Genomic DNA, 71,224 nt, shown 5'->3' on the forward strand with positions numbered 1-71,224 from the left:
CAAAAGGTACATCTTTTTGAAGAAGATTAGTAAGAGGCTTTGAAATCTTGGAGAAATCTTTAATAAATCTCCTATAAAACCCAGCATGACCAAGAACACTACGAATACCTTTAACATCCCTCGGATAGGGCATCTTCTCAATTGCTTCAACTTTAGCTCTATCAACTTCAATACCTCTCTCAGAAATTTTATGTCCCAATACAATTCCTTCATTAACCATAAAGTGGCATTTCTCCCAATTAAGAACAAGGTTAGTTTCTTCACATCTCTGCAAAACTTTATCAAGGTTTCGCAAGCAACTATCAAAAGAATTCCCATAGACGGAAAAATCATCCATGAATACCTCTACAATACTCTCGCAAAAACCATGAAAAATAGCAGACATGCATCTTTGAAAAGTAGCGGGTGCATTACATAAACCAAAAGGCATACGTCTATAAGCATAAGTTCCATAGGGATAAGTAAAAGTGGTTTTCTCTTGATCTTTAGTTTTAACGACAATTTGTGAAAACCAGAATAACCATCAAGAAAGCAAAAATGAGTATTTTTAGACAATCTTTCTAGCATTTGATCAATAAATGGTAAAGGGTAATGATCTTTCTTAGTAACTTTATTAACTTTTCGAAAATCAATGCACATTCTATACCCTACGACTACTCTTTGAGGGATGAGCTCATCATTATCATTAGGCACAACAGTCATTCCTCCTTTCTTGGGAACATAATGCACAGGACTAACCCATCTACTATCAGCAATAGGATATATAATACCAGCTTCAAGAAGTCTTAATACCTCATTCCTTACCACTTCCTTCATCTTCGGAATTAGACGACGCTGAGGTTCAACAACAGGCTTCGCATCATCTTCCATATTAATGGCGTGTTGGCAAATAGAGGGAGAAATCCCCTTCAAATCATCAAGAGTGTAGCCAATAGCTCCTCGGTGTTTCTTCAATATTTCCAATAACCTTTCTTCTTCAAACTCTGTAAGCTTAGAACTAATAATAACAGGATATATTTTCTTATCATCAATATGAGCATATTTAAGATTATCAGGCAAAGGCTTTAAATCAAAGACAGGATCTTCCTTTGGTGGCGGTGTTGTACCCGGATCTTCCACCGGTAAATCATGCTTAAGAATAGGTTGGCGAAGAAAAATTTCCTCAAGCTCATCTCTTTCTTTCCTAAAAACTTCACTCTCGCTATCCTCCAAATGTTGCTGCAAAGGATTGTTAGGAACAAGAACAATAGATGCACACTGCTCCATTTTAAAATCATCACTAGGCAAATCAGCTTTATAAGGAGTTTTGGTAAATTTAGAGAAGTTAAACTCATAAGATTCACCAGCAAATTTAGTCAAAATTTTCTCTTTCTTGCAATCTATAATAGCTCCACAAGTATTTAGAAAAGGTCTACCAAAAATAATAGGACAATAATCACTAGCAGACAGAACCAAGTACCAAAAGTCAGCGGGATATTTAATCTTACCGCATAAAACTTCCACATCTCGAACAATACCAATTGGAGAAATAGTTTCTCTATTAGCCAGCTGAATAACCACATCAATATCTTCAAGTTCACAAGAATCAATTTCGTGCATAATCTCCGTGTAAAGCTCATAAGGAATAGCACTAACACTTGCACCAATATCACATAATCCATAATAGCAATGATCACCAATTCTAACGAGATAGCATAGGAACACTAACTTGTTTGGGTTTATTAGGATGTGAAACAATATTAGAAGCATCTTCACAGAAAATAATATGACCATCCTCCACATTTTCGAGTCACAAGATCTTTAACTATTGCAACAGCAGAGTTCAACTTTTATTTGTTCTTCGGGTTCTACGGGTTTCTTTTCACTTTTATGAACCGCACTATTTATAACGAGTACTCCTTCATTTTAGCAGGGAAAGGAGTTTTTTCAATATAAGCTTCAGGAATAACATGATCAGCGGTTTCAACTACAACGCATTTATTAATAGATGAATCAATTTTATCTTTATACGGTTCATGATACTTATCAAAATTCTTCTTTGGCAATTCATAATGAGAGGCAAAAGGTTTATAAAGATTTGCGGCAACTTGAGAATCAAGACCATATGTAGCACTCATATTACGAAATTTATCGAGTATCCATAAAAGCTTCAATGCATTTATAATCATAAATTATACCCGATTCTCTATCCTTGTCGTTCTCCCATCCTTCGAGTATTTTCTTGGATCCGATCAAGAAGGTCCCTTTTAAACTCTTCTTTGTTGCGTGTAAATGATCCAGAACAAGAAGTATCCAGCAAGGTCTTGTCTTGAAAAGAAAGTCTTGCATAGAAATTATCAATAATAACATTACCAGGAAGCTCATGAATGGGGCATTTGAGCATTAAAGACTTCAATCTCCCCCAAGCTTGGGCAATACTCTCTCCATCATGAGGCCAAAAATTATATATGCGATTCCGATCCTTGTGAATTTCACTTGGAGGATAGAACTTAGAATAAAACCGGGGCACAATATCATTCCATTCAAGAGAATCCCCATTATCCAGTAATTTATACCAATGCGCCGCCTTACCAGACAGCGATATAGAGAATAGTTTCTTCCTCACTTCATCCATAGCAATACCTGCACACTTGAATAAACCGCATAATTCATGTAAGAACAATAAATGATCTCCAGGGTGGACAGTTCCATCCCCTTCATAGCGGTTATCCATAACACGTTCAATAATTTTCATAGGTATTTTATATGGTATCACTTCCTCACTAGCGCCTCATCCACTACCGTTGCGGTAGTAGTAGATTTCCCAAATAGAAATTGAAGAGAAGATCTCTCCATAATGACTTATAGCGAGCGAGCAGAAATAAAATCAGCACAAACAGTAAAGATTTTCCTTACCAATTCCACTTACCAATAGCGCTTCACTCCCGGCAACGGCGCCAGAAAATAGTCTTGATGACCCACAAGTATAGGGGTGTATCGTAGTATTTTCGATAAGTAAGAATGTCGATCCCAACGAGGAGCGAGAAGGTGTTGACAAGCGGTTTCGATGAAGGATTCCCTGTAAATGCTCACGAGACAAGTATTCGGGGGGTTTTGATGTAACGGTTGAATAAAGTACGAGTATGTAAAGTGCGAGAGTAATAATTGCAGCGAGTGGCCCAATCCTTTTTAGCACAAAGGACAAGCCGGTTTGTTTACTTATAATGACCAAACGTTCTCGAGGACACACGGGATTTTAGTCTAGTGCTTTCGCTACATACGGCTAAATAATCTTCATTGTTGTGATAAGTGTTGTGTGGGTGAACCTATGCTAATGTACCGCCCTTCCTAGGACTAATACATACTTGTGATTATACCCCTTGCAAGCATCCGCAACTACAAGAAAGTAATTAAGATAAATCTAACCACAGCCTTAAACTCTGAGATCCTGCTATCCCTCCTGCATCGTTATACCAACGGGGGTTTAGGTTTCTCTCACTCCGGCAACCCCGCAATTGGCAAACGAGTACAAGATGCATTCCCCTAGGCCCATAAAGGTGAAGTGTCATTTAGTCGACGTTCACATGACACCACTAGAAGAATAACACCACAACTTAAATATCATACCATTGAATATTACTCAACCATAGTTCACTACTAACATTTAGACTTCACCCATGTCCTCAAGAACTAAACGAACTACTCACAAGACATCATATGGAACATGATCAGAGGTGATATGATGATGAATAACAATCTGAACATAAACTTGGTTCAATGGTTTCACTCAATAGCATCAACAACAAGTAGAAATCGATACCGGGACAGTTTCCCCTATCAAACAATCAAGATCGAACCCAAATTGCTACGGCGGTGACGGTGTCCAGCGGTGGAGACGGCGGTGATGATGGTGGAGATGATGATGATGGTGATGGTGATGGAGATGATGTCCAGCTCGATGACGGTGACGATGGCGTCGATTTCCCCCTCCGGGAGGGAATTTCCCCGGCGGATTCCTGCCCGCCGGAGAGCTCTTTTCTCTCTGGTGTTCTCCACCCCGCAGAGGCGGCTGTAACTCTTCGTGAGGTACCCCCCGTGGCTTAGGTCTTCGGGACGAAGGGTTTCGCGAAGAAAAGGAGGCGAAAGGGGCTGTGGGGCCCCCACACCACATGGTGGCGCGGCCAGGCCATGGGCCGCGCCGGCCTGTGGTCTGGCCCCACCTTGGTCCTTCTCAGCTCCTCCTTCTGGCTTCCTTCGTCATCTTGAAAAATAGGATTTTTGGTATAATTTCCTTCCACGAGTTGATCTTCCGAAATATTGCGTTCGACGGTGCTTTTCCAGCGAGAATCTCGGCTCCGGTGCTTGATCCTCCAATAATGATGAAACATGCAAAATAGATGAAATAACATAAGTATTGTATCCAAATATGAAATATATCAATGAATAACAGAAAATTGTGATATAAAATAGTGATGCAAATTGGACGTATCAACCGGCGATGCTCCGGTGCTCCCCTCGCCAAACCAACAACACCACCGTATTCAGTAGCTCGAGGGGAGTCGGAAAAACTTAGTAGCCCGTCCTGGGGATCACTAAATCGGCGGCGCCACCGTGTACAGCACACCGGCGTTTAACCGCCGGCAACGCCAGCGTGGCGGTGGGGCCTCGAGCACTGGTTGACTGGTCGTTGCCATCGTGGCAACTAACCCAGTCAAAGACCCCACTCGTCAGTGTCTGTAGTTAGGTGTGAACCGGTACATTTATTGTTCTTGCTTTAATTCAAATTCCAGAATATTACTGAAACTTTGCAAAATCTTATAAAATTCATTTCAACTCAGAAAAATATGAATAATATATCAAAATGTTCACAAAAATAAAATCTATTCAAATAAAATATAAAACAAAAATGTGTGTCAAAATAAAATTTCACTTATTTTAACCTTATTAATTATGTCATTTCAATTATTTAAAATACAATTTGAATTCAATAATTAGTGAAGTTTCAAACTTAAATTTTAACTATTCAGTAACTAATTAAAATCTTAAGATTAATTTTCTTTATCATATTCTCATCAATTAATATTAGTGGTAACTCCTAAACCCTAATTTGCAAATTACCATTTACCATTTTCTTTAAATAAAATAAAGCAAGAAAATACTAAAAGTTAATGTTATTTTGGTAATTCAAAACTTGTATGTTTATACATATTTAATTCTCAAGTTATTTAGTTAAATCTTAATAACACTTATAAAACCCTAGCTTCTAATTAAACCCAAACTAGTAATTGTTTTAATTCTTAAACCCTCTAAAAATTAATAGCATGTTAAATTTATTAATAACTTTATTTCAAGTACTTAATCACATTAATTATAGTATCAAGTAATACTTTCAGAATTGGACCATAATTTAGAAACCCTAGTTTTATCATAATTTAGAATCTGGATCCCATTATTTTATGTGATCATTTGAAAATGCTTTAACCCTAAAACCCTAGTTGCTTATCACATGTGATCATTTTAATTTCACCTTACATAGAGAACCATATTATTATGTGACCAATGAATGCATGCTTATGATCCACTAGCATAAACCAAGTCACATGAGATTATCATTTCATGTTTCTATTCTTAATTAAAAACCTATATGATTCACTAGTATCACTTAGGAGCAAACCCTAACTTGTTAATTGGATTAGTACCATTGATCACCACTCCTATATACCATACCATTGGGACCAACCTCAATCATCAAACCCTAGTAGAACCATAGTGATGAACCCTAATACCAATCTTGTAGTAATGCATATTATATGCTCCTATTCAACCAAACCCTACTTAGAAAGTAATAACCCACTTAGCATAGAAACTATTAGGGATTACTTAGTGAAGCAATTGTGAAACCATAGTAAACCCTAATAGCTAATTTATAGAACCATCTTGACCATCATCCTTTGATATGATACCATAATCAACCATAGTAATAAACCTGCCAATACTTGTTGTATATAGAACCAATTCAACTTAAGAACCCAACTAGTCCCTAATAGAAAACTAAATGAATCCATTAGTAAACCCTAGAAAGCCATAGCTCCTATGTATAGTAGTTCATATTTTTATTTAACTTGTTCTTCAAAAGTTATTCTTTTGAAGTACAAATGTCAATCAAACCTTAGAAGCCCTATCCTTCTTTGAAATACTCATTATTTCTTAAACAACATGTTCTTCAAAAGTTATTCTTTTGAGGTATAGTATAAGTAATCATCAACCATGGTCTGTAGAACTTAAAATTGACAATTGTTCTTTACATATTATTCCATCACTATTCCTTATGTGTATGATTGTTATGATGTTTTATATCACTTGGTTATAATGCTAATATAACCAAACCCTAATAAGAACCTTGTTTGAGAACCATTCTAAAAGTGCAACCAACCCTAAAGAGATCTTTACAACTCATACATCCTAAATCATCGAGGTTAGGTTATGCTCGGGACGATTGCATCTCATACTATGCATTATAGCATCTTTGCCAGTTCTTTAAACATTGTCCTTACCGGACGATGATGGTATTTCAGAATTTGGAGTTATCACGTATCGAAGTTTTTGCCTGCATAATCTTGCAGTCAAGAAAGGCAAGTTCATCGCTTGCTCATGTCATTTGATTATTTTTATCAAACTATATGCAAAGTACTATACTTATCACTCATGCATTGAAAAGCAAAGTATTATTTTACAATTATGAATATGACTATGTGGTGGGCAATGGAACCATGGTATGTGTTGATATGGTGGAGGTTCCATTGCATGGGTACTACTCATCTAGGACTAAGTACCAATGCCGTCCAGTGATTCTAGCGCCGTACATATCGCGTTGACCATAAGATCTATAATGGCTCTGGGGAAGTCAGCTGTATCTTTCCCTTCTGCACGCCAACGGACTGGTAGAGCTGCGGGGTGTTGGAGGCACTGCTGTAGGTTGGGATAGCCTTTTAAATCCCCATCCGTATGTGATGTTGAGCTCTACGGTCTATGATGGATTGTCCAAAGTACACCGTGAGTAAAGTCGTATTATCGGGAGAAGTCTACTGGGGGTGTACGGGTGGACAAAAGGGTGGGTTTGCAGTCGCGGAGAAGGCAGTGATCGGCTTGGACCTTACACCTGGCCCCACACCAAGGAAGTGTGGACGGGAAAGTACACCCGGTTGGTATCAAGGATAAGTTCTCTTATGGGAAAAGTAACGCACCTCTGCAGAGTGTATCAAATTGTGACTGTCACTCCCTGTTCCGGGAAGGGAACTGCGAACGCGGCAGGAAAGGAACTCCACGAAGTTCTGGTCAACCTGTGAAGACTGACAGGCATAGTTTTAGAATAAAATAAACCTTTTGAAGAAATGTTTATGAAAACTTGCATTGGCCTATGACTTTCTGGTCTATGGCTGTAGCTAGTGCATGATACACCTATTTCCTATTATGAACTTGCTGAGTACGCTCGTACTCATTCCCTCCCATTTGAACCCCCTTCTTAGATCAAGGCACCGAAAGAGAAACTACCGTGGAACTCGAAGACAGAGGAGTCAACTGCAACAAGATGAAGAATACAATCAAAGAAGTCAATGGAGTCAACTTCTGCATCAGCTATTATGGAAACCTAGACTAGTAATAGATGGGAACCTTTCCCTAATCCTAGCACCTAAGTAGCTAGAATTCTATAGCATGCCAAGTAGCTCTTAAACTTGAGTTAGCAATAAGATAGACTACGAGTCGTTCTTCTGGAGCTTTATTTGAAGTTTTACCTCACTGTAAAGTAGGAGGTTGTGTTGATCTTATGTAAACAGCTCGTGTGTACTTCTATAGACATACCTTGGACTCGCATATCTTTCTGTTGTACCACTCTGAGAGATGTAATATGAGTGGAACGGTGTTTCACTTGTGTTATGTCAACGACTTGTGTACTACACCATGCAGTGGTACGATGGGTCACCGCAGCTGGTATCAGAGAAAATGCTTTGACCCTAGGATTAAAACCCTTTAAAGGAGACCTATAGGTTTGGTAGTGTCTATAGGAAGTTATCTTAGCCAAACCAATTATTCTTTTGACTTGAGATGGGTATTCACTTGAGAATAATCCTGACACACTTGAGTCAATCTTTCTAATCTATATTTCTTAAGTAAAGTTAGTTAGCTATCTTGCTTCATTCCAAATAATTAGAACACCATTGAAGCTTAAGATAATGGGTGGTAGTAGACCACAGTTGGTATACAACACATGGTAGTCCAAAGAGAGGATACAACCACAAGGAAGATATCCTATTGGAAGAAGTATACCAATACAAGTATGGTTAAGTAAGAGTCATTTAAAATGTCAAATGACTGATGTTAAGTAAGGGAGATAAGTTATATAAGGTAGTATATGTCTATGATAAGTCAATCATAGGAGGTAAGGCAGAGTGATAGGAGTTATATAAGTCTACTTTTCAAGGTAAAGTTGGAAATCATATATGATTCACTTGTGAATCATGATGTGAGGGAGTAGAACATCACAAGTGAATTACAAGAGTGTGATAAGGAGTAGGATTTAGGGAATAGTTCGAAAGCTTAGGCCTTAAAATCCTAATAACTGTACCAAATATGTTAGAATCAAAGTCCTTAATCAAAGAAGGCTTATTTAGAGCATATCACATAGAGAAATCCTAGAGTTATAGGTGGTATATTCTAAACAATCATGTGTCTAGAGTAGACATGTTAGAACTAATTGTATTATAGGAAGTAGTCCTCAATAGCACATATATATGGTATACTATTTTGTTAGTACTTCCAAAGAAAACTAGGTTAATTTCAATTATCCCAGACCATTTTGTTTCATGTTTGTCTCATTGCAAATGTGCAATTAAGATAAATGTGAGACAAATAGTAGAAATTCACGTATTCGTGCTAAGTATCACAACCTAAACCTATCTTATGTGGTGTTATATAGTGCACATCTACACCTGATGTTTAGGGATGTCTTACCCAACTTTTATATTCAGGCATATAAGGATGTGTATTATAAGCACAAAGCTGATTTTCTTGGATTTTATTGGATTTTCATTGATTGACTAGATCCATACATGAAGTTTGACTTTGATATGCAAATGCATGTTGCAATATCAAGCTCTTACTTGATGTTATAGGTCTAGGGGTAAAGGTATTCGTGTGAGGAAGTGACGAATTATGAAGATTTTGGAAGACAAGATGAAGGTTCACTAGAAGAAAGAAGTCAAATTGTGGGAAGCAACCACAACAATCTAAAGGAAGGACCAATCAAAACTCACTTCTATCCTTAATCAAGGAGTACTTCAACATGGAAGTATCATGAAAGTAAGAAAAATAGTGAATATGGAGCAGAATAAGTAGAGCCATATTCATTATGGAAGAAGGGAATGCAAGTGAAGTCACTTACAATACTATTTTCATAGTGTCAACAAGTGGTTATCTTGCAAAACAAACCCTGGAAGAAGGAAAATAGACAAGTGAAGTCGTAGCTGGTATAATAAGACCGCATCTGATGTAGGATAATCATGAAGAGAAAGTGTGTGAAGTGAGGTATATCTTAACTAAAACTATAAAAGTAGCCACAGCTGGTAGGTAGATATTGACTAAAACCATAACATAGCCATAGCTGGTATCCAATAAGCCACATCTGGTGCTAGATAGTCTGCAGCTGGTACCAGATAGCCGCAGCTTGAACATTTCTTTACCCTAAAAAGAAAGAGGGATTTTGTAGCTGGGATTCCGCAGCTGGTATTTCGTAGCTGGTAAATATTTAGTTGGAGGATTCACAATGGATATCCACAATTGTGTGGATACACCACAAAGAATTCTTCGGGAGACTCTAGAAAAGTACAAACTCTAAACCAGACATAGACCAATTACTTAACATTGGAGTTTAATGATTATAAGAAGAGATCATTAGTGAACTCCAAGGGGGAGAGGAAGGCTGAATGAGAAGTATTAAGATATAATGTTTGGAGTATGATGGACCAAGAAGAAGGTCTGAACTGAGAGGAAGTCCGATCCTATTTTCATAAGTTTGGTGGAAAGTATCCATATAATAGTACTCTCAAGAAGTTGTTAGATCAGAAGCCGAGGTTCAACTCTCAAGGAAGTAAGGGTTAGACCTTAACTTGAGTGGGTAATTGTAATTACTCGAAACCAAGAGAACTCAAGTAAGTCTAAGATAATGAAGTTGGATGAAGAAGATATCGGAGAACAATCAAAGCCTAGGAAAAACAAAAGACTGAAGGGTTTGACCATACCAAAACATTAGCCTATTAGAAAGATTCCTTTCATGGAACCTAAAGAAAACAAAAAGGAGATTAGTTACTTTAAACTAGAAGACATGCTTGGATGGACTAAATGAGTCTAATCCATTAGTAGGACTAAACAACTAGGACCATGCCTATCGTAAATACCTTACGAAGTACCATTACTTTCGTTTTGGTAGTAAGGGACAACAATACCTTACTTTAAACAAATCCTTTAGACTTAAGGGTTTGGGCACCGCAGCTGGATTGCCGCAGCTGGTGGAACCAAGCTTTGAGTACCCAAATAGGAAGATGTCACCACAACCATTAGTAAAGTCCATTAGCATAAGAAGCTGTCCTAATCCAAGATCTTTGAAGAATAAGACTAGAAGTTTCCAATGTTAGAAGAAATCCTAGCATTAAAGGAAGTATCAGTGCCAGACATCAGAAGACTACATGAAGGATCGGGATAAGGGATATATTCAATTATATCTAATGAGATCACTAGTGAGTTTGAAAGGATTGTGATCTGTTCAAGTTTGTTCCACATTCCGGAACATGAGAGCGTTCGAACTTCGGGACGAAGTTCAGTTTAAGGGGAGAGGTCGTAATATCCCAGGTTTAGAGGCAATAAAATGAGAGAACACCAAAGTGTGCATTGCATTCATGCATAGAAAATCCGGGGAATTTTCGCGCTTTCAAATAAAACTTACCGTAGTAACTGAAGTTTCACTTGACTTGCTGGAACTGAAGTAGATCATCAAGTCAAACGCTATAAACTTCACTGTGATCTTTGCTAAAACCTTAATTTGGGTAGAGATGATTTGATCAATGGGCTAGATCAAATAGAATTAGTTTTACATCAAACAACACCTTAAGTAAGGATCAACTACCAGATCTTATAAAAGGATCTCAACATGACATTCCTTACAACCACACATGAATAATTATTCAATCCTAAATCAAAGAACACAATTAATTAAGAAACTATTCTTTACTTATCTTATCCATGTCTTCTACTAAATAAATGTTCCTACCATGAGGCACATGGTATATCTTTTCAACTACAATGCATGAACCCAAGCCAAGGACAATCATATTCATTCTTCATTAATCTTGACCATTCCAACCTTGTTTCCAAACTCAGTTCCATTAAACCTTAAAGAAAGGAGTGCACTATTCATATGCTTATATTATGCATTCAATAGAACCTAGATAAATATTTAAACCTTATCCAAGTGAGTTAATTGTTGATACTAACCAATGTGATAATAAATATAAGTCAAGTACTAAACTCTAATTGACTTAGTAAGAAACTATTTCTTTAGTAATTACAGAGAGGCAAGTGTGGTGATCATTACAACTTGGTAATAATCATAAACCCTAGAGGAACCCTACCTATCTCAGAGAGCTTAAGCTACATATGTATATTCAAGTATATGGAGCAATACTTGATCTTGGAGAGAGAACCATGATTCACTACTGAATTATTATGAGGCCAATACTTTGATCATTACAAATTGGGTGATGATCATAAACCCTAAGACTCTAAGTGAATGTGTTAAGAGAAGTATTAAAGAAGAGAGACTAGTGAGGAATAAGTGGATCATGTCTAATGCATGATCTTACCTTATAAATTGAGATGATAAGTTAAACCTATATGTGTGATCCATAGATCTCATCTATCACATGAAATGATAAATATATCAATAGTAGTTAATTCAGACCAATACTCATGCCTTGTATAGAGTAGTAATGATATTGTATTTAAACCTTGCCTATTCAAACACTTGAGACAAACCTAGCATTGCCTTGATACAATAATTCTACCTAAGTGAGGAGGATAACCCTAGCCAATTAAACATAACCAAGCTTATGCTCATAATTTAATCCTAGTTGTGTATCACATTGGTGATCACTACTTAAACCCTAAACTATATTTGAATTCCAAACCATGGATTACTTTGGATCATAAGTAAAGCCCTGCCATACCTCATGCCTATTTATTACTTCAAATAGTGAAGTATTCCCAAAACCATAAACCTTTCATAGAGGATCCACCCCACATAAAATATTATGTCCTAACTTGTGTATCATGGATCACAAGTATAAACCAAGCCATATATGCTTATGGACTAAATGCCATTTGGTGAGAAGAGTAAAACCCATATCCAATTCTATTTGGTATTCCAAGTACTTGTTTAGTTAACCAAATAGGAAAATGTATCATAGTTTGAACCATCACCTTAACAAGTGAATTGACCAATGATGAGCTTGGGAATTATCCTAAGTAATCCAAGTTACAAGTGCTAAGCAAGATTAGTAATTATAGAGTTTATTTAATCATCTTCTTAAACCCTTAGAAGTAATTCTCCACATGAAATCATAAAGCAATTCCATTCTCCTTCCCATTTGTTAAACCCTAGTCATACCTAAATTATATGTGAATAATCAATATGGTTAAGCACTTGCAAAATAGAATGTTTTCACCATGCACATGTTCTAAATTTCAAATCAATTAAAACATGTTTAATTCCTTAATTAACAAAGCAATTGAGATAAACCCTAAAATCATATCTATTTGAAAATTTGAATTGTGTCTCATAAGAACACAAAATTAATAAATTATAAAATGGGTGTTTTAAAAAAAACAATACAGTGAGTAACATTATCAAATTGTTTTGATATTCAAATAATTTAGAACCTGCAAATTCACACAGAATTCAAATCAGATTCAAATAGCAAATTTCAATTCAGAAAATAAAACAGAATATAGAAAAGGAGAGAGCTTACCTTGACAGGCCAATCCAGCAGCTGCCGCAGCCCATCACCACCACGTCGACCAAGCCCAGAACCAGCCCAGCCCACCAAAGAAAACGACCCAAACCCTCGTATCGTTTCATTGAGAAAGAAAAAGGTCTTCGTCTTCCTCCTGGCGTACGACAGCGCGATGGAGCTCGCCGGCCACGTCCTCGCCGACGATAAGATCGACCCTGGACGTCGCAGGCCATCTCAGAACCGCGCCCAACTCCTCTCGCGTCCGAGTCTATCCCTTGGCGCCAAGATTCACGCCCAATACACCTCAGTCGTCATCGAGGCATCCCGGCCACTGCCGCCGGCGAGGTGACGAACTAGACCTCGTCATGACCTATAAATACGCCCAGAGCTCCCAACTGAAACCCTAATGCCTCGCTGCCTCCCCATTCCCTCTCTAACCTACCTAGACGACCACAATCATCCGCAGCACCTCGCCGGAGTCGAGCACGAGGTCGACGATGTAGGCCATCCCAGGACCTGGGAGGTAGCTGAGCGGCACCGCCGTGTCACGGTTAGCCTCCTGGCAGAAGGAATCGAAGGGGGAACAACGGAATCGAGCCAATTTTGGAGTTCTTCTTCACATGAGTTCGTCGGTATCGGCGATTTCGAGCCTTTCTCCGACCACCAGAGCCTCCGTCGACCACACCACGAGCTTCAGCGTAAGCATCCGCGTCGATAGACCTTATTACTGCCCTCTAGCATCGCCTGTAGGCTATTTTGGCTAGCTTGCCGGAGATGACCGCCGGAGCACATGGTCACCGGCGATGCTCCGGTGCTCCCCTCGCCAAACCAACAACACCACCGTATTCAGTAGCTCGAGGGGAGTCGAAAAAACCTAGTAGCCCGTCCTGGGGATCACTAAATCGGCGGCGCCACCGTGTACAGCACGCCGGCGTTTAACCGTCGGCAACGCCAGCGTGGCAGTGGGGCCTCGAGCACTGGTTGACTGGTCGTTGCCATCGTGGCAACTGACCCAGTCAAAGACCCCACTCGTCAGTGTCTGTAGCTAGGTGTGAACCGGTACATTTAGTGTTTTTGCTTTAATTCAAATTCCAGACTATTACTGAAACTTTGCAAAATCTTATAAAATTCATTTCTACTCAGAAAAATATGAATAATATATCAAAATGTTCAGAAAAATAAACTCTATTCAAATAAAATATAAAACAAAAATGTGTGTCAAAATAAAATTTCACTTATTTTAACCTTATTAATTATGCCATTTCAATTATTTAAAATACAATTTGAATTCAATAATTAGTGAAGTTTCAAACTTAAATTTTAACTATTCAGTAAAAAAATTAAAATCTTAAGATTAATTTTCTTTATCATATTCTCATCAATTAATATTAGTGGTAACTCCTAAACCCTAATTTGCAAATTACCATTTACCATTTTCTTTAAATAAAATAAAGCAAGAAAATACTAAAAGTTAATATTATTTTGGTAATTCAAAACTTGTATGTTTATACATATTTAATTCTCAAGTTAATTAGTTAAATCTTAATAACACTTATAAAACCCTAGCTTCTAATTAAACCCAAACTAGTAATTGTTTTAATTCTTAAACCCTCTAAAAATTAATAGCATGTTAAATTATTAATAACTTTATTTCAAGTACTTAATCACATTAATTCTAGTATCAAGTAATACTTTCAGAATTGGACCATAATTTAGAAACCCTAGTTTTATCATAATTTAGAATCTGGATCCCATTATTTTATGTGATCATTTGAAAATGCTTTAACCCTAAAACCCTAGTTGCTTATCACATGTGATCATTTTAATTTCACCTTACATAGAGAACCATATTATTATGTGACCAATGAATGCATGCTTATGATCCACTAGCATAAACCAAGTCACATGAGATTATCATTTCATGTTTCTATTCTTAATTAAAAACCTATATGATTCACTAGTATCACTTAGGAGCAAACCCTAACTTGTTAATTGGATTAGTACCATTGATCACCACTCCTATATACCATACCATTTGGATCAACCTCAATCATCAAACCCTAGTAGAACCATAGTGATGAACCCTAATACCAATCTTGTAGTAATGCATATTATATGCTCCTATTCAACCAAACCCTACTTAGAAAGTAATAAACCACTTAGCATAGAAACTATTAGTGATTACTTAGTGAAGCAAATGTGAAACCATAGTAAACCCTAATAGCTAATTTATAGAACCATCTTGACCATCATCCTTTGATATGATACCATAATCACCCATAGTAATAAACCTCGCCAATACTTGTTGTATATAGAACCAATTCAACTTAAGAACCCAACTAGTCCCTAATAGAAAACTAAATGAATCCATTAGTAAACCCTAGAAAGCCATAGCTCCTATGTATAGTAGTTCATATTTTTATTTAACATGTTCTTCAAAAGTTATTCTTTTGAAGTACAAATGTCAATCAAACCTTACAAGCCCTATCCTTCTTTGAAATACTCATTATTTCTTAAACAACATGTTCTTCAAAAGTTATTCTTTTGAGGTATAGTATAAGTAATCATCAACCATGGTCTGTAGAACTTAAAATTGACAATTGTTCTTTACATATTATTCCATCACTATTCCTTATGTGTATGATTGTTATGATGTTTTATATCACTTGGTTATGATGCTAATATAACCAAACCCTAATAAGAACCTTGTTTGAGAACCATTCTAAAAGTGCAACCAACCCTAAAGAAATCTTTACAACTCATACATCCTAAATCATCGAGGTTAGGTTACGCTCGGGACGATTGCATCTCATACTATGCATTATAGCATCTTTACCAGTTCTTTAAACATTGTCCTTACCGAACGATGATGGTATTTCAGAATTTGGAGTTATCACGTATCGAAGCTTTTGCCTGCATAATCTTGTAGTCAAGAAAGGCAAGTTCATCGCTTGCTCATGTCATTTGATTATTTGTATCAAACTATATGCAAAGTACTATACTTATCACTCATGCATTGAAAAGCAAAGTATTATTTTACAATTATGAATATGACTATGTGGTGGGCAATGGAACCATGGTATGTGTTGATATGGTGGAGGTTCCATTGCATGGGTACTACTCATCTAGGACTAAGTACCAATGCCGTCCGAGTGATTCTAGCGCCGTACATATCGCGTTGACCATAAGATCTATAATGGCTCGGGGAAGTCGGTCGTATCTTTTCCTTACGCACGCCAACGGACTGGTAGAGCTGCGGGGTGTTGGAGGCACTGCCGTAGGTTGGGATAGCCTTTTAAATCCCCATCTGTATGTGATGTTGAGCTCTACAGTCTATGATGGATTGTCCAAAGTACACCGTGAGTAAAGCCGTATTATCGGGAGAAGTCTACTGGGGGTGTACGGGTGGACAAAAGGGTGGGTTTGCAGTCGCGGAGAAGGCAGTGATTGGCTTGGACCTTACACCTGGCCCCACACCAAGGAAGTGTGGACGGGAAAGTACACCCGGTTGGTATCAAGGATAAGTTCTCTTATGGGAAAAGTAACGCACCTCTACAGAGGGTATCACAATTGTGGTTGTCACTCCTTGTTCCGGGAAGGTAACTACGAACGCGGCATGAAAGGAACTCCATGAAGCTCTGTTCAACCTGTGAAGACTGATGGGCATAGTTTTCAGAATAAAATAAACCTTTTGAAGAAATGTTTATGAAAACTTGCATTGGCCTATGACTTTCAGGTCTATGGCTGTAGCTAGTGCATGATACACCTATTTCCTATTATGAACTTGCTTAGTACGCTCGTACTCATTCCCTCCCATTTGAACCCCCTTCTTAGATCAAGGCACCGAAGGAGAAACTACCGTGGAACTCGAAGACAGAGGAGTCAACTGCAACAAGATGAAGAATACAATCAAAGAAGGCAATGGAGTCAACTTCTGCATCAGCTATTATGGAAACCTAGACTAGTAATAGATGGGAACCTTTCCCTAATCCTAGCACCTAAGTAGCTAGAATTCTATAGCAAGCCAAGTAGCTCTTAAACTTGAGTTAGCAATAAGATAGACTACGAGTCGTTCTTCTGGAGCTTTATTTGAAGTTTTACCTCACCGTAAAGTAGGAGGTTGTGTTGATCTTATGTAAACAGCTCGTGTGTACTTCTATAGACATACCTTGGACTCGCATATGTTTCTGTTGTACCACTCTGAGAGATGTAATATGAGTGGAACGGTGTTTTACTTGTGTTATGTCAACGACTTGTGTACTACACCATGCAGTGGTACGCTGGGTCACCGCAGCAAGGGAGGAGAAGCGGGCACGGACGCAGCCGGCAATGGCGAAGAACGATGATGAGGCAGGGCCGTGGAGCGCCCCAACCGACGACCAGTAGATTAGGATTAAGTTTAACTTTTAGTTATGTTTAAATTCGAGCTACTTTTGTACAAATTTCGTATGAATTTGGGTTTTTAAATTTCAAAATCTATAGGGCTGGCGTATGGGGGCGCCGGTGTGGGAGCAGCATCCCCAAATAGAGGATGTTGTGCCGGCGACTATTTAGAGGCTGCCGGTGGAGATACTTCATGTAAAAACTTCTCAACACTGTGTTGCAGAACGCTAGCATTAAGCAGCGTTTTTTTTCTCCTTTTATGTTAGTGCTAAGCACATGCCTAACACACAAGATGCTTTTCAGGTTCTGGCTTATTTCCAAAAGGTAATGAAATTCGATCTCACAATGGGTCGCTTGAAAAAGAAAGTGCAGAAACCCTAATTAAGTAGCAAGTTGAAGATAATGCAAGGAATGACAATCGTTCGCCCGATCCTACGTCCCTGCTCAAAGACATCCCTCGATCACTCCAGATAGATCTTGAAATCTACTGTAGTTTACATCCGACATTTTCCCGGACCCTAAGCTAGCCCGTAAGCCGTGCAACCAATCAATCTTTAGAACAAATCCCCGTACATGCCTCTGAAGTTTCAACAGCTCAGCGTCGTCTTTTGTACTTTTCAAACAGTCTCTCTCACTAAATCCCAGTATCATCGACTCGATTTTGTCCTCACCGCAGTCATACATATTCATGGTACATATACACGTACGTGCATACGCGCGAGAACCAGCAAGAAGAGACACAGTTTAACGGTCATGGACGCGGCAGCCGACCTTGGAGCCCTCCTAAGATGATGAAGGGACGGGGTGGTTATTCTATGGACACTATATTCTCGCTGGCGGCGGTGCCCCGTGCGCACGTCCTGGAGCGCGCGGCGGCGCGCGTCCCCGGCTGCCTCTACCTCTGCCTATGGGCGCCGGTGACCGCCCAGCCCTCATCCAGGTTCGCACGTCCTTCCCTGTCGCGCTTGTTTCGGTTTCCGTTCGCTCTTACCGAGCAGCGCATTGTCTCCACCGGCAGCCATTTGTTCTGCTTGGACGCGTGGATCGGCGGCGGCGGCGGTGATCGCGCACGGGCGACGTTCGAGGCATACCGCGGAGCGCTCTGCGCCGTCGTAAGCGGGTAGGCAATGTGATTTCAGCTCAATCCTCAGCTTCTTCTAGCTCGATTCTGACGCTGTGGTCGAGATTGCAGATGTGTGCCCGGGTGGGCGTACAAGGAGGGCCGCGCGTACGTCGAGCTGCCGGAGCCGGCCCTGACGGCGTCGGCGTCGCTGCAGGTGCAGCAGCAATTCTACCATGTCAGTGACAAAAGAACTTCTCTTTATTTTTCAAACGTTTGACTCGCTACATGTTTGAAGGTTGAAGCCATTCCTGAAGTTTGCACACATTGGTCTCTTTTTCTCCCTGCAGGAAGCCGGCACGAAGGTAAGTACGTGCGTTTTTCTTGAACAGGCCACCTAACTGCTTTGTGATGCATTGCGTCGAATGAGCGAGCTGACCGTCGTGGCAGATGGCGGTGTTCATGGGATGCGAGAGCGGGGAGATCGAGGTCGGGCTGTCGACTACATCGGTGCCAGCGGGCACAATGGCGGACCACGTGCAGCAGGCGCTCCTGGAGGAGATCCTCGAGCTGCCGCCGGCACGTCCCTCGTCCTCGTCCTCCTCCATGCCGTCACTCTCGATCGGGAGCCCGGAGTACTCCTCTCTAATCCGCTCAATGGCGACATCGGTCGCTGCAGCGGGCGAGCCGTCGGCCCAGTCACTGATGCTAGCGTCTCCGCTGCCCGGCTTGCTCGCGCCAGTCTACGACCGGCACGGGTTCCCGACCGCAGAACCATACGACGCCGCCGCAATGGCGGAGGCAATGCTCGCGCTCATCTCCTCCTCCGACGCGTCTACCACCTCCACGCCTCCGCCACCTCCGAGCTACTCCACGCCCTCGTGGCTGGCGCGCCACCGCTCGTCGCCGCGGCGGACGACGGCGTTCAAGGCGTACAGCGCGGCGAGAGCACCGAGGGCGCGGCCGCGGCCAGGCGCGCCCGGGCAGAGGATGATCAAGACGTGCGTCTCACTCCTCGCGAGCGTGCACATGGCAATGCGCAGCCGGGAGCTCGGCGTGGCGACCCACGAGGACGGCAGAGCGCAGCCACCGCCGGCATCCGCCAGCAGCCAGCTGCACCACATGATCTCGGAGCGGCGCCGGCGCGAGCGGCTCAACGACAGCTTCCAGAGCCTCAGGGCGCTGCTCCCTCCCGGGTGCAAGGTACGTCGATGAATCAAAATCAACCATCACGCATCGACCATCCCCCCGTTGCAAAGATTTCATTCAACATTTCAAAGTTATGATCGTCGTGCGTTCTGTAGAAAGACAAGGCCAACGTTCTCGCCAGCACGACGGAGTACATGGCCAAGCTGATATCCCAGGTGACCCAGCTCCAAGAGCAGAACCGGCAGCTCGAAGCGCAGCTTGGCCTGAACCCAGCCGTGATCGACGACGGCTCCTCGGAGAAAATAGAGGTGGAGGTGACCACCGGTGCATCGACGTCGACATCGTCGGCGTCCAATCAGCCCCGAGAGGTGAGCGTGCGGGTGACAGTGCGGGCGGAGTGCGACATTTCAGAGGTGCTGATCTCGCTGCTCGCCCGGCTCAAGGAGACAGGGAGTTTCGCCGTTGTCTCGGTGGACGCCAGACAACAGAGCGGTGCGCTTGCACGGGCCAGCCTCACATTGCGAGTCATGGTAAGAGCTCGACCTAATACTGATACACTATGTTGCCAATGTACGCATGCCTACAATAGTGCGGTCAGAGTAATGTTTAATGTGTGATAGGCTAGCTTCCATGCATTCCACCGTCAAACTTAAGAGGAACCAGACGGGAAAGTTGGTGTGCTTGACCTGGGTTAGACCATTCTTGCCGAATCTCTGAAATGTATTCGGTCCTTCAGAAAAAGGACTAAGCCAAGATCTGCAGAGAATCTAGCGAGCCACTTATTTCTCAGATCAAAACTGCAGGTCAATTGGTTTTCATTTGAAAATTAGGCATAGGTCAAATTGGTATTATGTTGTTTGAATTGGTTTCTGAAGACATGAGTACTCAATTGACTAATTAAGCCCTGATATATAGTTGAATACTTGAATTACTACACACACGTTCCAAGCTTAAAAACTGACCAAGACAACCAATAAAGCCATGATTGCGTTGTCAGCTTGGGAACACTTTCGCACCTAGTATTACCTCGTTAACTGTCCTATCATTCCAGTAATATACTACAGCACTCTTTGACAGGTCACGTACACTTTCAACCATCCCTAATTTCTTGATGTTCTTTTCCACACTGTCAACGACAAGTACAGTGTTGGAGCAAAAGTTCCAACGACCTGGCATGCATGGCTGGAATTGGAAAGCACCCCGGTCAAAGTACTTGCACATGAAGCTTAACTAACGTGTTTGCGTACCGTTCAAATGCTTGCTGCAGGAGGCTGGCTACGTGGTGGACGAGACATGGCTGAAGGAAGCTCTCACGAAGGTGGTCGAGGACGCCACAACGGCGACGGCGGCGGCGCCAGGGTCGCCGTAGGCTGGGCTCCATGCAGGTCGAGGAACTACAGCTTTTAAGTAGCATATCAGTTGGCGAGAAGGAGGCAGGAAGGGGACTGTGTTTTTCTTTCTCTAGTCTATTGTGTATCACGACTGAAGAGATGTCTTCTCGTTAGAAGTGTAGCCTAGTCTTCTCGATGGTAGTTTACCTGCTTGTCTACGTAGGGCCTTTGTTGCAATTTTGACATCAAATGAATCTCTTCTGCCTAGGAATAGTCATTGAGAAATTTCTTTGGGCACCAAATGCACGCACTGGCCGATGAAGCTCAGTTCAGAACCAGGCTGTACCCGTTCTTGCGGAAGCCCCGCGCGAAGAGGTCGCGCGTCCGCGACCGAAGCCCGTGCCCCGCCGGCATCTTCCCCTGCCTTCTTCTCTTCCTGCGGCTGTGCTGGTGCTGGCGGCGGCGGGAGTGTGTGCGGCGCTAGGGTTACGGAGGAAGGAGGTGCCGTCTATTTATAAATGGGGCTCGGGCCGTGGAGACGGGTGTGATTTTGGGCTAGGGTTTTGTGTTTCTTCGTTGGGCCTAAATGGGCTAGCACGAGGATTAATTGCTGAACCTTGGGTTGGGTTGTAAGCCCACGACTTGACTTGGTTTATTTGTTTGGCAAGCCTACTTGATATGAAAAAGGCTTACGATCGGGTAGAGTGAACTTATTTGGAGGCTATCATGAAGAAGCTAGGCGTCTCTCCAAGATTTGTGGATACGGTAATGAGATGTGTCAGCTCAGTCACTTTCTCAGTTCTTTTGAATGGTGGGAGGACAGAAGAGTTTCGCCCAAGCCGAGGAATTCGACAGGGAGACCCCATATCTCCGTATATGTTCCGTTTGGCAGCGGAAGGCCTTTCATGCTTACTCAAACATGCGATGAGTATTGGTTCTTTGGGAGGAATTCAAGTGGCCCAAACGACTCCAAAGATCAATCATTTGCTTTTCGCTGATGATTGCTTGCTATTTTGTAAAGCTACGACTCAGGAGGCGGCAAGTCTGAAGATTGTTGTGCAAAAATATTGCAGTGCTTCTGGTCAGAGAATAAATAATGCTAAATCTTCCATTTATTTTGGCAAGAAAGTTTCAGCGGCGATCAAATTGGAAATGATGCATACCTTAGATGTTCAACAGGAAACTTTGAATGAGAAGTATCTAGGATTCCCATCTATGTAGGGAGATCAAAGAATGGAGCCTTTTCTTACCTGCGGGACAGAGTTTGGAAGCGACTTCAGGGGTGGATGGAGAAACTTCTCTCGGGAGGGGGGAAGGAAATTTTGATAAAATCGGTTATTCAAGCAATACCAACTTATTCCATGGCCTTGTTTAAGCTTCCACGTGGACTCTCTCAGCATATCACATCTTTGATCAGAATTTGGTGGTTTTTGGTGGGGCAGTAGAAAGGGAGAGAGGAAGACTGCTTGGGTTTCGTGCGAATCAATGGCTATGCCCAAATATAAAGGGGGTATGGGGTTCAGGGATATTGAAATATTTAACCTTGCCTTACTAGCAAGACAAGTATGGAGAATCCTGGTTGACCCTAACTCCCTTAGTGCACGTATTCTGAAAGCTGTTTATTTCTCCTCATCAAATATTTTGAAAGCTCCACTGGGAGCTCCCCATCACAGATATGGAGGTCTCTGTGTGAAGACCGGGAAATGCTTCATCTAGGGCTGATTCGAAGGATAGGAGATGGTAGAACTACCATGATTTGGGAGGAGAATTGGTTACCTCGTGAATTTGGAATGGGGCCGTTATGTGCTACTAAGCCGAATCCACCACTGAGAGTTTCAGAGCTCATTTGTTCGGTTACACGCACATGGAAAACTGAGGTTCTGAATAATTTTTTTCTTCCTATGGACGTTGAGATCATCCAGCTGATTCCGATCAGCCAGACTAATCAACCTGATTTCTGGGCATGGCAGTATGACAAAATGGGGATTTTCTCTGTTCGGTCGGCGTATAAGATGATGGAAGAAGCAAAGAGGAGAAGGGTCGATTGGCTGGAAGGCAGAGAGGCCTCGTCTAATGTCGAAGGGGAGGATGCGAGCTGGAAGAAGCTTTGGAAACTAAAGGTTCCCTCAAAACTGCGCATTTTTGCCTGGAGGTTAGCAAGGTCGTCTCCCCCTACGGGTGAAGAAAGGAAGCGCCGCCATATGTCAACGACAGCGTCTTGTCCCATATGCAACGCTGCATGCGATAGTTGGCGTCATTCCCTCCTTGAGTGCAATATGGCACGCTCGGTGTGGTCTCTGTGGGATGAGGAGGATGTGGAACCACTGATGGTCGATGAAGCAATGGATCTGAAGATGTGACTCATGTCGCTATCTAATACTCTGCCGCAGAGGAAGTTTGTACAAGTCCTAGTGACATTATGGGCCATATGGTGGGCAAGGAGGAAGGCGATTCATGAGGAAGAATTCCAGAGTCCTTTATCCACGTTTTTGTTCATTCAGAAATACATCAGTGAGATTGAGTGAGAGAAGAAAGAACCTGCCAAACCAGGAGCGAGCAGATGCTAAGTGGCTGCCACCTGATGTAGGTTTCTGCAAGATCAACGTGGATGGTGCCGTAGCAAAGTCCTGCTTTAGAGGGGCTGCTGGTGCAGTTTGTCGCGACGAGCGTGGGAGGTTCTTGGGAGCATCGGTGGTTGTCTATGCAGGTGTGATTGATCCCACCATGCTGGAGGCGTACACTTGCAAGGAGGCCCTGGAGCTCGCGGAGGACCTGAGTCAACACAAGTTGATGATAACATCTGATTGTCTGAATGTCATCAATGACATTAGAGCTAAGTCTTACAAAGGCTACTACTGCATGATTCTGCGAGACATAGAGCAGCATCGAGTATCGTTTCAAGCGACCAAATATGGTCACGAACAGAGGGAAGCAAATGGGGAAGCTCACAGGCTAGGATGGCTACCACTTTAGAGGTTGGACGCCATGTTTGGCTTTTGGATCCACCGGATCATCTTTGTATACCCATAAACATTGTGTAATAAAGCTTCTCTTGTTCCTCAAAAAAAAGCCTACTTATTAGCACCCCACACCGTTCTGCTAAAAAAAATCTAAAAGCTTAAAAACGCAGCTGCGCTAGATCGCTGTCGTGAGCGAACACCTACTATGGAAAGGAAAAGGCTAATGATCAGGTCCGGGACGGCAACGCTCGCATCGTCCGCCTCCACTGAATGACGTGTGTCCCTACGGGCCCACCCACGTGTGTTGTATCTCGGTGTTTCTTTCCTCCTCCTTCATTTTTATCCACAACCGCACGCCATTCCAACATGTCTCCGCGATAGCTAACTAGTGCGCTACGCCCCCGAGCCCAAGCTCATCACCTTCCGCCACGCCTCCATAAGCCCTCCCTCTCCCGCATCCTCCTCCCCCATCCTGCCGCGAGCGCACCATAGCTCTACCATCGAGCTCCCACCTTCTCTTACAGCGGTGCGGATGACGCCTACAGGGGCAGCGAGTTTGAGGCCGCCAAGGATGTCGAAGGAGTTGGGCCACTACCGAGGTGGTTGCTCGGAAATGACCACCATGAGGGGCTTAGGGTTGACGGAAGGCGACGATGGAGATTCCGAGAGCGAGAGAAGGCACGAGGTACCCAAGTTTACGTTCTCGCGGTGGAGGATCGTGCTTGTGACGGTAAAGCACACGTCCGTTGGGAACCCCAAGAGGAGGGTATGATGCGTACAGCAGCAAGTTTTCCCTCAGTAAGAAACCAAGGTTATCGAACCAGTAGGAGATGAAGGCCACGTGAAGGTTGTTGGTGGAGGAGTGTAGTGCGGCGCAATACTAGGGATTCCGGCGCCAATGTGAAACCTGCACAACACAATCAAAATACTTTGCCCCAACTTAACAGTGAGGTTGTCAATCTCACCGGCTTGCTGTAAACAAAGGATTAAACGTATGGTGTGGAGAATGATGTTTGTTTGCAAAGAACAACAGAGAACAGAAATTCACATGTTCAGAGAGGACACAATCATTCTTAACACTTCTGGACATTACCCAAAGCTACTGAAAGTTAATGGAATAAAGAAATCCACTCAACACAGTAAAAGAGGCAATGCGAAATAAAAGGCAGAATCTGTCAAAACAGAACAGTCCGTAAAGACGAATTTTTTCGGGGCACTTAACAGGCTCAGATGAAAAAGCTCAAATTGAATGAAAGTTGCGTACATATCTGAGGATCACGCATGAATTTTTTCAGCATTTTACGAGTTTCCTACAGAGAGATCTACTCAAATTCGTGACAGGTAGAAATCTGTTTCTGCGCAGGAATCCAAATCTAGTATCAACTTTACTATCAAAGACTTTACTTGGCACAACAACATGATAAGGAGAGGTTGCTACAGTAGTAACAACTTCCAAGACACAACCAAACAGTAGCAAAATAAAAAAAACAACATGGGTTATCTCCCAAGAAGTGCTTTTCTTTAACGCCTTTCAGCTAGGCGCAGAAAGTGCAAATCAAGTAACATCAAGAGAAGAAGCATCAACATCATAATTTGTTATAATAATAGAATCAAAAGGCAACTTCATTCTCTTTCTAGGGAAGTGTTCCATACCTTTCTTGAGAGGGAATTGATACTTAATATTTTCTTCCTTCATATCAATAATAGCACCAACAGTTCGAAGAAAGGGTCTTCCCAAAATAATAGGGCAAGATGCATTGCATTCAATATCCAAGACAACAAAATCCACGGGGACAAGGTTATTGTTAACCGTAATGTGAACATTATCAATCCTCCCTAAAGGTTTCTTTATAGAATTATCAGCAAGATTAACATCCAAATAACAATTTTTCAATGGTGGCAAGTCAAGCATATCATAGAGTTTCTTAGGCATAACAGAAATACTTGCACCAAGATCACATAAAGCATTACAATCAAAATCATTGACTTTCATCTTAATGATGGGCTCCCAACCATCTTCCAACTTCCTAGGAATAGAAGTTTCAAGTTTTAATTTCTCTTCTCTAGCTTTAATGATAGCATTTGTAATATGTTTTGTAAAGGCTAAATTTATAGCACTAGCATTAGGACTTCTAGCAAGTTTTTGTAAGAACTTAATAACTTCAGAGATATGACAACTATCAAAATCTAAACCGTTATGATCTACAGCATTCTGAAAAATTTCAGCACTTTTATCACAAACAGTTTCAGCAGTTTCAGGCAATTTTGCATGCTTTGCACTAGGAGTAGAAACATTGCCAACACCAATTATTTTATCATTGATAGTAGGAGGTTTAGCAACATGTGAAGCATTAACATTACTAGTGGTGGTAATAGTCCAAACTTTAGCTACATTACTCTCTTTAGCAAGTTTTTCTTTTTCTTCTCTTTCCCACCTAGCATGCAATTCAGCCATCAATCTAATATTGTCATTAATTCGAACTTGTATGGCGTTTGCTGTAGCAAATGACTTAATATCTTTATCTTCATTAGGCATAACTTTCAATTTCAAAAGATCAACATCAGCAGCAAGACTATCAACCTTAGAAGCAAGAACATCAATTTTACCAAGCTTTTCTTCAACAGATTTGTTAAAAGCAGTTTGTGTACTAATAAATTCTTTAAGCATGACTTCAAGACCAGAGGGTGTACTCCTACTATTGTTGTAAGAATTACCATAAGAATTACCATAACCATTACCATTATTAGAAGTATATGGCCTATAGTTGTTACCAAAATTATTACTATAAGCATTGTTGTTGAAATTATTACTTTTAATGAAGTTCACATCAACATGCTCTTCTTGAGCAACCAATGAAGCTAAAAGAACATTATTAGGATCAACATTAGATCTACCATTAACAAGCATAGACATAATAACATCAATCTTATCACTCAAAGAAGAGGTTTCTTCAACAGAATTTACCTTCTTACCTTGCAGAGTCCTTTCGGTGTGCAATTCAGAGTAATTGATCATCATATCATCAAGAAGTTTTGTTGCAGCACCCAAAGTGATGGACATAAAAGTACATCCAGCAGCTGAATCCAATAGGTTCCTCGAAGAAAAATTTAATCCTGCATAGAAGGTTTGGATGATCATCCAAGTAGTTAGTCCATGGGTAGGGCAATTCTTTACCAAAGATTTCATTCTTTCCCATGCTTGGGCAACATGTTCATTATCCAATTGCTTAAAATTCATAATGCTACTTCTCAAAGATATAATTTTAGCAGGAGGATAATATCTACCAATGAAAGCATCTTTACATTTAGTCCATGAATCAATACTATTCTTAGGCAAAGATAGCAACCAATCTTTAGCTCTTCCTCTTAAGGAGAAAGGAAACAATTTCAGTTTTATAATATCCCCATCTACATCCTTATACTTTTGCATTTCACAAAGTTCAACAAAATTATTAAGATGGGCACCAGCATCATCAGAACTAACACCACAAAATTGCTCTCTCATAACAAGATTTAGTAAAGCAGGTTTAATTTCATAAAATTCTGATGTAGTAGCAGGTGGAGCAATAGGAGTGCATATAAAATCATTATTATTGGTGCTAGTGAAATCACACAACTTAGTGTTCTCAGGAGTATTCATTTTAACAGTAATAAAAATAAGTAAAGCAAACCAAATTAAGTAAAGTAAAACAAGTAACTATTTTTTTGTATTTTTGATATAAAGAAAGCAAACAAGACAAAAAATAAAATAAAGTAAAGCAAGACAATAAACAAAGTAAAGAGATTAGATGTGAGAGACTCCCCTTGCAGCGTGTCTTGATCTCCCCGGCAATGGCGCCAGAAAAAGAGCTGCTTGTGACGGTAAAGCCCACGTCGGTTGGGAACCCCAAGAGGAAGGTATGATGCGTACAACAGCAAGTTTTCCCTCAGTAAGAAACCAAGGTTATCGAACCAGTAGGAGATGAAGGCCACGTGAAGGTTGTTGGTGGAGGAGTGTAGTGCGGCGCAACACTAGGGATTCAGGCGCCAACGTGGAACCTGCACAACAGAATCAAAATACTTTGCCCCAACTTAACAGTGAGGTTGTCAATCTCACCGGCTTGCTGTAAACAAAGGATTAAACTTATGGTGTGGAGAATGATGTTTGTTTGCAAAGAAAAACAGAGAACATAGATTGCAGTAGATTGTATTTCAGATGTAAAAGAATGGACCGGAGTCCACAGTTCACTAGTGGTGTCTCTCCAATAAGATAAATAGCATGTTGGGTGAATAAATTACAGTTGGGCAATTGACAAATATAGATGCACATACATATATCATGATGACTACTATGAGATTTACTTAGGGCATTACGACAAAGAACATAGACCGCTATCCAGCATGCATCTATGCCTAAAAAGTCCACCTTCGGGTTAGAATCCGCACCCTTCCAGTATTAAGTTGCAAACAACAGACAATTGCATTAAGTATTGTGCATAATGTAATCAACACAAATATCCTTAGACAAAGCATCAATGTTTTATCCCTAGTGGCAACAGCACATCCACAACCTTAGAACTTTATGTCACTGTCCCAGATTCAATGGAGGCATGAACCCACTATCGAGCATAAATACTCCCTCTTGGAGTTACAAGTATCAACTTGGCCAGAACCTCTACTAGCAGCGGAGAGCATGCAAGATCATAAACAACACATATATGATAGATCAGTAATCAACTTGACATAGTATTCAATATTCATCGGATCCCAACAAACACAACATGTAGCATTACAAATAGACGATCTTGATCATGATAGGCAGCTCACAAGATCTAAACATGATAGCACAAGAGGAGAAGACAACCATCTAGCTACTGCTATGGACCCATAGTCCAAGGATGAACTACTCACGCATCAATCCGGAGGCGGGCATTGTGATGTAGAGCCCTCCGGTGATGATTCCCCTCTCCGGCAGGGTGCCGCAGGCGATCTCCTGAATCCCCCGAGATGGGATTGGCGGCGGCGGCGTCTCTGGAACTTTTCTCGTATCGTGGCTCTCGGTGATAGGGTTTTCGCGACGGAGAGATTATATCGGCGAAGGGGCAGAGTCGGGAGGCGCCGAGGGGCCCACCCCATAGGGCGGCGCGCCCAGGGGTGGGGCCGCGCCCCCCTAGGGTGTGGCCGCCTCGTCGCCCCTCTTCGTCTCCTCTTCGGACTTCTGGAAGGCTCCGTGCAAAATAATACCGTGGGCTTTTGTTTCGTCCAATTCCGAGAATATTTCGTGTGTAGGATTTCTGAAACCAAAAACAGCAGAAAACAGGAACTGGCGCTTGATGTCTACGCACGCTTCTATTCCTGTAGACAGTGTTGGGCCTCCAAGAGCAGAGGTTTGTAGAACAGCAGCAAGTTTCCCTTAAGTGAATCACCCAAGGTTTATCGAACTCAGGGAGGAAGAGGTCAGAGATATCCCTCTTAAGCAACCCTGGAATTACGATACAAGAAGTCTCTTGTGTCCCCAACACACCTAATACACTTGTCGGATGTATAGGTGCACTAGTTCGGCGAAGAGATAGTGAAATACAAGTAATATGGATGAATATGAGTGGTAATAGCAATCTGAAATAAAGATGGCAGCAAGCAAACATGTAACAGAACTTGTTGGAAACGGTGTTTCAATGCTTAGAAACAAGGCCTAGGGATCATACTTTCACTAGTGGACACTCTCAACAACGATCACATAAATAAATAAATTCTCTTCTCTTATGCTACTTTTAAAGACTCTATTGTTGGATAACAAACACCATTCATTGTGTAGGGCTACGAGAGCACCCTCAAGCCGGAGTAAACAAGCTCCACAATGTCATAAAGGAATCACACAAGATGCAAACACTGTCACTTTCACACCATAAAGAGTAATTCCGGAGTTCATATAAAGTAACTCTAGAGTGCATAGTAATAGTTAACTCCACAATCTACAAGAGATCACGATCATAACCTACGCCAAGTACTACATGATGCACACACTGTCCACATTACATCATGAAGGAGGAATAGACTACTTTAATAACATCACTAGAGTAGCACATAGATTAATAGTGATACAAAGCTCATGATCACATAAAGATCACATGGGAGAGAGAGATGAACCACATAGCTACCGGTACAGCCCTTAGCCTCGAGGGAGAACTACTCCCTCCTCATCATAGGAGACAGCAGCAGCGATAAAGATGGCGGTGATGTCGATGGAGATGCCTTCCGGGGGCACTTCCCCGTCCCGGCGGTGTGCCGGAACAGAGACTTCTGTCCCCCGAATCTTGGCTTCGCGATGGCGGCAGCTGCGCAACTTTTCTCGTCCCGTGGCTTAATCCTTTAGGGTTTTCGCGACGGAGTCCTTAAGTAGGCAGAAGGGCAGCCTCGGAGGGGCCCTGGTGGGGCCACACAATAGGGGGGTGCGCCCCACCCCTTGGCCGCGCCGCCCTGGCGTGTGGCCCCCCTGGCTCCCCTCTGGTCTCTCTCCGGTGTTCTGGAAGCTTCGTGGAAAAATAAGGTTCTGGGCGTTGATTTTGTCCGATTCCGAGAATATTTCCTTTGTAGGATTTCTGAAACCAAAAACAGCAGAAAACAACAACTGGCCCTTCGGCATCTCGTCAATAGGTTAGTTCCGGAAAACGCATCAAAACGATATAAAGTGTGAACAAAACATGTAGGTATTGTCATAAAACTAGCATGGAACATAAGAAATTATAGATACGTTTGAGACGTATCAGCGCTTCGGTATCTTGTTAATAGGTTAGTGCCGGAAAATGCATCAAAATGATGTAAAGTGTATATAAAACATGTGAGTATTATCATATAACTAGCATGAAACATAAGAAATTATAGATACGTTTGAGACGTATCAGATCGCTACGTCATGCTAGCAATCCAGTATATGAATATATGGGTACAGGGTGCCGCCGTAGGTGAAGGTGTTGTATCTAGTCTAGTTCTAATCCACGGGTTGCGATGTCTAGGAGTATCGCGTGTATGATCTTACATATTGTGTTGTTTGAATATCTAATCTAAGGGGTGCCCCTGTCTGGCTTTATATATGCAACCAGGTTAGGGTTTACAAAAGTTCTAGTAGAATAGGTAATGGCGTCCTCTTTCTTGTAGTCCAAGTTGATACTACGTGTGGGTATATCTTGTCGAGTCCTTGCGCTAGTCCACCTCCATAATCTGCATTGAGTATAGCAATGTCAGGTACCCGAAGGGTAATTCCCACAACAGTAGCCCCCGAGTGTCTGGTCGAAATGAAGCTTCGGGCAAGGACTAAAGTCGTCATCATCTGAATGTCTTGATCATCCGAAGAATGTTGGATCTTGCGCGAAGTTATTTTGTATCGGGTGCCGCGCAGCGCTCCCGATGGGAGTAGCCCCCGAGTCTATGGACGGGTGCTTGCAGCCGCGTGTAGACTCGAGTTGTACTACTCGAAGAGCTTGATGTTGATGTTGGTGTTTTTTGAATCCTTTTCATCATTCGATACTTTTAAATCTATCGGTTCTTCAAAAATATGCAGGCTCAATAGAAGCTGAAAAACTGACGAACCAAGTATCAGAATAATGATCTGTTTTCATCGTTAGAGTCATCGTGACGAGATCTTCAAAACTAGATATCATACGAATATGTTTCGTCGATTTTTTCAGAGATGCAACTTTCGTATGGGAAAAGCAATTTTATTATTGAGACAAGCAACTTTAGCATTGAGGAAAGAAACTTTGTTTTGTGGTAGTTGTTTTTCACCGTCCTCTGCTTTGACATAGTTGAGACAAGCAACTTTATTGTCGACAGAGCAATATAGTCCGACTGAGCAAGTCCTACGTCCGATAGAGCAATAGTTAATGCGAATTTGTCTACCTCTCCAGCAAAATAGTCTACCATTATGGTGATTGGTGAAGTTGCTTAGAGTTGAATTCAATTTGTCTCGTGATGTTGAGAAGTTTCCTATCATTGCAGGGAACTTGGATACCATTGCAGCGAAGTCTCCTACTGCTGCAATGAAGTTGCATGATGTTTCCATGGAGTTGCATTTTTTTTGTGAAATTGATTATAGTCAGTTGCATTGAATTTGTCTCGTGCTGTTGCGAAGTTGCCTATTGTTGCAACGAAGTTGGTCATGTTGCTGTGGAGTTGCATCTTGTTGTTGTGAAGTTCAACTGCATTGGAGTTGTCCGCCGTTGCTATGAAGTTGCTTACTATTGTGTTGTGATATTGTATAGTGTCATCTCCGATGCATTGCGAGACATCGGTGTTGCTGTGAAGTTGCCTACCACCACATCGAAGTTGCCTACAACTGTTACGAATCAAGTTTCTTTCGCGGACATCAAAGTTGCTTTGTCGTGCGGCAAAGTTGTTTTGTCGTGCAATAAAGTTGCTTCTTAAAAAAATATGTCGAAAAATATATAAATGTGATCTAGTTTTGAAGATTTTTTAAAAGGCTGTAAGAAAACTCTTTGCCTGGTGATGGGTTTCGGAGGAGGAGGAAGTGGTTGGCTTCTGTTAGGCATTTTTTTCTCTTTTATCATGTTTTCATCAGTAATCTTTTGTTGTACCTTCAATAAAAGTATGTGGGAAAACCTAGTCGATGTGATCAGGTGTGGATTGTTGTTGCGTTATGGTGTGTAAGGATGGAAACCTTGTAGTATGCTGGTTTGTTTAATAAAATTGGGGATATAATCCCTTTTATCTTAAAAAAGAGTTATGAAGATTTTGTCGCTAGGATTTTAGAAGTGAAAATGAATTAAAATTCGGACCCATGGTTCAAAAGTTATGCAGGTGGAGCTGTTCCTGAATCCTGAGTATCCTTCCCTTTGGCAGGGTGTGCCAGACCCTACGAACGATCGCCCATACGCCCGCTAGATAAACCCAAAAAAAAAAACGAAAACGACACGAACCTTTTCCGAATTCGGGCTAGTCGCGAACGAACGGGCTACCTGGTCGGAGTCGACTTCCAGTTCCAGGACGAGACGGCCACGCTCGATGCTTTAAAAAGCCCCAGTGTTTCCTCCTCGATCACCAGACCACAATCGCACACGTTCGTTCGAAACTTCAATCGAGCCAAACGAATCCAAGGACTAGAGATCAGCTGAGAGCGCGTGCGATGGAGAGCGTGTCGTCGTCGAAGAAGGCGGCGAACCGGCTGGTGGTGGAGGAGGCGACCACGGACGACAACTCCATCTGCAACCTCCACCCGGCCACCATGGACGAGCTCTCCATCTTCAAGGGCGACCTCGTGCTGCTCAAGGGCAAGCGTCGCCGCGCCACCGTCTGCATCGTCGTCCCCGACGACACCTGCGAGGAGCACAAGCTCAGGATCAACAAGGTGACCCGCTCCAACCTCAGGATGCGCATCGCCGACGTCGTGTCCGTGCACCTCTGCCCCGACGCCAAGTACGGTAGGCGCGTGCACGTCCTCCCCGTCGATGACACCGTCGAGGGCATCACGGGCAACCTGTTCGAGGCCTACCTCAAGCCCTACTTCGCGGACGCCTACCGCCCGGTGCACAAGGGCGACCTCTTCCTCGTGCGCGGCGGCATGCGGAGCGTCGAGTTCAAGGTCATCGAGATCGACCCTGCCATCGACAACTACTGCATCGTGGCGGGGGACACGGAGATCTTCTGCGACGGCGAGCCGGTGAAGAGGGAGGACGAGGAGAGGCTCGACGGCATCGGCTATGACGACGTGGGCGGCATGCGCAAGCAGATGAACCAGATCAGGGAGCTGGTCGAGCTGCCGCTCAGGCACCCGCAGATTTTCAAGTCTCTCGGCGTGAAGCCTCCCAAGGGCATCCTCTTGTACGGCCCTCCCGGCTCCGGAAAGACGCTGATTGCTCGTGCCGTGGCCAACGAGACAGGAGCCTTCTTCTTATGCATCAATGGCCCCGAGATCATGTCCAAGATGGCCGGCGAGAGCGAGAGCAACTTGAGGAAGGCCTTCGAAGAGGCCGAGAAGAACGCGCCGTCCATCATCTTCATTGATGAGATCGACTCCATTGCTCCAAAGAGGGAGAAGACACACGGCGAGGTGGAGAGGCGCATCGTGTCCCAGCTGCTGACGCTCATGGACGGGATGAAGGCGCGAGCGCACGTCATCGTCATGGGCGCCACGAACCGCCCCAACAGTATCGACCCTGCTCTCAGGCGCTTCGGGAGGTTCGACCGCGAGATCGACATTGGCGTGCCGGACGAGGTCGGCCGCCTTGAGGTTCTACGCATCCACACCAAAAACATGAAGCTCTCTGAGGATGTTAACTTGGAGGTGGTCGCCAAGGACACTCACGGGTATGTTGGCGCTGACTTGGCCGCACTCTGCACCGAAGCGGCGCTGCAATGTATTAGGGAGAAGATGGACGTGATTGATCTTGAGGATGACACAATCGACGCCGAGATCTTGAACTCCATGGCTATCACCAACGACCACCTCAAGACTGCTCTCGTCGGCACGAACCCTTCGGCGCTTCGCGAGACCGTCGTGGAGGTGCCCAACGTCAGCTGGAGCGACGTCGGCGGTCTCGACGGTGTCAAGAGGGAGCTGCAGGAGACTGTGCAGTACCCGGTGGAGCACCCCGAGAAGTTTGAGAAGTTCGGCATGTTGCCTTCCAAGGGCGTCCTCTTCTACGGGCCACCAGGCTGCGGCAAGACGCTGCTGGCCAAGGCGATCGCCAACGAGTGTCAAGCCAACTTCATCAGCATCAAGGGGCCCGAGCTGCTCACCATGTGGTTCGGCGAGAGCGAGGCCAACGTCCGTGAGATCTTCGACAAGGCGAGGCAGTCGGCGCCGTGCGTGCTCTTCTTCGACGAGCTCGACTCGATCGCGATGCAGCGCGGCGGGAGCGTGGGAGACGCCGGCGGTGCAGCCGACAGGGTCCTGAACCAGCTGCTGACGGAGATGGATGGCATGAACGCCAAGAAGACGGTGTTCATCATCGGCGCCACCAACAGGCCGGACATCATCGACTCGGCGTTGCTCCGTCCCGGCCGCCTCGACCAGCTCATATACATCCCCTTGCCGGACGAGGCCTCGCGACACCAGATCTTCAAGGCTTGCCTCAGGAAGTCTCCCGTGGCCAAGGACGTCGACCTCGGTGCACTCGCGAGGTTCACAACAGGTTTCAGTGGCGCCGACATCACAGAGATTTGCCAGAGGGCATGCAAGTATGCCATCAGGGAAGACATTGAGAAGGACATCGAGAGGCAGAGGTCAGGCATGGAGGTGGACGGCGGGCAGGAAGATGAAGTGGCTGAGATCAAGGCAGCTCACTTCGAGGAGTCGATGAAGTACGCGAGGAGGAGTGTGAGCGACGACGACATCAGGAAGTACCAGTCGTTTGCTCAGACGCTGCAGCAGTCCAGGGGCTTCGGCACCGAGTTCCGCTTCCCGGCGCAGCCACAAGCGTCAGAAGTTTCTCCCAATGCCTTTGACACCTCGGTGGCAGCCGATGAGGATGATCTCTACAACTAATTTGACGGGCAATTAGCATAGATAGGTTCTGATTTATTTATTTATTTTGCTTTTATCTGTACTCATGTAACTGAATTTGGCATGAGTGTCCCTGTCATATGTTTTTCTCATACAGTTCAATATACAGATCATTTAAGCGAAGAAGTAGTATGCCATTAATGCTTTTGGGTGGCTTCACAAACAGTGACAGAGATGATAGTTTTTACTTGTACCTGTCGAATTTTGGGGCAGAAATAGTAGAGCTGATGCATCACTCTGTTAAACACCTCGTTTCTCTCTGCCCTCAGTAAAAACGGGTTCAGCCGGCCTGCTGGCAGAAGTGATGCTGTCAGTTCTGAAGCTCCTTTTCGAAAAGAAAAAAATCAGTTCTGAAGCTGTTCTTTTAGTTACAGATAGTATGTATGTGTAAAGAACCTCGATACCATATTCATCCAGTTAAAATTAGTAGCAGTAACAATTAGTAATGCCAGATGCAGGTTAAGGAATAATTCTCACACGGTGAAGGTGCAGATAAAATATTATTCAAATCAAAATCCTCAAGTAATCACAATCCATAATACAAGTCAAACATAGTATCCAGAAGTATTATAACACAATCGCGGGAGTATCTATTCCTAGATGCCCATTACAACTATGAAACCTGAGCATGTGCTCCAGAACACCAAAGAAAAATTTAAATTTTGATGCCCATTACAACTATGAAACCTGATCAAACAGAACAACGAATAAGCCAGGCTAACCACCTTCCAACACATGATTCAATAAATTATCATGATTCTTTCCAACGAAAGCTTAACCATTAATTCAGAGTCTAAAGACATCACATTAGAAAGTTTGTCAACTAAAACATATTTCTAATTTGGAAGACTGAAGTCGTTTGGAAGCCAGGTTTTCATTTCATTTGTAGCATTTTGAAATGAATACATGTATTCATTTCATTTACATTGTAATTCCAGAAATGGACACTTGTTTGGTTGCCACGGGAATTGTAAATGAAAGTAGAATTCAATATTGAATTTGTTTGGTTGCCACAGGAATTGTGAATGACAGGTTTCAGTTCGGAATTGTGATTACACATGGCATCATTTTGCTGGATTTCCTAAATGAAATGATAGCCCAATTCTGTGGCAACCAAACAGCCCACCTATGAAATTTTAAAATGAATTCCAGAATTCCAGACTCAAATGATGGATACCAAACGACCTCTAATTGTTTTGACAACTACCATGTTCAAAGGGAAATTTGTTAAGAAACTTGATGCTTGGAAGAGTGGAGCTGCCTCATCTGGAGGGAGACTGACTCTTGTTAATTTCTGCCTTTCAACTTGCCCGTGGTGGTGGACAATTCATATCCACGAAACGTACCACTCAAGACACTGCCATCGGAGGAGACAAAGGCATCGTGTGGAGGTGGCTGGACAGTTCGAACCATCAGCGTCTTTCCGGCAAAAAGCTGTAATGCTTCTACAAAGGAAGGGGGCAAATTTCCAAATAGCATGAATTACAGAACAGTGAACTGTAGGACATCCAAACAAGCCTGCAACGGAAGCCAACAAAAAATATCTTTAAAACTACCAGGAAAAGCCAGCAGGACAAAACAGCATATTAAATCTTTGTTCGTCACCTTCAGGATCTATACAGTACAAAACGGTATATTTAGTGGCTCCAAGGCAAAATTATTAACCGAAACCCGTATAGTTTGCGCTTGAGACGGCTTAATGGGGATCAACTGGGATCTCCAAGTGTTCTCTCTTGTCATGGTCACCCTCTCTAAGCTTCCCTGTTGCTTACTCTTCTCGGAAACAAAGGCCTTATGACATATATACAAGGTGGCAACACATTTGTGTAAGACATACATTCTAATTACAAGATATATACACCCAGTAGATGTGTCCTCCAGGTTGAACACTCGTGGCAGGTGCTCCTTTAGCCTAGCTGGCTACCTAGTTGTATCAAGTTCTTCTGTGAGAGATTGATGATCGAATCTGCGATTACTCGTGCACTCAACTTCATGTAGCCGCCTGAGAAGGGGGTGGAACAGTGTGCAGGATGTGATATTAGTAGTTGATGTATGCGAATATGCAGGATAGCAACAAAAACATGAATTATAAGGGAAGTGGTTCACCTGATGTCAGCATGAGAAGGGGAATGTTCTGATCTTTTGCAAACCTGAACACCTTTTCATCTCTAATCACCACACCTTCAGGACTTATCTGAAATTTTGGGGGAAAACATGTAAGATTCAGCAGCATCAAGCCAACTGGTGCAAGGGACTGAAGCAAAACAAAGGCAATATTTAAATTTTAAACTAGTGTTCATAATACGTCACCGCATGATTAGTTTCCACTTTTCTGGTGTGCCATTACAGCCAAAAAAGATCTAGCTTAGGCGGAGAACTGTTGGACTAAGCTAAGTCTTGTTGCCGTTTATGGTTAAGATTCTGTACAATGATGCAATCAAGAAACTTTTTGCATTTTGCACCGTTGCAGAATACATTATACACAGGCGAAGCTATTTATTTATTGGTCTAATCTTTGTGAATAAAATAGAGTCGATTAGAAAAGTACATTCAAGTTCCCCAATGGATCACCATCCAGGATGTCTGTTCCAGCATTATAAACAATCAACTGGGGCTCAAATCTACTTTCTGCGACCTGCAAACGGCATGATCCAAGAGGAACTGTAAATAGCAAGTCTCATAACAAGAAATAAAATTATAAATATAAAAGAAGAGTGAATGGTTAAAAGTGCAACAAGTCTGGCAAACGGGAGGAACAAGTACACTGCGAAGTGCATAAAGTTGGAAAGTTGGATTACAATAACAGATTAAAAAAAGTATTGCACTACCATTGTGTATGACCATGTCATCAGAAAGTAACATGAGAAATTATGTTGGTGCCAACCCATTTTGAACATATTTTTTTCCCATCTCAAACCTCTATTTCAGTTGAATGTGACGCAAATAACTTATTCAACACTATGCTCTTCACCTCACAATCTAAAATAGTATATAAAAATTACCTTTATGTCCAGTTTACTCTGTAATCCTAGAATATTGCAAAACATGGCACATCAGATACCATCTTTCTCCTAACAATTCTCCTTAGCCATTGCACACAGGATAATTTCATTTATAAATGCAAAATTTGCAAGCACCCCATCTGTAAGTGTAAAGATACCTTGAGAGCCTTGTCAAGCTGATCCAAGTAATCATCTGTTTTTGTCCCACTCTAAAATGCACAATCACATAATGCACTCAATTCTTATTTGAATTACATGAAAAGAAACAAGAGAATAAATAACCAACAGCTTGCAAGATGTAACTTACAACTAACTCGACTTTTTGATCAATATGCCGCTTAGCAGCATGGTCCTAAAAAAAGTTGTCAGTTTATATATAACATCGGAAACATTATATGCATCCAATAAAACGGAATGACAATAGACAAGGACTGAACTTAAATTTGGTGACACAGACTAAGCATTGGACAGTGGGTGTTCAAGATTTCATAGCAATAAAACATTAGAAATAATTTTAGCATACACAGCAGGACTTCTGTTCTTTCTTTTATATTGCATCATTCTTTGTATGTTATCTTCCAAAGCATGATGCAGGATATAAGTTTCTGGGGTTGAGAACAGAACTTATTGTCAACACCATGACATGGAAAAATATTCTAGACAAGTAACCTCTACACCAGAAGCAGTTCTGAACCATCAAAAGGAAGCTTGAATTTCCACAGTTGTAACTAGAATTCTAGAAAGTGGTGCTTACGAAGGGATAAATTCCAGCATTGTACATGTCCAAAATGTAAACCCTTCCTGCAAGCGAAAAATTGAGATCCTCGTGTCATCATTGTGAACATAAAATGCAGAGAAGAACAGAATAGAGGGCATACCATCATTAGCGAAATCCTTTTCATGGCCATTTCCTTGGTGAGCATCCAGATCTATGATCATTACTCTGCAAGTGTTTGAAAAGGATAGGCACTTATACGAAGCTAAACTGGTGAGTAAACAATATACAGATGTTTGAACCCTTGCATTGCACTGCCAGTACAAGTCCTACGCAGTTGGCGGAACATAGTGCTAAACAAGATTAACATGACAGAGGATGACTATCAACGCAGATAGTTTACGGAGTATATTCACAGCTGGGCAAGCAATCACTTTGTACAAGTCACATAAATAGTTCCAGACTAAAGAAACATAGTTTCTACAGTCACAGTCCGGTCGGTACAAGTTTCTCACCTTGAAATATTTAATCGGACGAAGGCAAACTGAATGCAGAGTGTAATATCAGCGTAGGCACAAAACCCACCCCCTTCCTCCGCCGAACAATGGTGAAATCCCCCGCCGACGTTAACGGCCCATCCCCTCTCGAGCGCAAGCTTGGCTGATAAAATGGACCCACCCACCTACGGAGAAAAGGAACTAGCTTATAGAGTTTCCTCAAAATATCCATGTGTTTAATTCCAGTACAGATGGGGGCTGCTAACCACAAGACGTCACCTGCTTCCGGAAGGGGTACAGTAGCTTTTGCTGCACCACCCAATTAGGAATGAGCGTTACAGGAGGAACCTGAAATAAAAGAACATCTCATTAGCAATCTCAACTGCGTTAATTTCTAACAGTCAGGCCAACTGAACTTCCTCTGATAAATTAGTACCTCCACAATGGCTGCAACCCTGAAGCTGCTCTTGAGGCTGTTCAAGTATGAATCCGTGTGAACCTGGTCAAGCAAAGACATCGAACAAACTTAAAGGGGGATCAGACAATAAGATGGCAAACTATAGCCAAGCAAAAGAAACAGGTTCCTGATTATTGGTTCGTACCACCAGTAAATCTTCCTTGGAAGCTTCCAACGGCTCAATCACTCTGTTCTTCTCCAGGTGGCCTTCCGCGGTGAGGAACCTGCATATCCGGCCCCATTTGGAGGAGTCGAACGGGTGCCTGCACAAGATGTCGCGCGCACAGCGTGAGGCGTAGCCGAGGCATGTCTACGAAGGTACTGGAGGCAGGCGGCTCACTGACAGCTTCTCGATTCCGAGGAAGGCGATGTCGTACGCCGCCGAGTAGACCACCGGCGCCTGCTCAATCGCAACCGCAACCGCAGATTAACAAGTGATGATGATCGGAGTAAGTAACCGGGGGAACATTTCCGCGGTCCGAGCGACTGACCTTGGAGCCCGGGACGTCGAAGTAGAGCTTGCTGGAGAGGATGCGGTTGCGGCGGAGCGCGTCCGCCGGGGTGGGCCCTTTCGGGGCGGCGGACGAGGAGGCCATCCCGGCCGCCGGCCGCCGTCCGGGAGGTCAGGGCTCCTGCGGGGTTGCGGCGGCGACGAGTGGTGGCGTCCCGGCCCCAGGAGTTAGCGTTGAGTTGCCGCGAGGAAGAGGAACCATGGAGATGGAGAATCCCATTCGGTGGCGGTGCTCTGATTGTTTCTAGCCAGTCCTTCAGAAGGCACGTATTTTCATATCTGCCCCTGCTTTCTGTTACCGTAGTCCTGCAAAGTCTTTTTCACCACACAAAAACTTTATTCCGCGGAAGAACAGGTGGTTAAATGTAAAATACCACGCCGCCGCCGCCGAGGAGAAAGATCGCGTCCACTCCAGTCCTTCTTCGGCCGCCGCGCCGCTTCCATGGCGATCTCGAGGGCACGGGGCCGGGCGGTGCCCCTCCTCCCGCTCCTCCTCCTCGCCCTCCTCGCCCCGCTCATCTACTCCGGTGCGGCCCCGCGGCGCCTTCCTCCTCTCGATTCCGGCACACATTGTTGCCCTCCTGACGATCCAATCTGTGTCCGTCCTTGCAGTTTCCAGGACGCGGTTGAGCTGGGCGCCGGAGCAGCTGCCCCATCCTGCGGCGCCGAAGCGTCCCGATGTCCTCGTGCTCGGCCCGGCCGCCGGCCAGGGCCGCCCCGATCGCCTCCAGTGCAAAGGTTTTCCCCTTTAGCTTCCGTGTAGTCCTATCAGTTTCTGGCATTGTGAATTGTGATACAGTAGTTGGTTGTTGCGCTGCTGCGTTTGGGAGTTGGGAAGTAGAGCTGCCCCCTGACCCTGAGGAGTGGCAAAGCCACATTCAGTTTACACCACAACATTTCTGCAAAACCATCTTATGTTGGTACAAACTAATGAAAAGCATAGAAAACAGTGCACAGCTTGCAGATAACATCGTTATAGTCCTGGAACCACACCAATGCTTGGTATGCCGTTATCGTTCTTGACATCTTATTCAGAAATTAGATGATTCCATTCTCTGTTCTTTCTGCCGTGCATAAATGAGCCATATAACAATTGATTAACCAGAACCAATTCCCATACGTAAGCTCTGTACTATCCCGATTTGAAGCGATTCCCGATGAGAGTAGGAAACAAGAATACTGTTTATCGGCGCTTTGCGTATGTGCATGCTCTGCCTCATGTAAATTACCGATTGAACGCTGTGATATGCAATTTAGCAGTGGCAATTAGGCTTCAGGATACCACATAAGGTTACTCATACTTCTATAGCGTGAGTGAAATCAGCATCTACTGTGTGGCTACTGACTGACTGCATTATACCGTTTTCGTCAGGACTTAAAGCTGTGAATAAGATCAGCTTAGCAAGTGAAAGAAAAGATTCTGGAGAACCTGTTTCATTTGTTACAGTATTCACAACCTACAATTCTCACCCAGCTGGAGCTGGAAAAGTGCCATCTGATGCTGTAACTGTTGGGAAGCATTCTTATAGCAAGGAGGAAAGGTCCATGGCCATTCTGAACACCTTCGTCAGTTTCATACAGGTACTTCTTCCTTATCTTCCTGTGTTTGTGCTGTCAACTAGGTAAAACTAGGATGCTTACATGTTTTATCATGTTAATGACTCATAATCACTCTCAGCTAAGAGAATTCTGAGATGGTAGTACAGAAAGAGGAATAATTGTTGTGAAGACTAAATATAACTATTGGCATGACATCACTATGACCCAGGCACCCCAGCTAGCACCCCCCCTTTTGTAGAATCCAATATGGGTGTGAGCATTCTGGCATATGAATTGAATCTTCAAAGTAGAAGGGACATAAATTGGTGATTGCGAGGATGTTTGTTCAACAAGCAAAGTCATAATATTGACTAATCTTATTTGTAGAACTCTGTAGGTGTCAATGCCAGCAAGCAAAGTCATAATATTGACTGATCCTAAATCCAAATTGTCAATAAATCAAGGGAGGGCCGCAATACTTCCTATTGAAGGAAATTATTCTCGAGGAAATTTGATGCTTCAGAGAATCAAGTCTTACATTGTAAGTCTATATGCTTTATGCAAACAATATTTTTCTGCATATGCTTTCTCAGATCAGAACTACTGCTTATGTGATCTAGAAATAATACTCCTGTGCAACCATCTATATGCATTATTTTCTTCTAAAATACCTTCATCTCTGTGTTTATGGTTCATATTCAGGCCTTTCTAGAGCTAAAACTTGAGGAGGTTGACCAAGTGAACAGTTTTCGTAATTATATTTTCACTGATTCTGATATGGCAGTGGTTGAGGATCTTGGGCATATCTTCAAGAGATATCCTCACTGTCACCTTGCTCTTACTTTTCGTAATAACAAAGGCCAACCTCTGAACTCTGGATTTGTAGCGGTGAGAGGGACCAGTGATAGTATCTCTAAGTAAGTAAAACATATATGTAACAAACCTTATTGTGAGAACTTGGCAGTACATTGAATAATCCTTTCCTTTGCTTTTAGGGCTATCACATTCTTCAAAAAAGTCCTTGAAGCATACAACCTAAAATATATGAAGGCTTCACGCATGCTTGGTGATCAACTAGCACTGGCATGGGTTGTGAAGTCTTATCTGCCATCGGCTTTTCGGAAATTTTCTAGGCCTGAAATATTTACAGAAGAAGTCAATGGAGCATCTGTTCTGTTTTTGCCTTGTGCGGTTTATAATTGGACTCCACCTGAGGGTGCTGGACAGTTCCATGGTATGCCCTTGGATGTTAAGGTATAGCAATTTTCCTTTATTTGATCCATGTCCTTCTCATGATAAAAAAAATTAACGCTAGTACTTTGCGCAGTTATCTGCTCTTTTGTTATCGGTACACTGTTTTTCATGTCTTCCCACTTGTCAGTGTTACGCGTGCTGATTTTGGGAAGCTCAAGCTCCCAGCTTCCCAGGAGCATGTTGTATGCAGTGTTTTTTCATTAAGTATGATAGCTTACTGAATCTGATAAAATGTTCTTAGGTTGTCCATTTCAAAGGATCAAGAAAGCGTTTGATGCTTGAGGCATGGGATTTCTACAATTCAACCTCTCAATTATCTGACATGTTGTGCCTAATCTTGAAGAGTGGCAGAACAAAATACGACTTCTGAACCTTTGGTCCACAATGAAGTTACACCTGGTACAGTTTCTCTCCCTCCTGACAATCTTTGGCTCGGTCTGCATTTCGGGTTTTCTTTTCTAGTATCATTTGTAGTTCTGGCAACACAGTTAGTGTTAGTATTTGTGGTGCCTTTGCAATGTTTTATGTATGCTTTACTCTGAAGTTTTCTCTTAACAAGCTTGCCTTCTTTTCACAGTTCATCCTCAATGAACACCGCATGGTTCCATTTGGCATAGGCTCAACTCTGCAGTTCTGAGTCATTTCCAGAATCCGGGGGGGGGGCATGATGCAAGTAGAGCCATCCAAGAAATACAGATACTGCACAACGAAAACAGGGTGATCCAGAATGCAAAGAGAGCACACAGGTGTGATGAGAATGACGCGAAGGGTGGAAGCAGGGCCATACACGATACTAGCTATCAGGGTGATCATGTAGAAAAGTACCAGTTGTTTTGGTGATCATTTTGGTAGCTTTCTCAGTTGTCACACTTTACTAGCTCGTGATAACAGTTTTTTGGTTGAGGGCTTGATGCGGATGAGGTTATTGTAATTTTTTTTATTTCAATACATGCTATTATTAGCAAATGATGTTGCTTTGTTAAATGAGAAATATAGCAGGAAATATGACACTTGTACTCTGTACTCGATTTGACCTCCTCCTATCGCCTGCATATTAGACGGTCGTCTTGCGTGTGCCACTTGACCTCCTGAGCACTTCAGAAGTTCATGCCTCGTGCTGTTACAGTTCAGTGGCAAAATGTTACTCTGCAAAGCATAAGCTTGTATGCACTGTTTTGTTCAATTTAAGCCTTCACTGTTCAAACATGTAGGCAACTTGTTCCAGAACATTCTAACGGCAATGGCTTGGGAAGTTGTAATGGGAGGATGAAGGATTGCGTGAAACAGTGAGCTGCTGTGCGCTCTGCCACATATATCAACAATAACAGCACCAATATATAAGACAGTTCGCCGAGATAAGTGGTTCCACGGTCAAATGCATAGACCTTAGCATAGAGACAGTAATACCAGATACTTCCCAAGAACTGTTGAGACATAGCATAAAAATGAACAAGGTCAAATAGGATTAAGTAACAAGCAAACTCTTGCAAAATAACACGTCAACTGTTTCGACACTGAATTCTGAATTCAAGTCCTAGATAGCTCTTTACCGTGCCATCTTGATGGCAAGCACTGCTCCAACTCACTTTAAGCCTAATAACTTAGTTAAATCACAGATCTCGATCAATCGACAAAGCTGGCAGATGGCCGCTGGTTCATGCAAAACTGATTCAGGGAAGTCATAGTAATGCTGATCATAGAATTCATAACAGTTGATTCACACAAAACTGGTCTACATGCAGGTCACACCAAACACAGTCAGGTTATTCAGAGAATCCGTCTTATCTACTGTGCTTGGGATGCGAAGAAGCAGCTGTTGAGTTTCTTTTAGTACACTAGCAAGTTTCTGGTGCTATGTGCCATTAGCACTTTTAGTACATGACTTGATCTACTGTGTACAACATTGTATACTTGAGTATGTGAGCGGCTGCTGTGCCCCGCCACAGATCACGAAAATAACAGCAACAATATCACGGAGATAACTGACTCCATCCGCACAAGACCCAAATGCATAAACCTCATCATAGCACAACGAAACAGTAGACCCGAAAACCAATGGCATAGCACAAAATTTAACTGGTTGAAAACGTGGTCAAATTGGGCATTGGGTAACAAAACAAACCCTTCCCAACAAACAACGAAAAATGAATACTGTTTCATGCCAGCCCAGCCTAAAGAAAGCCTAGGCAAGAAGTCTGCGCTTGCTTCTTCTACTAGATCAGAGAGGAGATGCGGGCAGCCAGGACATGGCTCCGCCATAGGTTTCGACACTGAATTCAGGTCCTACATAGTTCTTTGTCGCTTCCGTCAAGCACTACTCCACTCAGTTGAAGGCACATAGCTCAAGGTTGTCCTCAATCATGGCATTGACGCGCTCCTTCTGGGCCTCAACAGAGATGTCAACTTTGGTCTCCATGAGGATGTCCTGGTCATGGAAGAGGGTGGAGTTCCTTGACCCTGAAGGGAGCCACAGAACCAATCAAAAGCATCTTGCCGAAAGCATTCTTGCAGCACAGATCCTTCCACAATAGGAACCTGCCAATCTTGTTCAGGGCCACATATGACACAGTGTTCTCTTTGTGGTACTTGTAGTCACAGAACCACAGAGTAACTGTCTAGATCATACATGTCCCAGAATCCTGAAATACAGACATCATATCTGAGTTCCAATTCATTTGAGGATCAATGTTAGAACACAAAAAAACTGACTTTCTAAATTATTTAGCTATAAGCTAACATGATGTATGTCCAATTCTACTCTCCAGCGATTACAAGGGCTGAGTGCCTCAATTACAATCACATTTGAAAGAAAAAAAAAATACAGTCCTGGTGCACCAAGGAACATTTGTTAAGACAAAGCTAACTGCAGGAGGTGGTATATAATTGGTTATGACAGACTAACTGCACGACTCAGGACTCACAGAGACGGCAACAGAATGTTAAGCAGAGAGAAACATCAAAGAAGGGACAGTTAGTGGCTCAGCAAATTTGTAGCAATCAGTGGTTGGTTTTATTGCTAGATTACAAATTCTATGGATAAGGCTTCTAAACAATGAACAAACATCACAGATAGAATTTGCAAGGGATCACTGACAACTTTTAACAGCAACCTCATGGAAGATCTTTGTGTTTGAAAGCAAGCCTTGGTACAAGTATTCTTGCAACAACACAACCATTAACAGGTAAGAACTAATATTTGTATTCTCAAAAAAAAAAAAAAAACTTGTTGAGCTCTAGAAAATGACTTCCGATTACTCACATGTTCAATAAGAGATTCTCTGAAAACTGAAAAGAAGCTTCTGACCCTTTGAATGGGCACCTCAGGAATAAAGGTAAACAGTTATTATTATAAATAAGTGAAAGGGAGGGTAAAATTTAAATCAAAGGGTGTAGCACAATGTTTACCGTACCGTCCAATAGCATTCCTCTGAAAGATAGCACCACCCGGAGTCTCAAGGACAGGCACATGCAAAGAATTATCAGTTCTTGAATCACTGTACTAAAAATTTGAACTTGTCTGTACATTTAATTGGTGTATGTACCTTTCTGAGGGGTTTCATCTTGATAAATTCAGCGGTTTTGTTTGAGACACCAAACTCGAGGTCCTTGGTCAGCTCAACCTTGACCCGCACGGTACTCTGCAGCAATAAGTGCCTTAAAACGCCTTACAACCATAACAACGGAAAATAATATGTTCTGCATATAAAATAGCTAAGACTTGGTAACAATCACCTTGCGATATTGGAATCAACCTCTCCAGTAGAGAAGTCCATCCATCACTTCGTACCTGCCTGCAGAAACCGATAACAGGTAAGCACCAAAAGTTGCTGAGCTATGATAGTAGAGTTAATTGATAGATCACTCACATATTCGATAAGAGAATATCTGAAAAGAAGGTTGCCACCATTTGAACGAGCAACTTCAGGAAGAAATAAGAACAGTGATTAATTTAGTATAACTGCAAAGAAGCTTCTCGCCCTTCGAATGAGCAATCTCAGGAACAAAGAATAACAGTTACCAATTTAATACAGTAAGTGCAAAGGTTGGTAATTTCAAATCAAAGGGTGTAGCACAATATATACCATAGCGTCGAGTAGCATAGCCCTCAAAAACAGCACCACCCAGAGACTGAGGGACTGGCACATACAAAGAATTATTAGTCCTGAATCAATGTATTGAACACTTAAAACGAGAGTGGTGTTTTGGAACATGGGAGTATATGCTCCCTCCATTTTGAAATTCATCTTACACATATTTTGAATTTCAAAAAAAAATTGAAACGAAAAATTTGCACGTACATCTTCATGTGCTATGCGCTCACAAAGTTGTCCATAAAAAATGGACTTGTCATGTGATGTGTGTAAAAAAGACAAAACTCAGTGCTAAAAATAATGTTTTTTACAAGATAAATTTTCTCTTTTTTACATAGACCACAAAAAATATTGATTTTTCGTGAAACTTGACGAATGCACATATATTATGGAGATGTATATATACAATTTTTTGTCAAAAAATTTCGACAACTCGAAATATAATTTTTCGGTATAGAGAGCATACGCACCCGGGAGCCGAATTGAATTTCCGGTACATGCAAGCAGAATAGCTTTGTGTGCACCAACAGGATAAGCAGAGCGAAAAAAGAAACAGAGATGCACTAATCTCTCTAGGTCAGACACACAAATAAACAGCTCCCTAAATCCAATCCAATGTGATCATATATAAGCTACAGAAACTGTAAAATGGAGAATTCAAAAAAAAAATGGAAATAACTAGCATATCCTGAGGACTAAGCTTCTAACCTCGGCGATTTGCACAAAAATAACCCAAAACTGAAAGAAAAGCACAGACTGACCCTCCGGCGAAACTATTTCACCAATCTAACCCTTTTGTGTGGTGCCCCTCACACTGGCGCCACACATGCCAGTGTGGCGCCCCTGGCGCTGGCGCCACAGACCCATCCGACGTGGCCCGTCGACGCTGAGCTGGTGATCCCGATCCGACGTGGCAGCATGTGTGGCGCCTTTCTCGCCGGCGCCACACTTTGAAAGTGTGGCGCCCGTGGCAAAGGCGCCACACATCCACTTAAGTTTGGCCGCGCGCGCCCAGCCCAGCCCGACCCTTCTTCTTTCTTTCTCTTCTTCGCTCGGTCCAAGAACAGGAGGCGGCCAGCTCTCTCTCTCCCTCCCTCTCCCCCCCACCAAATCCACCACCAAATCGTCAGATCTGTCCGTGGAGATCGTTCCCAAGTCGTTGCTTGAGGTAATCTCCTCCGTTCCCCCTCTTTTCATCCATTGATTTTGTGTATTTGCTCCAATCTATATGTGAAACCCTAGATGTGGATTTGGTTGATTTGAGGGTGGAGATGGATTTGGTTGGATGTTAGGGTTGTTGAAGTAGGAGAAATGGTAGTGTGCTAGTTTGTATGGGTAGATTATGTTGATTATGGTAACTAATGAACACATGTGTGTATGTGTTGTTCCCATTATGCTAGGGGGATGGAAAGAATTGTTCATGTTCATCATGTGGAGAAGGATGCTTTCTTGAAGGGAAACATAGAGCCGGACCCGGAAGAGGTTGACTTGGTGTTTGACGTTAGCCCTAGCTTTGCGGAGGTGGTAGCACAAGTTAGGGTTGAGTTGAATTGGAATGAGCCAAATGATGGTGTTGAGCTAGAGGGAAGGCATAATGTGGGGTTTGGAATGCACACCCGTTGGAAGACAATGCGTATCAACTCCGAGCAACGTTGGTCCGTTTACAAGGAGACAGTGGCCGGGTCAGAAGATAAGGATTTGGAGTTGTTTGCAACCAAGACGGTTGATGCTCGTATCGAGCTTGACCTTAACCGGCCCTCCTCCCCCGTTCGAGAGAGGACTCCTCCACCCATGAGCCAAGAAGAGGCCACCCAATCTCCCATTGTCCAATCTCCCATTGCCCAACAACCTCCGTTGGATAATGAGTATGACGAGCATGACGATGGTGATGATGGTTTCGAGATGAATTGCAACAATATCGGTGATTTGGATAAATATTGGACGCAAGAGGAGATGGACCACTCCATTCCTTATTCCCGATGCTATGCGTCGGACTCGGATGATGATGGACCCGAAGAGGAGGTTGACGAGGATGGCTTGACGGCTAAGGAAGCCGAAAGAGCCGAGATCTTCAAGAAGGTAACCGGACGGGATATCCGGGTACCATTGTTCCGTGATGTTAGTCTTGCGGATGGAGCCGTGGTTGATGGTGGCAAAAGTTTACTTCTTGGAGCTAGGCCACTATCCAAGAGAGATGTGGATGGTAGGATGGCTATGATCTCTAAAGGGCTAACGTTTGATACCTTCTTGGAATTGAAGATATGGTTGAAGGAGTTCTCCATTAAGCATCATCGCCCTTACATCGTTGTTCACTCGGACTTGAAGAAGCGGTACACGCTAAAATGTGTGGATAAAAGGTGCCCATGGGTTGTCCGTGCACGACCTTTCAAAAAAGGGCCCTCTTGGCACATAACAAGTTGTGTAGCCACTCACATGTGCCGGGGGCCGAAGCTTGATGGCAAGGATGCGCAGCTGGACCACCGTCAACTCACATCCGAGTTCATTGCATACAAGCTCTCGGCGGAGATCTCATCACTTCCTATCATGAGCATTAGGTCCGTGCAAGATACGGTTAAATCCCGGTTTGCCTACGACGTCAAGTACGGGAAGGCATGGAAGGCCAAACAAGCCACATTCAAGATGTTGTACGGTGATTGGGAGGAAGCATACAACCGTGTCCCTAGGTTATTGTTAGCGATGGCCGCAACTAACCCGGGCATGGTGCATGTGGTGGAGCCTTCCGCAACCAAAATGACATTGCATGATGGTAAAAGAGTGAGGGTATTTCACCGTGCATTTTGGTCATTCGAGCAATGCACGAGGGCATTCGAACATTGTAGGCCCGTCATAGCCGTGGATGGTACCTTCTTGACCGGGCAGTATAAGGGCACACTATTGGTGGCAATAGAAAGTGATGCGAGCAACCGTTTAGTACCATTGGCTTTTGCATTGGTAGAGATTGAGAACAATGATAACTGGGAATGGTTTTTCCATATATTGAGGACGAGGGTCATACCACCCTCAAAGGAAGTGTGTGTCATCTCCGATCGTCACCAAGGAATTCTCAATGCGGTGAGCTTGCAATTCCCGGGCATGCTCCCTTGCATCACCGATGGTGCATGAGGCATTTTTGTGCAAACTTCTACCGGGCATGCAAGAGCAAAGAGTTGTCTGACCTTCTTCAAGATTGTTGCCTCGCTTACTCTGAGCGCCGCTTCGCAAACCTATACAACGGCTTGCTGAAGCACAAAGACCTCAACGCGGGTGGTCAAGAGTTTCTTCATAGACACCTCATATTTAACTCAAAGTGGGCAAGAGCTTATGATGAGGATGGGAGGAGATGTGGCCAAATGACAAGCAACATGGCCGAGTGCTTCAACAATGTGTTGAAGGGTGTCCGTGCATTGCCCGTGACGGCAATCATTCAATACACATTCGAGAAGTTGAATGTCTATTTCCAGAACTACACCGATGAAACGGAGAAGGAAATTGCTAGGAATTGCGAGTTCCCTACAAAGGTTGAAGAGTTCATGGAATTTCAGGCGAGGAAGGCGGACTCCCAAACGGCTACATGTTATGACAATGTTGAATGGGTTTACCAAGTGAATGAGCCGGGAGGCACCACACAAGGTGGTGTCCAACACGGAGGCCGGGCTTTCCGTGTGTCCCTAAAGACATGTGAATGCACATGTAGGAGGCCCTCTTTGCTTCATTTGGCTTGCTCCCACTTGCTCACAGCGGCACGCACTAGACGTGTCGAGTACAATAACCCGCTCACCGTTCGGGAGTCCGAGTTCTCAATCGAAGCCACAAAGAGGACATGGGCTCCAAGGTTTTCTCCTTACTTGGATCAATCACAATGGCCGGAGTATCATGGAGTGCAAGTTTGGCCAGATCCGGAATAGAAGGTTGTGAAACGTGGAAGAAGAAAGACAAAGAGGTATCACGGAGATATGGATAGATGGGGTCATTCGGGAAACAAGTTATTCCAAGAGGCTCGTGAGCCAACTAATTGTGGATCATGCAATAGTAAGGGCCACAATAAAAGGAAGTGCACATCCGGCAAAAAATCAAAGGGCAATGATGCTAGCATAAGTCAAGCATCAAGTAGCCAACAAGCTTCAAATCAACCTCGAAGCCAACAAACCCCAAGCCAACAAGTTCCAAGCCAACAAGCTCCAAGCCAACCGCATCAAACTCCTCCAAGCCAAACGCGTCAACCTCCTCCAAGCCAACAAGCTCCAAGCACAAAAGCCCAACGGCAACAACCTCCTCCAAGCCAACAAGCTCCAAGCACACAAGCCCAACGGTAACAAGCTCCAAGCACACAAGCCCAACGCCAACAAACCCCAAGCACACAAGCCCAACGGCAACAAGCTCCAAGCACACAAGCCCAACGGCAACAAGCTCCTACGCAACAAGCTCCAAGGCAACAAGCCTCAAGGCATCAACCACAATGGCGACAAGCTCCAAGGCAACCAATGATTCACGTAGGGCTTAGTAGAGGTCGGCATGGTGGCCGTCGCGGTACTAGTATGCTACGATACCTAGCGGGGCCTTATCCGTATGTGTCTCCAAGTTACTAATTGCATTGTACTTTCTATTTTCATATTCCATGACTAACTTTGGTTTTTCAATTTGGTTTACAGCTATGGCAACTCAACCCACCAAGGGGAAGGGGGCATGGGAGGGCAATGAGAAGGAGGAGTCCGTTTGGGAGGAGGCGGTAAGGACGGTGCGGAAGAAGGAGAAGGAAGAACTAGAGAGGAAGAGGCGGGAGGAGATAGCTAAGAAGAAGGAGGAAGATGAGCGTATGCAAAGGGGGTATGAGGAATACCTATTGTTCCACAAGAGGAGGAAAGAGAAGCTGAAGGCCGAACGGGACCGCGAGGCACGGATAAAATTCCTGAGGAGCTGCCAACTTGAGCAAATTGCGAGGGAGAGGGCCAATAGGATGCACCTAGAGGAGGTGGCTAGGGAGGCTGAACGCATCAAAGAGGAGAGAGCTCAAGCGGAAGCTGCAAAGACGGAGGAGCGCCACCACTTCTTCGATTCGGTCGTTCAGTTGGCTCGTGACTTAAGGGAGAAGGAAGAATTGGCTGAAGAATCTAAGAAGAAGAAGGCAAGGGGGGAGGGAGCCTTTGCCACGCAATGATGTCCCTTTGGCTATGTTCTTGTTGTCGAACCTTTATGTTGTGTGAACCTTGATCTTCTCGAACCTTCGTGTCGTTGAACCTTATTGTAATTGAAACCTTGATGTCGTCGAACCTTATTTGTCATTTGAACCATTATGCTGTGTCAATGTGTGGTACATATTCAGTGCAATGTTCTTGTTGTCAAAACTGTTTGAATATGGTAGGATTTTTCATGGTTTTAACACAAGTCAATATGTGGCGCCCTTCCCACTGGCGCCACACAGCACTGTGTGGCGCCCGTGGCATCGGCGCCACACATGCCAACTTATATGAACTATTGGGTCGAAAACATCCAGGGGCTCCGGACGATAAGTCCTTAGCCGTTTTGGCCACCCTCTTTGTGTGGCGCCCGTGGCATCGGCGCCACACATGGTAGTGTGGCGCCCGTGGCATCGGCGCCACACAAAGAGCCTCGCCAAAACGGCTAAGGACTAATCGTCCGGAGCCCCGGATGTTTTTGACCCAATAGTTCATATAAGTTGGCATGTGTGGCGCCGATGCCACGGCGCCACACAGGTGCGATGTGGCGCCAGTGGGAAGGGCGCCACACATTGACTTGTGTTAAAACCATGAAAAATCCTACCATATTCCAACAAAACTGCCATCATGTTAAAAGCTATGTCATACACACATCATATCAACAGCCATTTCGTACACACATCATGGACATAACATCATCATACCTAACATCGTAGCACATAGTTTCATACAATTTAAGATAGAAGTCAAACAACACGAAGCAACGAAGATAGAGTTCACAACACTCTAAGTTCTAACTATCGGTGTCCGAGCCGGATTCGCCGGTGTGGTAGTGCACGCGGCAGGCTGTGTCGTCGAACACCTTCACGATCATCTCGTCGTCCCCCTCGTACAGGAAGGTGAGCTGGCAGCCGGGCTCGAGGTGGAGGTCACGGGCGAACTTGTCCCACCCCGTGTGCAGGTACATCTTGCCCTGCCCGTCGAACAGGACCTCCATGGTCCAGCGGCAGAAGTTGCAGCTGGCCTCCCGTAGCTGCAAGTGCGCCGGCTCGACGCCGTCAACGAACTCGGCGAACTTGTCCGGTAGCCGCTTGATGCCGAGTGGGTCGTCGTCGATGCGGAGGAGGAACTTGAAGCAGCGTTCCTCATGCGAAGACGAGGAGGATGCAGGTGACGGTGACCGTGGGGCCATTGCTGCTCCACCATGGCGGCCCCTTCCCCGGCCCCGGGGGCGCCCAGGACCGCGGCCTCGACCGCCTCGCCGGCCACCGGGACCGGCCATCCTACATGTTTACATTTTTTAACCATATTACGATCCATTCCACTAACAAATATGAGTTACTCCATCACAAATACTAGGCATACATGTGGGTTCATACACATACATACATAGGGTTCATACACATACATGTGAAATTTCATATCTAGGTTTCAACAAATCTATGGTTCAAACACATGCATACATGAGGCTACCATCTCCAACACAAACAATACAATATAGAGTGCACACACAAAATCCATGTCTAGGGTTCATGTCCAAATCTAGCCCGATCTATGAAATTAGTGGATGAATGGAGAAAATTCGAAGGGGATTACCTTGAGAAATGAATGGAGAACGATCTCCACGGACAGATCTGGTGATTTGGTGGTTGATTTGGTGGGGGGAGAGAGGGGGAGAGAGAGAACCGGGCGCCTTTGGAGGAGAGAAGAAGAACAGAGGGAGGAGAAAGAAGAAGGGTCGGGCTGGGCTGGGCGCGCGCGGCCAAACTTAAGTGGATGTGTGGCGCCCTTGCCATGGGCGCCACACTTTGAAAGTGTGGCGCCGGCGAGAAAGGCGCCACACATGCTGCCACGTCGGATCGGGGTCACCAGCTCAGCGTCGACGGGCCACGTCGGATGGGTCTGTGGCGCCAGCGCCAGGGGCGCCACACTGGCATGTGTGGCGCCGGTGTGAGGGGCGCCACACAAAAGGGTTAGATGAGTGAAATAGTTTCGCCGGAGGGTCAGTCTGTGCTTTTCTTTCAGTTTTGGGTTATTTTTGTGCAAATCGCCTCTAACCTCCACGAACCGTTTTGCCTCTCTCTCCTAGGCGGCGGGCGGCAGGCGGCCAGATCTTCACGGGCAGCAGCCTTGGGCCCCTCTCCCTCCGCTTGCCGCTCTAGCGGCAGGAGGGGGAGGGGACCTCGTTCCTTTGCTCTGTAGTTAGGACTTGTGTGCCCTGGTGCGTCGTTGGGGTGGTGGGAGCGGCGCTCGGGTAAATAAATCTGCCTTAACTCCAATCCCACACCGACGGTGACCTTTATGGCGGTATCTCGAAGTTGTTGGCAACGTGTGCTTGTCGATCTTTCAAGTCGGCAGCTTGATCTTCTCGTCGTTCTTCAGATCTGGCGAGATATGTTTCTCGACGTGTCGCTGGCGTCTGTCGTTGTCCACGACGGCACTGGGGGCCGGGGCGAGGTGGATGCTCTGGAGCAAGGATGTTGGTCCGAGGATGGTGGATTTGTCGTTATTCGTCGACTTCGTCGATAGGATGCGGCGGATCTTGGCCCAAGATAGCACGGGGACGTTCCCCGGTCGACGTGCCACATCAACATGTGTCTCAGCTGCTTGCAGCGGACCTGTTCATCGACTCACAAAACCTTGTTGGCGATGGTGCTCTTTTGAATCTGGCAGTGATGGAGGTCGCGCGTCTAGGTGGCGTTGGAGTTTGGCGGCGGCCATCGGCTTCGGCGAGTGCAGGAAATCTTAAGGATAGTTTTTTATATTTGTGTCATTTAGGTTTTTTTCTTTAAAGTTTTCAGGGCAATTGTTTTTTCCTGGTATGTCTGGTAGTTTTCACGTTTATTTACTCATGTAACTTGATTTTCTATTAATAAAATACGTGGTTGCTCTCAAAAAGAAAACAAGGACTAAGAGCATCTCTAACAACGCCCGTATTAGTCCGAACCGAAAAAACGGAGTTCAGTCTCCCGAAAAACGATTTGAGAGCGCATTTGGGCACGGCGCAGAACAGAAACTGTAAACCCAAACCGAACTCGAGAAAATCAAACGACGCGGGAAAACAAGTTTCGTGATTGAAGTCGATTTCAGCCGATCACGTAGGATTCGATCATAATTCACACTAAATAGTGGCAAAATACAACCGCATTGCACCTAAATTACGTACTACGGACCTATTTAGACTAAAAATTAAGATTCCCGGCGACTTTACTGTCACCGGGTGGCGGCGGAGGGTTTTTCGACGCCGCCGGTTGCTAGGCGACGACGAGGGCCGCCAGCTCGATGGCGGCCGCGCCGGAGGCGCTTCCGCAGAGCAGCGGCGGTCCGTCTGCGTCGTCGTCGTCCCCGCCGGGGGCAATGGCGGCGGCCGGCGGGCTGCACCCGCCGTCGCCGAGGGGCTCCTCCGCTTCCCCAGCCGCCTCCGCCGCTGCAGCCGCCTCCGCGCGCCGTCGGAGCGCACCCGCCATTACGGCCAGCCCGCTTCCATGCGCCGTCGGAGCGCGCCCGCCTGCCGCGCTCCGTCTCCGCCCGTATGCCCGGCGGACGGCGAATTGCCCTTCTGGCGCCGGATCGGCCGCCGCCCCTACCCACGGGTCTTGCCCTTGTCATTTCGGACGGCGGGGTGGTGGCCGTAGCGGCGGAGCGGAGGCCGAGCGCCCGGGATTGCTCGTCGGAGGCGGCGGCGGGCTACGGTGGCGGGAGGGGAGCGGCGGGAGGGGAGTAGGGTTTCCGAACCGAACTCCCCTCCGCGAACCCTTTTAATAGGGGCCGCGTGGTGAGTTTCTCGGGCCCCTTCCAGTTCGGGCCAGCCCATCTTTTCGGGCTCTGATCTGCGCGCATTTTAGCCTGAACCCGTAAATCCGCCGGAAAAGTTCGGTTCTGGCCTGCATATACACAGCACCACCTATCGAACCAAATACAGTACTTGTATCAGAACCATATATAAATCACAACCCATCCAGGACCCTGGATTGGAACTACATCCATCAGAGACCGACGCAGACGGAGACCTACGACCAGCGTCGAGCACCAGACCAAGCCAATCACACATCATGCCCCCTCCAAATCGACGCGATCAAATCAGCATCTATCAGCAACAAGGAAACCTACGAAGAGTGTGCCTTCTTGGCGAGGGGCTTTGCAAAGATCATCTTTAGCCACTGTCCTAGAGAGAGTAATAGAGTAGCTCACAGTCTTGCAGCAAAGGCACAGGGGTATCAATCGGTTGTTGTTTGGATTGATGAACCTCCTGATTTTATTGTAGCTGAGTTAGCAGATGATGTAAGCCTCTCTTCATTGTAGTTTCAGACGCACTCTTTTCCTTACCAGGGTACCGAAGGGGACTGGAAGGTTTTTAATGAGGCGGCTTGCGTGCTTTAATATATTATGATTTAAAAAAAAAAAAAAGGAAACCTACGAAGCGAGGTGAAACTCACGAGCGCCGTCAGGAACGAAACAGTGACCTTCGACTAGAATTGCAGCGATTAACTATACCTCGAACTCTCTAACCAACGTTTTACCGTGACAGTACAGATGCATGCAGGTCATCCATTGTTTTGACATTTTTCTTGATGGCTTTGAAAGCTAATGAGAGCAGTGAAACGGTACAAATCAAGAATAACAGCAACAATATCAGAAGAGACAACAATATCATATGATTCAATCTGCAGGAAGACCCAGATGCATAAACCTCATAGCATAACGAGACTCATGACATAGCACAAAAAATTGATTGGTTCACCAGGTCAATATGCATCAAGTAACAAGCAAACTCTTTCCAAAAAAAACGACAACTGTTTAGACACTGAATCCTTGTCCTACATAGATCTTAGCCCCGCTGTAATCATCCGCACTGGTCCGCTTACTTGAAGCACTTGGCATCGAGCAAGGCCTCCCCCTCGAATGGCTCAAGGTCCTCGATCATGGCGTTGACGCGCTCCTTCTGGGCCTCATCGGAGAGGTCGACCTTGGTCCACGTGTAGAGTTCCATGTCGTAGACCTCTTCCATGACGAACTTGGGGATCTCCTGGCCACGGAAGAGCCACAGTCCCTTGAGCTTGAAGGGCGGCACAGAACCAATCACGAGCATCTTGCCAAAAGCATACTTGCGGCACAGGTCCATCCTCTGGAGGAAACCGCCGACCTTGTTCATGGTCACGTATGACACGGTGTTCTCTTCTTGGTACTTGTATTCACAGAACCACAGAGAGTATCCCTCTGGGTCAAACATGTTCCAGAAACCTGAAACAATGACATCATAAATGAGTTCCATTTCATGTGAGGATCTGGTTCATGAAACAAACAAAAAATGTATTTTCCAAATTATTTCACTTGGATTAAACAAGAGAAGGTTGACAAAAAGAATAACATGGATGTATTCTGCTAAACAAAGCTGGCATTGTATTTTAGTGAAGAAAAATGTTACCCTAAGAGCATGACTCGGATGGAGTTGAACGTTTAACAGGCAGAAACATGAAGAATGGACAATGAGTTACTCTTAGTTTTACATCAATTAGTGTTCACTGAATGAATTTGTGGCTATCAATGATCAATTATATTTTCTAGATTATGAAATCCACATATCAGGCTTCTAAACAATTAACAAACATAAGATAGAAGTTGCAACAGATCACCAACATACAAAAAAAAAGGTAAGATGGATGCAATACCTTTAATGGCAACCTCATGGAAGTTGCTCTTTGTGTTTGAGTACAGCCTCTTCCAGTCATCAAGCACCATCTTGCTTGGTGGCAGCAGATCAAGGGGATTTTTGGCCTTGGGCTTTGGTGCCTCTTCCTCTAGTGCCTCAACCACTGGCTTTGGGGCCTCCTTGGGAGCCTCTTTCTTGACCTCCTTTGGTTTAGCAGGAGCAGCCGCCTTCTTCTGAACAGCAGGAACAGCATCTGCCTGCTTGACCTCACCAATGACCTTCTTGAAGTTAGGCTGGTTAACCATTGTCCAGAAGTACCTCTCCACATGAGGGAACTCAGATGTGAAAGCCTTGGTCAAGATGCGTGCAAAACCATGGTAGAGGTTGCATGTCATGACGATATCGGCCAGAGTGACAGCATGCCCAACAAGGAATGTGTTTGAGGCCAGGTGGGTGTTCAAAGCATCAAGCGCCCTCTTCAATCCAGCAATGGCAACTTCCTCTGACTGAAATGGTTTAACATTAGAACCTTGCAGCATACCAATGCTCATATAGCTGACATACAAATCCTAAAACTTACCGGAGCAATGTAAGGCATATAACCCAGCCTTGGGTACAACCACCTTGCGAGATTGGTATCAACCTCTGTGGCAGCAAAGTCCATCCATTGCTCAACATGTGCCTGCAAGAACCATTAGCAGGTCATTTACTAAACCTTCCTGAGAAATGACGATAGAATTTGTTGATAGATCACTCACGTAGTCGATGAGAGAGCTGCCATAAAGAACGCTGTCACCCTTTGAGCGAGCAACTGAAGGAAGAAAAGAGAACATTGGTTAAGTTAGGCAGTGTGGAGGGAGCAAAGTTAAATCAATAGCTGTAACAGTATGTATACCATAGCGTGCAATAGCATTGCTCTCAAAAACAGCACCATCAGGAGTCTCAAGGACAGGAACCTGCAAAGAATTATCAGATGATGGTTCACTGTGTTAACCTTGGTTTGCAAATTTAGTCAGTGTTACCTTCCCGAGGGGATTCATCTTGATGAACTCAGGGGTTTTGTTGGAGACACCCATCTCAAAGTTCTTGGCCAGCTCAACGTTGATTCCACAGTACTCCGCGGCGATGAGTGCCTTGTAGGCATTCTTGTTGCCGCTGCCAGAGTGCAACACCTGAGCGAACAAGACACGGGACATGTTCAGAACAATGGAAAACCATGTGTATGTGCAGATAAAGTAACTAGAACATACATGTGCAGGCAGAACAAGTTTTATCACACCACCAGACTAAGCAAAGTGAATGAAGCAGAGACACACTAATACCCCTCAGGCACACAATAAACAGCACCCTAAATCCGTTCTAACGTGGTCATATATAAGCAGATCGAGAATTTGGAAATCCAGAAATAACTGACGTATCGTGGAGATCTAACAGGCATGTGCATGAGCATACAAAAAACTACACGAGAGTATGACCGAACATCAATCAAGTGAGTAGAAGGGAAATCGTTCAAGCGTCAGCTAATAAATCAATATTCGGATCAGAAGTCAGAACCCCTACAAATCCTACATCCAGGACCCACGAACTGCATCCAGCAGAGACGCTATACATACAGGTAATAAGAGGCCTAGGACCCGCGTCTAGCAAGGGAACAAGCTAAGCACACATGACGCGCCATCCAAATCGGAGAGGCCCGGCAGTTACTCGGCAACATCAACGTCTAAATTCGCACGCAATCCTGAACTAGGCAAGCATACATAATAAGCAACAAGTAAACCAACGGAGCGGGATGAAACTCACGAGCGCCATGACGGCAGGAGCAGCTGGCTTCCGCCGGACCCAAGATCTCAGATCTGCACAAAACCACGACGAAACGGTGAGCTTCGACCAGAATCAGGACGAGCGGAAGAGCGGGAGGGGAGGGATCTCTGGGGCGGCGGAGGGAGCTCGGGATCTTACGGCGGTCGCGGATCGGGACGAGATCGCGGCGAAAACCCCAGGAGACGAGGTGGGAGAGGCGGAGCGGAGAGGGGTTTACGAATGGAGGGAGTGTGAAGGATTTATGGCGGCGCTGGGGGTGGGAGGAGCTCGCGGCTATCTAGGGTTGCGGCGCGGACGGCCCGGATGGCGCGGCGGGGGAGGATGGACGGACCAGATTAGTCGGGGGATGGGGTTGTGGTTTTTTTTGGTTGCGACTCCCTTGAGTTTCTTCGAATCTGTATCAGGTCCCTGCAGTGTGGAGCTTGTTCGTTGGGAATATTACTTGGACGATACGGATCCGTGCGTGCCATTGACGGGTGAGTGAGCGTCACGTCATCTCCAAACATGCTTTACGTGTTATCAAAAACAAACAAAAAAAACATGCTTTACCTTGTGCCCTATCCACTCTATGCTTCTATGAATTTCTTGTGAACAGTGCCATATTGTTTTCTTGAATTTCACCTTGTGCCCTAGCCACTCTGTTTTGGAACTCGTATTCCATTTGAAATGACCCTACAGCTTTTGTTGCTGATGTTCGGGCAGCATGTGAAGTTCATCTCTTTTTTGGTTGTTGTTTTAATGATGCTATGAGCCGCGTTTGGTAGCCTGGGTGTCCCTTCGCTCACATCGGCCCACCAAATTTCGGGTCGTTTGGTTCCCTGGACGCACTCACGTTCTTGCATACACGGGTTTTAAAGCACCCCTGGGACAGGCCCCGGAGGAACACCCGGTTTGACAGTTTCTCCAGGACCAGGCCCTGGCGAGACGAAAATCGACAACGTCGTTTGGGCGGGAGCTCCGCCTCGGCATGGCAGGAGAAGCCGAAATTCCAGCGGCGTTGCGGGGCAAAGGTAGGGGTAACCTCCCTCTTCGGTTACCCTCTCCATTAGCCCCCTCCCAAATTTTGCATTCCGCTAATTTCCGCACCGGCGGCGGCGACCTAGATCTGGCAGCGTGCATCTACCTTCGGTCTCCGACGCCGGACCAGGCTCCTCTTCTCCAGCCGCGGCGGAGCATGCGCACATCTGCGGCGGCTTTCGGTCGTGTCCATCGTCGCCATGACGGAGGTAAGGGGAAACTCCTCTGCTCTACTATAGTGTTCGATTCATATTCATAGAACTGGTTGGATTCGATAAGACCGTTCGTAATGCATATATCTTGTTGAGTAGACCGACCAGCTCCAGCTTGTGCATCACGCCGCAGCACTCATCATTTGCGTACAAGCTTGGATCCTGATGGTGCACAAGAGAGCAGTTAGGCATGCTGCTTATCCTCGTGTGACTTATGGATCTATGATACACCGAAATCAGGAGAGGATTGTCAACCTAAACAACATCTACAACTGCAACGACGTAGAAGCCATCCAGATGCTACTGATGAGAAGAGCCCCTTTCTATGCACTTGTGAAAACGTTCAGGGAAAGAGGACTGCTGACGGATAGCATCCACACCTCTGTCGAAGAACAAGTCGCAATGTTTCTTCATGTCGTCGGTCATAACCAGAGGTTCAGAGTCATCCATAACACATTCAGGCGATCCACGTAGACTATCTCTCGGTACTTCCAGCAGGTGTTGTACGCAATTGGGGAGCTCAGAGGTGAAATGATCAAGCCTGCATCAATGAATACACCAACCAAGATAAAGAACAGCTATAGGTGGTTCCCCTATTTCAGGGTGAGTATAAAATCATGTTCCTTCTACCTATCAGATGTGTGGTACTGTCAGAAATATGACTGTGTGCTAAATTTTTTACAGGATTGCATTGGGGCTATTGATGGTACTCATGTCACTGCAAAAGGTACCGAGATCAATGTTTGCAGCATTCCGCGGGAGGAAGCACTACACCAGCCAGAACGTGCTAGCAGCTGTGGATTTCGATATGAGGTTCGCCTACGTGCTTGCTGGGTGGGAGGGTTCAGCTCATGATGCGAGCATCCTGGCCGACAGCTTGTCAAGGCCTGATGGATTGCAAATCCCTGACGGTAAGTTCTACCTTGGAGATGCTGGATATGCATGCTGACCTGGAATTCTACCTCACTTCAGAAAAACAAGGTACCACCTCAACGAGTTCTCTGCGAAGAACCGACCTTTGAATGCGAGAGAGTTGTTCAATCTCAGACACTCAAGCCTTAGAGTCAACATTGAGAGGGTCTTTGTTGCACTGAAGAACAGGTTCAAGGTCCTTGACCAGAAACCGTTCCACATGTTTGACACTCAGGTAAAGCTGGTCCTTGCTTGCTGCATTCTTCGCAACTGTATCCTAGGTTGGGGCGAGGATGAGTTCTTCGAAGAGGTTGTCACTTTTGATAAAGTAGAGACCGGCCATGGCGTGGAAACATGCGACAATGATGCCTGGAAGGTGAAGAGGCAAGAGTGGGCAGACGCAATATGGAAAGCCAGAGGAAACACCACCATCTGATAAGAAGTGAAGAAGTGAAGAAGAAGTGAAGAAGAAGAAGAACCCCTATGATCCCCTGTTTCTCGAACCCTTTTCGATCCCCATTTGTTGAACGACCCCGTTATGATTCGTAGTATCTAGGGAGCCTCGTGTTATGAACTACCATTCGTAGTAGCTAGGGATGATTTCGTCAACTGGTTGCTGATACGTCCATTTTGCATCACTATTTTATATCATAATTTAATGTTATTCATTGATATATTTCATATTTAGAGGTGATACTTATGTTATTTCATCTATTTTGCATGTTTCATGATTTTTGGAGGATCGCGCACGGAGTCGGGATTCTCGCTGGAAAAAGCGCCGTCAGAATGCAATATTTCGGAAGATCAACAATTGACGGAATTTATATGAAAAATCCTATTTTTCCAGAAGACGAAGGGAGCCAAAAGGGGGAGCCGAGGAGGGCTGCCATGGGCCCCCCTCACAGGCCGGCGCGGGCCCTGCCCTGGCCGCGCCGCCATGTGGGGAGGGGGCCCACAGCCCCCTCTGGCCTCCTCTCCTTCGCGTACTTCTTCGTCCCGAAAACCTAAGCTCCAGGGGATAGTCGCGAAGAGTCACAGCCGCCTCTCCTTCGCGTACTTCTTCGTCCCGAAAACCTAAGCTCCAGGGGACATCGAGCTGGACATCATCTCCATCACCATCGTCATCATCTCCATCATCATCACCGCCATCTCCACCGCTGCACCTCATCACCGATGTAACAATTAGGGTTGAATCTTGATTGTTTGATAGGGGAAACTCTTCCGGTATTGATCTCTACTTGTTATTGATGCTATTGAGTGAAACCATTGAAACAAGGTTTATGTTCAAATTGTTATTCATCATCATATCACCTCTGATCATGTTCCATATGATGTCTCGTGAGTAGTTCGTTTAGTTCTTGAGGACATGGGTGAAGTCTAAATGTTAGTAGTGAATTATCGTTGAGTAATATTCAATGTTATGATATTTAAGTTGTGGTGTTATTCTTCTAGTGGTGTCATGTGAACGTCGACTACATGATACTTCACCTTTATGGGCCTAGGGGAATACATCTTGTACTCGTTTGCTAATTGCGGGGTTGCCGGAGTGACAGAAACCTAAACCCCCGTTGGTATATCGATGCAGGAGGGATAGCAGGATCTCAGAGTTTAAGGTTGTGGTTAGATTTATCTTAATTACTTTCTTGTAGTTGCGGATGCTTGCAAGGGGTATGATACGTCCAAAACGTATCTACTTTCCCGAACACTTTTGCTATTGTTTTGCCTCTAATTTGTGTATTTTGGATGCAACTAACACGGACTAACGCTGTTTTCAGCAGAACTGTTCTGGTGTCTCGTTTTTGTGCAGAAATCCAACTTTCGGGAAAATCCTCGGAATTCATGCAGAAGGTCCTATTTTCCCAGAATATTGGCGGAGCCAGAAGGGCAAGCCAGGTGGGGGCCCGAGGGCCCCACACACTAGGCTGGCGCGGCCCAGGAGGGGCCCGCGCGGCCCTAGTGTGTGGCGGCCTCGGTCGGCCCCCGACGCCCTCCTTCGGACTACTTATTGCCTTCGACCTAAAAACGCACGAAGAGAAGTCGAAGTCGCCAGAAAGCCTCCAGAACGCCGCCACATCGCGAAACTCCGTCTCAGGAACCAGAAGTCTCCGTTCTGGCACTCCACCGGGACGGGGAATTGGAGGAGATCATCGCCGCCATCATCACCGACACCTCTCCATCAACCAGCAATGTTTCCCCCATCCATGTGTGAGTAATTCCCCCGCTGTAGGCTGAAGGGGATGGTAGGGATTGGATGAGATTGGTCATGTAATAGCATTAGATTGTTAGGGCATAGTGCCTAGTGTCCGTAATTGGTACTTTGATGATATTGTTGCAACTTGTTATGCTTAATGCTTGTCACTAGGGCCCGAGTGCCATGATCTCAGATCCGAACATGTTATTATTTCATCATGATATTCATTGTTTATGGTCTTACCTCGCAAGTTGTATACACATGCCGCTGTCCGGAACCAATGGCCCCGAAGTGACGAAATCGGGACAACCGGAGGGGATGGTAGTGACGTGAGGATCACATGCGTTCACGGAGTGTTAATGCTTTGCTCCGTACTCTATTAAAAGGAGTAACTTAATATCCAGTAGATTCCCTTGAGGCCCGGCTGCCACCGGCTGGTAGGACAAAAGATGTTGTGCAAGTTTCTCATTGCGAGCACGTACGACTATAATTGGAACACATGCCTATTGATTGCTTTGTACTTCGACACCATTTTATTATTATCTGCAAATGTCCTGCTATGATTGTTACATGAGTTTCTCTCATCCATGCAACGCCCGTTATCCATCCCTGTGCCTACAGTATTTTAATCCTGCTGTTTACTATAATTACTATTGCTCGTTTACGCTACTCGCTCGTCGTTATTTCACTACTGCTATCGCTATAAAGCTCGTTACTACTCGATAAACTCTTGCGAGCAAGTCTGTTTTCGAGTGCGAGCTGAATTGACAACTCCGTCGTTAAGGCTTTCAAGTATTCTTTGTCTCCCCTTGTGTCGAATCAATAAATTGGGTTTTACTTCCCGCGAAGACTGTTGCGATCCCCTATACTTGTGGGTTATCAAGACTATTTTCTGGCGCCGTTGTCGGGGAGCATAGCTTTATTTGGAAGTTCACTTGGATTGATATTGTTCGCTGCAAATTCTCCATCATGGGTAAAACTCGCGATCCTAAAGTCGCTATATTACCATCCACTACAAGAAAAAGTACAACTCTGAGTACCTCTGCTACACTTGATTCACCATCTGTGATAAGTCAACTTGTTTCACCGCCGCAAGCTTCACTTGCTAGTACTTCTGCTGAATCTGAAAACTCTTATAATATTGATAATGTTTCTGCTGTGCTTGATGATAGTGGTTCATTGGGATCCTTTCTAGATGCTACAATTGCTAGGTCTAGACAAATTGAAAATGCTGAAACTCCTAATGTTACTACACCTGTTAGTTCACCTGAGTCTGTTGATTATTCTAGTGATGATCCTGATGAGGATTATGTGGAGCTTAATGATGATTTTATTGATAAATGCAATTCCATTACTGATGCAAGAAAAATTAAAAAGTTTCTCGCACAATATACTGTTAGACATAAGTTATCTCCTGATCCTGAATTTGCAACATCTCCTATATGCATTAAGGATAAAGATTATGATTTTTCTCTTGATCTATCTCATATAGCTATTGTAGAGAAAACACCCTTTTGTGGTACTGAAGAAGAAAGTGTTGTAGAACACATGATTGAGCTTTCTTCTATGAGTAGCTTATTTTCTGATGATGTCAAGATGCGTACTTACTTTGTCGCTAAATTTTTTCATTTCTCATTAAAGGATGATGCTAAAACTTGGTATAATAATTTGCCTCCTGGTTCTATTAAAAGTCCAACTGATTTGCGTGATGTTTTTTTTCGAAAATACTTTCCTGCTAGTGCTCAACATATTGCTTTACAGAAAATTTATAGGTTTGACCAGGGAGATGAAGAGAAATTGCCTGACGCTTGGACAAGATTTTGTTCTCTTATCAGAGCTCGACCTGGACATGATTTAGAAAAAATGATCTACTTGATATATTTTATAGTGGACTAACCATTGAGTCTAGAGCATATTTGGATAGTTGTGCTGGTTGTGTTTTCAGGAAAGAACTCCAGTACGAAGTCGAAGAATTATTGGCTAAAATAGGCCGGAATTATGATGATTGGACTACACCCGAACCAACTCCAACGCCAATATTGAAGAAGAGGGGTTTAATTAAATTGAATGATGAAGATATGAGGGAAGCTAAGAAGTCTCTCAAGGAGAAAGGTATTAAATCCGAAGATGTGAAGAATCTACCTCCCATAGAAAATACATGTGAGACAATTCCCCCTTCATCCATGATCGAGGTAAACTCCCTTCAACGCTTTACTAGGGAAGATATTCCGTATTCAAAACCTCCTGCTCAGTGCTTAGATGAGTTTGATAATTATATTGTTAAGCAAGAAAATTTTAATATGAGAGTAGAGAATCATCTAATGGAAAATTCTCAAGCTATTAGCAATTTGCATGATATTGTGGAGAGAACCTCCAATGATGTTAAGATGCTTGTTAAACATTTTCAAATGGTTCAAACTCAAATTGATCAACTCACTAAAGTTCAAAATGACTTGTTAAAAAAAAATTCTAAAGAGAAACATGCTTATGAAGTAACAACTAGAGGTGGTGTCTCTACCCAGGATCCTCTATATCCTGAAGGGCATCCTAAAAGAGTTGAACAAGATTCTCAACGAATTGAATCTAGTGCTCCTTCTAAGAAAAAGAAGAAGAAACATAAAAAGGTTGTAGAATCCTCTGAACCTGTTAATGATGCTAATAGTATTTCTATTTCCGATGCTGAAACTGAAAGTGGTAATGAACATGATAATGGTACTGATAATGATAAGAATGGCGCTTCTGATAAAGAAGAAGTTGAAGATGAACCTGAAAAGCATGCTAAGAATAAAAAGTATACTAAAGAAGATTTTATTGCTAAGAAACATGGTAATGAAAGAGAACCGTGGGTTCAAAAGCAAATGCCTTTTCCTGCTAAGAAATTAAAATCAAAGGAAGAAGAACACTATAATATATTTTGTGATTGGATGAAACCTTTATTCTTGCAAATCCCTTTGACTGATGCTATTAAATTGCCTCCTTATTCAAAGTATATGAAAGATATTGTTACTAACAAAAGGAAAATCCCCAATGAGGAAATTTCCACCATGCTTGCTAATTACTCTTTCAATGGCAAAGTTCCAAAGAAGTTGGGCGACCCGGTATACCTACTATTCCTTGTTCTATTAAGAATAATTATGTTAAAACTCGCTCTATGTGACTTGGGAGCCGGTGTTAGTGTTATGCCTTTTTCTCTCTATAAGAGACTTTATTTAGATAAATTGATACCTACTCGATATATCTTTGCAAATGGCTGATAAATCTACTGCTATTCTTGTTGGTATATGTGAGGATGTTCCTGTTCAAGTTACTACTAACCGCTTGATATTAACTGATTTTGTTGTGTTGGAAATGCTCGAAGATGATAATATGTCTATTATTCTTGGGAGACCTTTTCTTAACACCGCAGGGGCTGTTATTGATTGCAACAAAGGGAAGGTTACTTTCAATGTTGATGATAAGGAACATACCGTCTATTTCCCCAAGAGGATTGATAAAGTGTGTGGAGTTAATACTATCTATAATTTGAGAACTATCAAAGTTGGAACTATTGATTGTCCAATATATGAGCCTAAAGAAGAATATCAAACTCTTATGATTGGATCCATATCAATTCAATACAAGAAAAAGGATGAAGAACTTCAACTTTGGAGAGTTGTTCAAGAGAGGGACAACCAGCACCGGAAGGCCATCTAGGACCGCCACCCAACTTAGGCGATCCTACAATGAGGATATCATCGCGCCAAGCTTCGCGCCCGAGGAAGACAATGGGGCTCCTAATGCTTCGTCTTTCCCGTGTTATGATTTTCTGAGAAATGCAGGGTTGTTGGATGATTTCTTCACCCTCGTCAATAGGGCGGGCTTAGCCGTCTACGTGGGAGATGAAAGAGAGCAATACCACATGCTCACCAAAATCTTCGTCGAGAGTTTCAAGTTCCACAACAAGCAATATGGGCCGACAATTGCATTCAAGATCTATGGTAATCCTATTACTATGGAATTGGAAGAATTTTGTGTTGCATTGGGTATTGCCCCTGTAGGTACATCAAGGAAGATTGAGGACAACCCCCGGGTCTTATTAGAGCTCTACCGAGGGATTACCAATGATGATTGCCGCACCATTCAGCGTGGCAAGATAAGAAATATCCAACTCCCCGCCATTAAGTATTTTGCCTATTACATTGCTACTAGCATTCTTGGTAGGGAGAACACTAGTAATATTTCTAGTTACCATCTTGCTTTCTTAATTGCTGCACTTACTGGAGAGACACCATATCATCTTGGTTCTCTTATTGCTCGCCGCTTGTCTAACAGGGGGCCTATTTTTGGAGGAATTATTGCATTGCGCGTTTTAACACATTTAAGACTTCCTCTTGATTCTAATGATGTGCCATTAACTCCTAGGAGGCTTGATATTACTGCTATGAAAAGCCATCATTTTGTTACCGCTGATTCCACTTTAGATAATATGGTCTATAGAATGTTGTTTGCTGACGGGGATGAAAAGGAAATCCCTCTTCCCCAGCAAGATTTGTTCAGCATTGACAGGGAACCATGGTCGCGCACTAAGGAGGAGGTGGAGGAAAAGATGAAGATACAAGACTTCCACCAGCAGCATGACTCCGAGGACGCCGAGCCCTCCTACGACTACACCGTCACGTATCCGGGTGCTTCTTCCGGCACATACCCGAATATGATCCATCTTCGTCGTACTACGGAGGTGCTACTTCATGGGCACCATGGGATTGATCTCCACTTAGGCCAAAAGCCTAAGCTTGGGGGAGGTATACCCGGCATCACTCATTCTTCGCATATTATGGTTGCTTGGATACTTGTATATACTTGTTTAGTTTCTTTGAGTGGTTTTCTAATGAGAGGGAGATGATATTTGGGGAAGTGCTCGCTCGAAAACAGCTTTCGGATCTGTCACCATAAAAATTCTCAAAAACATCCAGAACGTTATTTTGCGAAGCCAATTTTTGTGCATGTTCCCCAGGTTGTTATATAACTTTAATTAGTTGAACACTTTTCGATTTGAGCAGTGGAAGAATTTCTTAAAAATCGAGTACTGTACTGCTGTCAAGTTTGATGAATTTCTGCTGCTTTGTGTTTATGTGACTTTTCTAGTTTTTATTTTCTTGTTTTTGCTTTGTTTCTTTCCTAAAACACAAAAACACCAAAAATATTTTCTGTTCTTCTTTTGTTTTGTAAAGTTCATTATGAGTTCAATGGTCTTTGGTGGCTGGAGCGTGGTTTTCATTTCATATTATCCAAGCTACACAAGTGAAAGGCAATAATGACGATCTACGACAATTCGACTGTGGTGAGAGGCTGGTGTGAACTCTATTTGTTTTCATTTTTGTACATATACTCATCCATGTGAGCATGCTTAGTTGGTTCATGTGAGGTATATGTCATTTGAGAAAGTCTAGTAGTTCATGATCTCTCATGTTTAGCTCCAATTTATTAATATGAGTAGCATGTCATGGATGTTTGCTTGTATTGTTTTATTCATAAGTAGGCATGACATTGTGGTATCCTCCTCTGAATAATTCATTTATATCGACTTGGCACATGCTCACGCATGCATATGACTCGAACAAAAGTCAACTAAGCCTCGATGATTTAATTTGCTTCAGTAGTTCTTCTATCACTTTTATGCCTCGGTTAATTTATTTTGCCGCAAGCATGATTATGACGATGCATCGCTCTCTTGATTGTCGCTCCCGCCTATTGCTAGCCTTCACTTGTACTGAGCGGGAACGCTGCTCGTGCTTCCAAACACCTGAAAACTAAGTTGTTCCAAAGTGTCCACCATAAATACCTATGCATGGCATTTCAAACCATTCCAAGTAAATTCTCATGCGCTACCTTTAAAACCTTCAAAATGCTTCTCAATTTGTGTAATGTTTTATAGCTCATGAGGAAGTATGTGGTGTTTAACTTTCAACCTTGTCATTTACTCTTGACGGATTTTCATATGGACTAGTGGCACATCCGCTTATCCAATAATTTTGCAAAAAGAGTCGGCAATGGGGTTCCCGACCCGATTAATCAAACTTCATTAATAATTCTCTTCACATGTTTTGCTCGATTCATCGTTAAGCAACTTAATTTTGCAAATAGATACTCCTCCATGGTATGTGATTGATGGAAGGCACCCGAGGATTCGGTTAGCCATGGCTTGTGTAAGCAAAGGTTGGGGGGAGTGTCACCCATAATAAAACTAAAATACATGTGTAAACAAAAGAGAAGAGGGATGATCTACCTTGCCGGTAGAGATAACGTCCTTCATGGGAGCCGCTCTTGAAAGTCTGGTTGGCGAGGTAGTTGGTGTACCCATTACCATTCGTTGACAACAACAAACACCTCTCAAAATAATTTTACTCCTGCTTCAAAAATGAAAAGCTCTAGCGCATGTTAATCCCTGCTTCCCTCTGCGAAGGGTCAATCTTTTATTCTTTATGTTGTGTCTCCATCCTTTCTTTGAGCACTTTCTTGAGAGCACGACTGTCATTCTTAGTATAATATACTTGTCTCAAAATATTATTGATTGCGGTATAACTTTGATGCTTTTATCTTTGACAATCTCTATTTCTAGTCTTTCTATGAACTTCAGAGGTGCCTGAGCATTTATGTTTTGCTATTCAAATACAAGCAAGCGAGATACCACTTTATCATACTCTTCTATGAACATTGCAATCCTGCTTATAGACATGATTCATGATGCTTATTATTAATTGTTGGTACTTTTCCATGATTGA

The 71,224-nt window shown here is 44.0% G+C and overlaps 5 protein-coding genes across 5 annotated transcripts; 3 read left to right on the forward strand and 2 right to left on the reverse strand.

Moving 5' to 3' along the window:
• The first annotated feature begins 18,238 nt into the window (after positions 1-18,238).
• LOC124658872 (putative transcription factor bHLH041) lies at positions 18,239-21,001 on the forward strand. The gene is made up of 7 exons (XM_047196870.1): positions 18,239-18,363; positions 18,442-18,543; positions 18,616-18,721; positions 18,834-18,848; positions 18,934-19,686; positions 19,788-20,162; positions 20,900-21,001. Exons 1-7 carry the CDS (start codon positions 18,239-18,241, stop codon positions 20,999-21,001), a joined length of 1,578 nt encoding a protein of 525 aa, XP_047052826.1.
• A 12,040-nt stretch (positions 21,002-33,041) lies between these two features.
• Positions 33,042-35,402, forward strand: LOC124683698 (cell division cycle protein 48 homolog). Its single transcript, XM_047218163.1, has one exon. The coding sequence runs from the start codon at positions 33,042-33,044 to the stop codon at positions 35,400-35,402; it is 2,361 nt and encodes a 786-aa protein (XP_047074119.1).
• A 1,589-nt stretch (positions 35,403-36,991) lies between these two features.
• LOC124694211 (histone deacetylase 2-like) lies at positions 36,992-40,702 on the reverse strand. Its single transcript, XM_047227228.1, has 13 exons — positions 40,583-40,702; positions 40,436-40,491; positions 40,237-40,354; positions 40,071-40,133; positions 39,914-39,982; positions 39,653-39,819; positions 39,301-39,365; positions 39,177-39,223; positions 38,730-38,774; positions 38,581-38,631; positions 37,969-38,055; positions 37,527-37,614; positions 36,992-37,422 (listed from the first exon to the last, which is right to left on the reverse strand). The coding sequence occupies exons 1-13, from the start codon at positions 40,685-40,687 to the stop codon at positions 37,328-37,330; spliced, it is 1,056 nt and encodes a 351-aa protein (XP_047083184.1). The 5' UTR covers positions 40,688-40,702; the 3' UTR covers positions 36,992-37,327.
• A 326-nt stretch (positions 40,703-41,028) lies between these two features.
• LOC124683699 lies at positions 41,029-44,411 on the forward strand. Its single transcript, XM_047218164.1, has 8 exons — positions 41,029-41,129; positions 41,215-41,340; positions 41,975-42,183; positions 42,539-42,682; positions 42,844-43,058; positions 43,137-43,395; positions 43,637-43,794; positions 43,973-44,411. Exons 1-7 carry the CDS (start codon positions 41,045-41,047, stop codon positions 43,763-43,765), a joined length of 1,167 nt encoding a protein of 388 aa, XP_047074120.1. The 5' UTR covers positions 41,029-41,044; the 3' UTR covers positions 43,766-43,794; positions 43,973-44,411.
• Positions 44,412-57,341: 12,930 nt separating this feature from the next.
• LOC124694222 (elongation factor 1-gamma 1-like) lies at positions 57,342-60,373 on the reverse strand. Its single transcript, XM_047227236.1, has 8 exons — positions 60,270-60,373; positions 60,111-60,163; positions 59,333-59,482; positions 59,206-59,266; positions 59,069-59,121; positions 58,891-58,992; positions 58,330-58,816; positions 57,342-57,901 (listed from the first exon to the last, which is right to left on the reverse strand). Exons 2-8 carry the CDS (start codon positions 60,117-60,119, stop codon positions 57,522-57,524), a joined length of 1,242 nt encoding a protein of 413 aa, XP_047083192.1. The 5' UTR covers positions 60,120-60,163; positions 60,270-60,373; the 3' UTR covers positions 57,342-57,521.
• Between the last annotated feature and the right edge of the window lie 10,851 nt (positions 60,374-71,224).

Source organism: Lolium rigidum, chromosome 1, assembly GCF_022539505.1.
Source record: "Lolium rigidum isolate FL_2022 chromosome 1, APGP_CSIRO_Lrig_0.1, whole genome shotgun sequence".
NCBI lineage: Eukaryota > Viridiplantae > Streptophyta > Magnoliopsida > Poales > Poaceae > Lolium > Lolium rigidum.

Coding starts and splice junctions, on each gene's coding strand:
- LOC124658872 (XM_047196870.1), top strand. CDS start 18,239: ATGGACACTATATTCTCGCTGGCGGCGGTGCCCCGTGCGCACGTCCTG. Junction 19,687..19,787: donor TGCTCCCTCCCGGGTGCAAG/GTACGTCGATGA, acceptor TGCGTTCTGTAG/AAAGACAAGGCCAACGTTCT. Junction 20,163..20,899: donor GCCTCACATTGCGAGTCATG/GTAAGAGCTCGA, acceptor TGCTTGCTGCAG/GAGGCTGGCTACGTGGTGGA.
- LOC124683698 (XM_047218163.1), top strand. CDS start 33,042: ATGGAGAGCGTGTCGTCGTCGAAGAAGGCGGCGAACCGGCTGGTGGTG.
- LOC124694211 (XM_047227228.1), bottom strand. CDS start 40,687: ATGGCCTCCTCGTCCGCCGCCCCGAAAGGGCCCACCCCGGCGGACGCG. Junction 40,355..40,435: donor TTCCTCGGAATCGAGAAGCT/GTCAGTGAGCCG, acceptor CATCTTGTGCAG/GCACCCGTTCGACTCCTCCA. Junction 39,224..39,300: donor AAAGGATTTCGCTAATGATG/GTATGCCCTCTA, acceptor TTTCGCTTGCAG/GAAGGGTTTACATTTTGGAC.
- LOC124683699 (XM_047218164.1), top strand. CDS start 41,045: ATGGCGATCTCGAGGGCACGGGGCCGGGCGGTGCCCCTCCTCCCGCTC. Junction 41,341..41,974: donor CGATCGCCTCCAGTGCAAAG/GTTTTCCCCTTT, acceptor CGTTTTCGTCAG/GACTTAAAGCTGTGAATAAG. Junction 43,396..43,636: donor GTATGCCCTTGGATGTTAAG/GTATAGCAATTT, acceptor AAATGTTCTTAG/GTTGTCCATTTCAAAGGATC.
- LOC124694222 (XM_047227236.1), bottom strand. Junction 58,993..59,068: donor GCAGCTCTCTCATCGACTAC/GTGAGTGATCTA, acceptor TGGTTCTTGCAG/GCACATGTTGAGCAATGGAT. Junction 57,902..58,329: donor CCATGAGGTTGCCATTAAAG/GTATTGCATCCA, acceptor TCATTGTTTCAG/GTTTCTGGAACATGTTTGAC.